This window comes from Phoenix dactylifera, chromosome 10 (genome assembly GCF_009389715.1).
Source record: "Phoenix dactylifera cultivar Barhee BC4 chromosome 10, palm_55x_up_171113_PBpolish2nd_filt_p, whole genome shotgun sequence".
NCBI lineage: Eukaryota > Viridiplantae > Streptophyta > Magnoliopsida > Arecales > Arecaceae > Phoenix > Phoenix dactylifera.
Window position 1 is genome coordinate 10,298,112 of NC_052401.1, and position 72,089 is coordinate 10,370,200.

The window sequence follows — 72,089 nt, forward strand, 5'->3', positions numbered from 1 at the left end:
CATAATATATAACATGCAACTTCCTGTCTTTTCTCTGGCCGAGAACAGCACCCAGAGCGAAATCACTAGCATCACACATTAGCTCAAAAGGCAAACTCCAATCTGGGGCTGCCATAATTGGTGCTGACACCAACTCTTGCTTCAACCTGTTAAAAGCATTCAAACAGTCCTTATCAAAATCAAACACAACATCCTTATTCAACAGATTACAAAGAGGTTTAGAAATTTTAGAGAAATCCTTAATAAAACGCCGGTAAAATCCTGTGTGACCAAGAAAACTTCTAACTCCCTTAACATTTGTAGGTGGTGGCAATTTTTCAATAATTTCTATTTTTGCTCGGTCCACTTCAAGGCCTCTTGCTGAAATTTTGTGGCCTAAAACAATACCTTCCTGCACCATAAAATGACATTTCTCCCAATTCAAGACCAAATTGGTCTCCTCACAGCGCTGCAAAACTCGAGATAAGTTATCTAAACAACTATCAAAAGAAGATCCAAAAACAGAAAAATCATCCATGAAAACCTCCATGATCTTTTCAACAAAATCAGAGAAAATAGCCATCATGCAACGTTGGAATGTAGCAGGTGCATTACACAAACCAAAAGGCATCCTACGGAATGCAAAAGTACCATAAGGACAAGTGAAGGTGGTCTTTTCTTGATCTTCGGGGGATATAGAAATCTGGTTATACCCTGAATAACCATCTAAAAAAAGTAATATGCATACCCAGCAAGTCTCTCAAGCACCTGATCAAGAAAAGGTAAAGGAAAATGATCCTTACGGGTAACACTATTAAGTTTTCCTATAATCTATTGCAGACTCTCCACCAGTTACTGTCCTAGTGGGAATTAATATCATTATTTTCATTATGCACCACAGTCATCCCACCCTTTTTAGGTACTACCCTGCACTGGACTAAATTCCATGAACTATCAGATATAGGATAAATAATCCCTACATCTAACCATTTAAGAACTTCAGGCCTAACTACTTCTTTCATGTTAGGATTTAACCGTCTCTGATTTTTCAACAATAGGTTTATGGTTATCCTCCATTAAAAATTCCTATGCATACACAATGAAGGGCTAATTCCTCTAAGGTCTGATATAGTCCATCCTATGGCTTTTTTTCTCAATCTCAAAAATAACGTATCAATTTGTCAAGTTGCTCATCAGACAAGAAGCACCTCACAATCACAGGCAAAGTATTATTCTCACCTAAAAATGCATACCTGAGATGTGAGGGTAATGGCTTTCAACTCCAGAACTGGTGCTTGCACATTAGAAGGGGGAGGGGGTGGCTTACCTTTGCCGATATCCTCAAAATAAATACCTCTCTTTTTGGCTTAGGACATGTAGCCTCTAATGCACACGCCACTTTAGCACACTCTAGCATTATCATCTTTACTTGTCCCTAGCACTCACTAAAACAGAGTCTCAAGAGGTTTCTTTAAGTATTTTCAGCCCTAAAAACTCTCTGGTCGACTCATCTACAACATCAACTCGAAAAAACATGATCAGTAAAAGAAGGATATTTAGTAGCTTCAAATAAATTAAACTCTACCTCTTCTTCACCAAACCTTCAAAGTCAACCTACCATTCTTAACATCTATGATAGCTCCAGCTGTGGCTAGAAAGGGCGGCCTAAAATGATAGGGATCTCGGTGTCCTTCTTTCCATCTCCAAAACAATAAAATCAACTGGAATGATGAAACTTCTTTACCTTGATCAGCACATTCTCAAGAATCCTAAAGGATATTTGACGATCGATCAGCTAGCTGCAAAGAGATGGTAGTAGGCTTTAACTCCTTCAATCCAAGCTTCCTAGATACAGATAAAGGCATTAGTGAACACTAGCACCTAAATCACACAAAGCTCTAGAAAAATCAACATCACCTATAGTACAAGGAATAGAAAAACTCCCTGAATCTCTTAGCTTTGGTGGAAGCTTATTCTGGATAATGGCACTGCATTCCTCCGTCAAGGCAATGGTCTCGAAATCTTCCAATTTCCTCTTCTTAGACATGATCTCTTTAAAAATTTTGTATATGCAGGAATTTGTGCTAAGGCCGTCCTGCAAAAGGAATATTAATGTTGAAGCTGCCTAAACACTTTCAAAAATTTCTCAAACTGTTTGATCAATTTTATTCTGCTTTAAGCCTTTGAGGAAAAGGAATGGGAGGAACATAAGGTTCGACTGGTGGTAGTGGGGATGGTGTCTTGGCTAGGTCCTCAACTTCTTCACTGACCTTCTTGTTCACCTCTTCATAGTCTACTTTATCACCAACTACAAGTCCTCACCACTTACCTGACCAAGTTGCTTACCACTTCTCAAAGGTGACTGCCTGCAATGCTCCTTTCGGATTGACCTCTGTCTTACTAGGCAAATTACCCTGTCCACCGAGAATCTGATGGAATTGGCTAACTGCCCCAATTGCATCTCCACATTTCTATTGGAACTCGCCAACTGGTCAACCTTTGCTTCCAGTCTCTCAAATCTCTCTGAACTGGCATTGGCTAACTTCTCAATAGCTATCTCCCAAGACTGTTTACTTTCTGGTTGGGATGGTCTTGGTTGGAAACCAGGAGGATGGAGAGGTCTAGAACTGCTACCTTGGTTACCTTGATCTTTCCATGAAAAGTTAGGATGATTCCTCCATCCTGGGTTGTATGTGTTGGAATAAGGGTTGTTCTGCTGCTGCTGCCCCTGTTATAATTAGACACAAATTGACCCTGCATACAATCAGAACTCATTGTGAGCTCCTCCACAGCAATCACAACTCAATACAGGACTTAGAAACGGATTCACATTAATCCAGCTTACCGAACATTTTACCAGAGAATCAACCTTGGCATTCAACATGTTTATGCCATCTACATCATACATACCTGGAACTTTCTTAGGCATACCATCTTTCATTAGACCACTGATAAGTTGTTAGAGGGCCATTTGCCTATCCAACAAGCTCATTATGCCTTCCTTCTGTTGACTTACTCCATTAAAGTACCTCCGTGCAGCTGCAGTCTATAGCAATCCTAACTGGCAATTGTATAATTCCCATTATAGAAAGTCTTACAATCAGCCAATCAGGGACCGACCATGGATCGTGGACACTGCCCTCTGCAAAGATCCTTAAACCTCTCCTAGGCTTCATACAAAGACTCACCATCAAACTGAGGCAAACACGGGTAAATCATTTCTAAGTTTGGCAGTCTTACCCAGGGGAAAATCACTTGCTGACTGCAGAAAAGCTGTGACAGAGGCATATCCACGTGTGGTGAGAAGAGTTTAGGCGCTTTGGGAATCAAGGCATGCCTTGGCGTTTATCCTTTAGAGAAAATGGAAAAAGTCGGAGTCGAATAGCATCATCACTAACTCCATTCATCTTGATTGTATCACAAATCTCCAAGAAATTGGCAAGGTGTGCATGTGGATCCTCAGAAGGTCCTCCACCAAACTGCTCCTGCTGCACCATCTGGATGAGACCAGGCTTAATCTCAAAATTATTAGCATTGACTGTAGGTCTCACAATACTGGGTTGAGCACCATTGACATTCGGCACTGCATAGTCACTCAACAACCTTTTATTCTGGTTATCTTGATTATCTGCCATGGCTACTGCTTGTTTTTGCTTTAGCTCTAATCTTTGTTGTTTCCTTAATGCTCGTAGGGTTCTCTCAATTTCTGGATCAAAAGGCTCAATTAGCTCACAGTTTCGTGGCATACACTAAATATAGAAAACGTAAATTAACAAAAAGAACAAAACAGTCTAAATTAATGCAGAAAATTATTTGTATTGATATTAAAAACAATCCTCCCCGGCAACGGCGCCAAAAACTTGATAGTCCCTAGACTCTACCACAAGTGCATGGGTCATGACAAGTAGAATAGGGCAAAAAGAGTATCGTTTCCACAAGGAGGCGATTCAAGTACCAATTTATAAATTTCCTATATTATTTAGACAACCCCAAATTGATGTGACTGACTGCAATTTCTTGACCTGAAAAATCAAATGTGAAAGGTTCCTAGGGCTTGGATTTCATCAATTGAATTCCTTCAATGAATTTAAATCTGATTGTTAATATTCTGCTAATTACAATGACCGAATCCCTTTTTTTTATGTGATATCCTCTTTCAAGGTATAACACCTATACCTATATTAATCCTATGTCTACTTTCGTGATCATAGAAATTAATATAAATTCATTATGATCTGTGAAATTCTTGATTGTAGGTCACAAGGGTGTGCATTTATTTCTAAACTACACCACCAATGTTTGATAAATTCACCAACTAATATCGAACTTCAACTTTCGTTACTTCATTCAACATCTTAAGCATGCAATTCATGGCCAGTAAATTGCAAGAATGAAAACCGAAATCATCAAATTGCAATTAACAAAAGATATTCAATACAACCATACTCAATTCATATCAAAAATTCAATGACTACGTCCTAGCCCTAGGATAAGAAAACTAGCAAATCATAACTAATAAATCAATCCAATTATTTCTCAAACATAAATTCGCATTCAACATTCTTAATAAAATTCAGCAAATAAAAAAAATATATGAGAAAGGAAAAGAACTCTGTATTTGCAAAAATCCTCCGTTCCGTTCTTTCTCCCAGAATTCCAGCTTTTTCTTCCTCTCGGAATTTCTAGCTTTTCCTCCTCTCGGAATTTCAGATTCTCTGCTTTTCTTTTTTATCTGCTTCTCCTCCTCTTCGTATCTGCTAGCTCTCCTTTCTCGGAATTTCCTTTTTTTTTGAATTTTAAAACAGATTTCCTCCCTATCTGCTAGCTGAAATCCCGAAATTCTAGGCTGATTTTTAGACTCGACTCCCAGCTGGATTTAGAGCACCAAAACGATATACTTTGGAGTTGGACCCTTCACGAAAGTTTTAGATATAGTTCTCAGCTTTCCAACGCATCTGGGTTTGCATTATTCTGACTTATATAACTCCAGATACAAGCTGAAAACCGAAATAGGGTCTGGGCCGCAGTAAAATTCTGGACAGATTCGGACTTCTCCGTTTCGGCTAAGTTTTGGACTTTAAAACGGCAGAACTTGGTTTTGTGATCTTCATAAAAGTTTTAGATCTCCATCTTTCCAGCAAGCTAAACAACATCTAAACGGAGGTCTGTAGCTCCAGTTAGAACCCAAAAACCGAACAGTGTTCTGGGTTGACTAGACCAGCCCAATTTCAACCAATTCAATAATTAAACACCTGCAAAATACCAAGAATTTTCAAGAATTAAATAAATATAAAAGACACCTAAATTCTAGACAAATGAGCTAAGAACATACAAAACACTCTAAAACAAAATAATTAAGACTAAGAAAATGTATGAAATAAATTCCACATCAGCGCCCTGCAATGTCAACCGTGAGCCAAAGAGGCTCCCTCGATCGCAGAGCAATGATGCCCGGCCAGAGCTTGGGGTGCCTGCAGTGTCGACCGCGCGCCGAAAGAGGCTTCCTCGACCGCAAGAACAACGACACCCTATCCCTAAACTGCAGAGCAATGATGTCCTAGCCCGAGCTCGGGGCGCCCTACAGTGTCGACTGCGAGCCGAAGAGGCTCCCTTGACCGTAGGAACAATGACGCCCTGGCCCAAGCTTGGGGACCTTGCAGTATCGATTGCGAACCGAAGGAGCTCACTCGACCGCAGGAACATGGAATGACACCCCGGCCTGAGCTCGAGGTGTTATGCAGTTCGAATTCTAATAGCCGAGCACAAAAATCCAACATAAGACACAAAGCAAGATGAGCTCAAACACTTTGCAAAACTTTAAAACACAAAGTGCCAGAAAAAGTATACTTCATTAATATGAAAAGGCCAAAAGCCGAGTACAAAAGATGCCGGCCTTGGGGTCGGATTGAAAGCAAAAATGGTCGACTACAGAAAGGCCTAAGTGGCCGACCTTACAAGTATGACAAGAAAAGAAAAAGAAAACAAGTAAAAAAGGCAAAGCTCAGGCTGCTTGGGTAGCATCGGTCCCGACCTCGGCAGCGGCTTCAGTTCCAACCTCAAAAGCTCCCCCAGTAGATCTTTCTAGATTGCGGTGCTAAAGGCCGAGGGCATCATGGTAGCCGCCTCAGGGGCGGGGCATTGATGATTGGCCCCTCGCATACCATCAGGTAATGCCTCGAAAGGGAGCGCGCACACAACGCATTGAAGAGCTCCCTCAACCACTTCCGTTGGGAATGACGTGGCAACTTAAACCACCCAAGCTCGACTTGAGAAGCTCAGCCTGAAGCCATTAGCTCCAATAATACGAGAGGTGCATCGGCACATACACCTTCACTAACATGTGGCTGTAGCACAGGACAATCGACAACTCGGTTACTTCCTTCGCTCGAGCCAAAGAATAACTCGAACTTGAAAGTTAGAGGGCAAATAATGAGAGGCAAAATGGATCGTCCTACTCCAGCGTGGAGCCACCCAATTCTGGCCGAGCAGGCCAGACCTCAGTCCCGCAAAGGGCTAGGCCGACCTCGGCCAGAGGCCAGGCCAACCTTAGACCCTGCCGAAGGCCAAGCAAACCTCGGCCTGAGGCCGAGCTGACATTGGCCTTGTCAACCTTGATCCTGTCAAAGATCCCGCAAATTCTCAAAATCCATATTCAAACATATCTGGAAAGATATCTTCCAAATCCTCCACCCGTGGGATTGATCTCCATAATTCGTGTCGCCTCCAGCTAATGGCCAATTGATCATAGCTCGGCCTGAGATTTCAGGTAACGACTAATGGCCAGCTGATCACAGCTCGGCCTGAGATTTCAGGTAACGACTAATGGCTAGCTGATCACAGCTCGGCCCGATATTTTAGGTAATGGCCGAGACCCTCACCCTATAAAAAGGAGGTAGGGAAAGTCCGGTCCAAAAAGCCACATTAAGGAGGCCATGTGAGAGTACTCCTAGATAAACCTTTAGTTCCAAAATATATGGCATTCAACCCTAAACTTATGCCATCGGAGGGGCCCCTTCCCCGGCAGAATTCCTGGCCCATAGGCTTCCTGGAGGCCTTAATACCGCGGTGCGGCAGGAGGCTCTGGGTCCCTCTTTCTCCCCGTTCGCCAGTCCTGTGTGGTTTTCTCAGATTCCCTCCAGGCATGGTCACCCTTCATTGCCAATTCTAACCCCAAAATCCCTACATACATACCATACATAACATACATACATACATATCATAACATACATAATATATATTATTACCAACATATAACATATGTGTACAAACATTTGTGCTGGTACAGAGATGAGGAGAGAGAGAAGGAGAGAGAGAGAGTGAGTGAGTTTGTACACAAACAAACATAAACATATTATACACTATAATCATTCTTACATGTGAATGTCATATAGCTCTCAATGTCCGTAGGGATGTATATAATATATATATATATATATATATATATATATTATATATACATATATATATATAATATATATATTATATATATATATATATATTACATATATATATTATATATATAATATATTAATATATATATATATACATATATATATATTATATATATATATATATACATATATATATATATACATATACATATGTGTAGCAAACATTTGTTGTGTACACACACACAAACACACAGAGAGAGAGATGAGAGAGAGAGAGAGAGAGAGAGTGTTGTACACAAACAAAACACAAACATATATACACTATAATTCATTCTTACATGTGAATTCATATAGCTCTCAATTGTCCGTAGGGATGTATTGATTTTGGAATGAGGTCATGATAATCATACTAAATATTATCATTAAATGGTAGGGAAGATTTTTTTTTTATATATATATAAGGATTTCATACTTAAAATGCAATAGATGACTCATAACAACCTAATTGCATAGATAACAATTTCAAAAACCAAACTATAAGCATATAACGTAAAAAGAGCGCATTAAACAACCCCATCTAAAACATGCATGGACAGTCACCGCTATATTAGCACGTGCATTGCTAAATTCATGAAATAAAATTCTATTTCTATAGCCACTTAAAGTTTTGTTCCAATCCCAATAAAAGGTCAAAACAAAATATAATATTCTTCTTCTCCTTCTTCTTCTTCTTTAATGCATGTGAGAGAAAGAGGGGTTAAATGTTCATCAGCCCATAAGCATAAATCATTTCTTCATCAACACATATAATTTATTTGAACTTAATTCAGGCATTAACAAAAATAGTGGGATGCGAAAAAGGACGAATAGGAGATAATGAAGATTGAAGTGATGGTGGAATCTCTCTACATTTTGTCAAAAAAAAAGTTATAATTTGTGCCAAGTAACCCACAACTAATACCATGACAAAAATAATATGATAACAATAAGAAATATTAATGTCACGGTTTAAATTCCTGCATGAGTAATAATATATCATGGAATAACTAGTAAAATAAAATCATGACATAGTCCATTTTTATAAAATAGTCATGAAATATTAATAATCCTGAATTAATTTTTTAGATGCTATCTTTTTCATAGCAATTACTTTAATTTTTTCTAAGAAAAATGTTGCAGCTTCTCCATGAATCTCAACTTTATATTAATACTCCACAATGCTAGATAGTTTATTGCAGCTTCCACTCCGTAAAGCTAAAAAAAAAGGATTAGAAATTTCATACTCTGCATTTCTTTATTGTACGAAGGAAAAATTGCATAACTTCGTTAGTCTTTTAACTTTACCATATAAGAGTTTTATCTAATGTACTTTTACAAGCTTGTACAGCTACTTTTTAACAATATATGCTTGACATGGCATCTCCTTGTTCCCCTCAGTCCAACAATGCAATGGAATGGAGAAACCAAACCTTAAGGGCAATGATCAACTCAAAGTTAATCAACTCTCAAGCATCTAAGAACTTGTACGAGGAAGCTCTATTAGCAGTTTGTTACATTCTAAATATGATAGCTTTTAAGAATAGCAATAAGACAAATTTTGAATTTAAGATTACCTTAAAAGGTGAGGATGGCTAGTTCACATAGGCATACCTAAACCTAAAAGAAAGCTGATAGCTCCTAAAATCAAGATGCAATCTTTATAGGATATTCCTTGGATCATAACACCAATAGTGATAGATTTAGAGATAAGTGACATCTCCAATAAAACTCTTATTGAGGCTAGAAATCTTACTTACTTTGAAAATATTTTTTCCTTTAGAAACCAAGTCCTTGATCCAATTTCATCTGAATTATTCTCTTCCTAACCTATTGAAATAGAGCTTTCTCATGAGTTGAAAAAAGAGGACATGGTCTAAACCTAATAATAGACTTTCTGAAATTAGAAGAGATGCAAGGATAAGAAAAGTAAAAGATCCCAGTGAACGATTATTCACTTCCTTATTGAGGGTGAGCCTTTCACCTATTTTGAGGTAATATTTTCGCATTATGCCTCTTTTTAGAAGAGCGCCATCAACTTTAAGTTCAACTTAGTCATTCAAAAACAAATCTAGATCGTGACCGGCCTACCTCAAGAAAGCAAGCCATTAGATTGTAAGTAGGTATTGTGAAAAAACTTAAACTTGATAGATCTATAAAAGTACATATATAAGGTTAGACTAGTGGAAATAAAAAAAAAAATTTCCAAAATCAAATAATTTATGTCAAACAAGTTTGATATGAAAATCTCGGAAAAGCTAATATGATCCTAAGGATGAAGCTAATCAAATCCCCTAAAGAGATAGATCTCTCCTTTTATCATTCCATTGAAAAATGATAAAAGAATTCCCTAATTGGAAATGTCCATCTTAAAAAGAAATTAGCTGAACCTGCTGAGCAAACAATATATTCTCAAATTATTGAATATCTCATATATGTGACAAACAGGACATGACCTAATATTACTTACGTTGTAAAGAGATTAAGTAGATATACTCATAATTCAAATTAATTTCATTGTGCTACTCTAAAAAGAGTATTTCAATATCTTAAGGAACCCTTGATCTTTCTCTTTCTACAATAGATATCTTTATGTGGTTTAGGATTGTAGTGATACAAACTAGGTTACAAATTCTCTAAATCTTAAATCAAGCATTTGCTATTCATTTTTTCTCGGCAGTACTACCATTGGTTAGGGGCCTTCAAGCAAACTATCATATCTTAGAGCATCATAAAGGCTAAGTTGATTGCTCTAGATACCATCTGTACAGAGGCAAAAAGGATCAAAAATCTTATATCAAAGTTTCCTTGTATTAAAGCTATTTTCGGTCATATCAATCTATTATGATAATAAAGCTATAATTGAACTGGCAGATTAAAAAAGTGCCAATAAAAGGATGAGCCGACATATCTGGTTTCATCACAAAGATATAAGATAATATAAAAAGAATAACATAGTTTTTTTGAATATGTCAAGTTGCTAAAAACTTAGGAGATTAATTAGCCAAGGGCTTGTCTAAGAGTAGAGTCCTAGAATCATTAACAGGGATAGGGCTTAAGCCTACCATGTAGTCAATGATAATGAGTACTCAAATTCTATGACCGGAGATTCCATGAAAGTGGTTCAATATGGTAAGGAGAAGCTAATTAAGTAATCGTATCCAAGCATGACTTTTGGACATCTTCAACCATCTCTATAGTGTATACTTATGTTAGTGATAAAATATGCTAAAAGGCTAAGTTATCCCTCTTAATGGGTCTAAGATTGGAAGTCCACAATGTATTAGATCATAAATATCCTAAGAGGCTTTACCTATGTGAGAACAAACATAAATATCCTAGGAGGATTCACCTCTGTGAAGACAATTGTAAATATTGTGACTAAGGGTTCGTACCAACCAGGCAAATCCTCATGAAACATCAAGATGCTAACTACAAGATCTTTAATATACGTTGATCATTTAAAGATCCAATTAATCTATATAATCTGCATATGACAAATCAAAGTTTGAGATAAAGTCCTACTTTAAGGTCTAACACACTATGATTTCTTCAAACAGGCAGTCAACACTAAATAGGGTTCAAGTCCATAGGATACCTTATCCATTGTATATTTTAAGTTATTCAGTTTTTCTTCTTTATGATTTTATTAGCTTTGAAAATTGAAACCTTTTGTATGGTATTGTTGAAAAGGTTTACTGATTTTTCTTTTTGAAAAGGTTCAAATTTTTAAACTCGTATTCAATATACCCATTTTGGATACTGAAATACACATATACTTGCATTTTTTGAGGTCCAGTAATTCCAATCCTAGTTGGGTTTTAGGGGTGTTGGGTGATAATCACATTCATGTATACATGTGTGGCTAGTATGTTTTGCAACATGCCCCAATCAGATTTAATTCATATTTGACTACATATCTATAATGTAAGCGATAGTATTTCAAAACTTTTGACAGATAGTTTAATTTACTGATTTTAAAATTGAGTTTAAACTTGAATTTGAATTTGGTTAGCTCTCAAGTTACTCGCGCACCATAAAGTGTACGTTGCTGGTCTTTCGCACACATGTTATCGGGCTGACTTGTGAAGTGCCAACACAAACAGGCCATTAAGGCCTGTGTAGGGAGAGTCGTTTGAGACCTTTAAGGGCCCCTGTAGAGTTTACTTCGATCGAGCCTATATGGAGGCTCCAAAGTCAGTCTTGAGACAAGACAAAAAGCCTTGCGTGAGTTAGTGAACCTCTGAGTTAGCCTGTTTTGAGCCTATTTCCCATACTCTATTCTCTAATTCTCCTTTCCTAATTTTTTTTCTTTTGCCCTTTTTCTCCGCTTTCTCTTGCTGAGGAGTTGTTTGGGTCATACCTCCATGCAATTATGGTCGTGATAGGAGGATTTAGGCTGAGTGCAGTTTGTTGTACCTTGGGACAATCTTATCATATGCCTGCATGAAAGGAAAAAATTTGTTCCTAGGATAGTGCCTTCACATACCTTATTCCAGCAGGCATACGTTCCAAATTTCTTTCTTGTTTAGTTTACATTTACAATAATACAACTATCAGCAATTTCTAGGAAATAGCCTCCAAACAATATGACCTTGTAGCCTGCTATGCTACACCAAGCCAAGCAAGCTTGAGCTCCAAAGGCAAGTGTTCAGATGCAAGCTCAATCCATTGCTCGTCCCTGTACTCTCCAAGAGCAGCCCCCGCACCAAGCGGCGGGCGGCCATGGTTCTGTGCCATCCATCCCGATCCAGCCATCCAGCCAACGCAACCACTACAATAATGGCGGATGAGGCACAACGCTTATTATTCATGCAGCTCACTCCAGCTCAAGTCATGGTGGGGTTCCTCCACTACAGCACTGCATCAAAGCCTCTGCTCTGTCCATAGCTCTGCTTGCTCCAACATGCATAGTGCTTCCACCAGTGCAGCAGTGGTGAGTGAGCTAGCATCTAGTGACTCAAAAGCTGCACTAATGGCACTTGATACTTTGCTCAAGGATGATGGCAGTCTCAACTCTGTAGCAGCCATCATTGCGGAGAGCCGGGGCACGGCAGCAATTCTTGAGGTGCTGGAAAAGGGGTCCCTCTCCACCACCAAAGTGGCTCTGGACCTCTTTTATAAGATCTTGAAGCATTTGGCAACCCCAAGAGAGCAATCTCTGCGTCCTCCTCAAAGTCGAACAACTTAATATAGTGCTTGGCCAGATGGTTCCATTTCAGCAACAGTCTTTCATGTTTCTGAAGCTCTCTCACCCAACAATTTGACATTAGATTTTTGACATTAAGAGAAGACAAACTCTGCATTTTACCTTAAGGATACTTAATTTGGTACACATCATGTTGTGAGGAACTCGATAACAATCCGTATAGCTATAAGCTGCTAGCACAAATTCTTAGCTTAAATATTTCTTTATTATTAATTGATTCAATGTTACTAGACAAAATTCTAATTTTCGAGATGTAGGGATATAGGGAGACATCAGCCTAGAAGAAATGTGAATACATCTCTCAATGATATCATGCCTTCCACCAATCTTGTTCTGGGATCAATGACAACAAGCCGCCGTACCCCTGGTAAGGGAGAAGACATGTTACCTCATCTGAGACTTCTATGATCTCATGAATGTTGTGTGTGTGTGTGCATACTTGTGCATTTCCTGTGTGCCAATATAGATTCTCCGACAGGTACCTGGATCAGATAGTAGCTCCAAAATCTCACCGAAAGAAGTTGAACGCAAACAAGTGTGGCATCGTCTGCGGCCATTTGCCTGGTATACTTGTTCCAAGGCCTGAAACCAGATGCAGTGGAGTGACATCATCAACTCAGGGAAAAGGGAAAACAGCCTGATTTTATTACTACAAATCTGATTTGAATATAGAAAAATTATCCAGATTCCTCATTTTTGTTTTTGTAGAGTTATGTGGAAGATTTGGATATATATCACCATGGTGTACACCAATATTACAGAACCCAGTGTGATTTTAAGACCGGTTCACTACGAATTCAAAACTGAATATGATTGCAATATGTGCTTGAAGTGTTCCATAAAGGAATACTCATGTAAATAAAGAGATCTAATTCATTTCCATGAAGAGACAGGTCGCTGTTACGTGACTAATTTATTATAAAGCTAAACAATTCATCTGAATTACGGTACCATCTTAGCACTAGAGAGAAGCTAGTCTCGGTATTATTTGAAAAAGGCGAGATATCAACCTGAGTATAATTTAGCCTAGTTACCCAAATGATAGAAGAGGTAGATATGGATAAATGATAATGAATGCATAAACAAGCAAAAAGTGTAGACTTACTTGTTCCATGGTCATTTGATCAAGCTGAATGCGAGCATACATATCATCTTTTGCTAAAGCCATAATGTCACTGCATGACAAAAAACCACATTCACTTCTTTATAGATCACATAGAATTGGAGAAATGGAGATGCATAATAATCATGGAATATTTTGCCATCCTTAAAATTGCTTTTAAAAGGTTGATGAACTCAAGCACAGAAGATTAATGAAACACATTTCAAGCTCAAGCATAGAAAATTGAGCCTCCCAAACAGTGGCAATGAGTCCAAAAGTACATAATTAATAGGCCACCAAAGACATATTAAATTCAAAAAAGTGCATAATTTCCTATGTACTTAGTTATTTATCCACGGCAAAGAAAGTAAAGGATCCGATCTGGTATGATTCCAAAACGAAACACATGGGAAATATTTTGGAGCAGCACAGCATCAAATCAGAAGATAAGGTTAGGTAACATGTAGATAATGGTTTTTCTTGTGTTTTTGTTGCATTACCATGCATTTCCCATTTTCCGAATAACAACGAGTTGTGCTTTTCTCCTTGCACAGTATTTTCTTGTATCACTGTAATACTATGTACCAACTTGGTAGCTATGTTCTTGAATCTGCATGACAGATACACTGAACCATGTGCAAATGCAAGTAGCCACCTAATTATTTGCACAGCCACCCACCAAAAAGAGTATTCATGGCATTTGAAGAGCTACAGTTCACAACAAAGAGAAAAGCAAGTGCTAGCATATAGTGAGCTGTTAGCAAGGTAATTTACCCAGATAGTTTATTGCACGAACCACCTCTAAACTGCCATTGCTCAATTGAAAGCTTCTATCCAATTATATAATATTATCAACTACCAAAAGTTTAAAAGCTACAACCCATAAAAAAGGATTAAGAATAGGTACATGTGGATACAGAAGATACCTGCGAGAGTATACATCGATTAATGATCCATGGTCATCAACAATCGGAATAGAACTTACTCCAGCTGAACCCAAAAAAAGGTAGAGAATTAGTACAGTACAGAGGGAATATGACTTTAAGGGCATGCCTACTGAATGGCAAATGTTAGTTGGCAATAGAGGCAAAGGAACATGAATGGAAAGAGAATCTTATACGCAGTCCATTCCCCAATTAAATCAACATATAACTTGCTACAATTTAATTGATAAAAGAAAGCAGGTAATAGAGACTTCTAAAGGGGTCATACTTTTCAGAAATCTACAAAAGCTTGAGAAAGAATCTGCAGGTCGGAAGCTTGGCTAAAGCCTGAAAAAAGTTCCAAACAAATTTGCCAACAAAGTCTGGTTTTGAGCTTTTGGACCTTGTACAGCGTGATTCTTTACCTTCATTTTGTTGAAGGAAATTAAAATTGTCCGGCAAATGAAATCCCAGAGTTATTATCTGATGGTTCTTTGATAATTATCCAAAGATTTGCAAAACTGCTTAAGGGGCATAAAATTTGTATCTAAAAGGCCTACTAATGAAGTAATCTTAAGAGATTGAAGAGCTAGACTATTCTGAACAAAATCCATTATCACTGTAGTAAATGCACGTGCACATGGTGAAAGCATTTGAGCTCCATCAATTTTAACCGACGTGATGTTTAATCAAGAAAACATTTCGACATTTGCCATAGCATAGATTACTTATTAACAATATGGCATTAGCTCTGAGATCTATGCTCATTATATGCAAGTATGGCTCAGTTTTGGACACCAATACAGGGTCTCAGATACTCCAATAATTCAGGAAGCAGTGGCATACATGCATAGATATATATGACCAACAGACGAATAATTTGATCCATCAAACCTTTAGTGAGAGATAAGTTAATATCGCAGAGTTAATCCAGAAGATAAATTGACCTAAAATCACAATCATCCACCAAACTGTATCTCTTAATTCCCTTAAGCCATCTGTATCTAGTAACAACATTCCTAGAATCTTTTATGTATGTGATTAAATAAGTCAGATCAAGGTAGCATAAATAAATAAATAAAGGAACACATCATATTTTGATGGATTCTTTCCTTTAAAAGTCAAGATTCTGCAAACATCAATAGCATGACGTATTATAACATGTACAAGAATATGTTGACACAACTAGCATTTGATTAAATATCAAAGGATATATCCATAACTAAGCAAACATTAAGATGACATGCAGGTTAAAGAATGTACAGATAATGGTACAAAGGCAATAATACTGTCAGTCAAATATCAAGCATTAGAAGGTTTGAAATCTGCTGAAGAAAAGGCATATTGATATTGAAGGAAAAGTTGGTGTCTTCCTGTCAATTTTTGAAGATAGCTCTCTAAAGTTAAGCAGGGAGGGTCCTTATAAATTAACTAGATTTAACATGGAGAAAAAAAGAGAAATGATCTGATCGCCAAAAGCAATTCTTCCAGTATAACATCCTATCTAAATGGGAAATGTCCCTTGAAGTTTTGCAATATGCTATCAAAATATCAATTGAAGAACTGGTTCTTAATATAAATATGCACGAGTGGGCTTGAGACACGAAACAGACTCCATATCTAAATGGAAATGCCCCTTGAAGTTTTGCAATACACTATCCAGCATATCAGTTGAAGAACTGGTTTATATTATAAATATGCATGATTGAACATGAAACAGACTCCATGAACCCTAAAGGTTCACCAATCATCTAGGAGTCCCCTTCAGGATGAAATCTCTATAAGCAGGCATTGTATTAGTTGGTAAGCTATGATATCAATTGAAGAACTGGTGCGTATTCTAAATATACACGATGGACTTGACACATCATATAAATTCGATGACAAACCATAAGGTTCACCAATCAACTGCATGTACACTTGGGAAGAAATTTCTATTAGTAGGCACTGAATTGGTTAGTAAGCTACAAAAAAAAAGTCAATACTTATAATGCATGCATATGTGTATTTATGTTTCATAGCAAGACACTGAAAGCTTATTAGACCCAATTTTAAAAAATAAATACATATATATCTCAAATAGAGTCCTGTAAGAAGCTTGGAGGTGGTTTTTCTGCAATGTTAATCACTAATCAGCCATGTCCACAGTCCATCCAATTTATAGGAAGTTGTTCAAAACAGTGATACTGAAATCAAGATTCTATATTTAGGTCCATGAACACTTGTTCTTCTTAACATGTTAGCATCTCAGAACAGTTAAAAAGGTAAGTGTTAAACTAAAGGTTTAATTTTAATGAGTACAAAACATTTGAGTTCAAGTTCACGAATCATGTGTTCTTCAAGTATTTAAGGTTGTGTACAGGAAGTAAAAATTGATCCTTAAGTGATTAAGTTTGGAGAAGATTTCACAAGATCTTGTGGAGTTCTATAGTTGAGGAGTCAACCCCAAGATGAGTAGAGCCGAACCCTAGAAGACCACAAGGCCAAACAAGTGAGCATTAAAATTTAAGGTCTCGGGAGTCTAGCCCGGCATGCTGGAAAGGACTAGCGCATCTCCAAGAGTCAACCCTAGCAACACACAAATTGACCCCAAATCTGCCATAGGGTGAAAGAGAACATAGTGAAAAATGGGCATTCCACGAGTCGAACCAAGCAACACAAAAGTCGATCCCTGCCGATCAAGAGCCGACCCCAAGAACTACCAAGTCGACCCTAGAATAGCCATAGGAGAAAGATAGAAAGCAATGGAAAACATCCATTTCAGGAGTCGACCCAAAATCCTCACGAGTCGACCTGAGTCTTCCACAAGTCAACCCCAGAAGACTACGAGTCAACTCCTCTACATGAAATAGTTCCAACAGTTAGTTTTTCTGTAAGTGCAGAATGGAAATTTCTTCTCTAACAGCTCGTTTCACCCCTCCAATAGTTGAAACAGCTCTCCAACAACTCGTTGAGATATAAATGCATTCCAAACAACTTGGAGAAGAATAATTAAGAAAGAGAAACGAGATACTGAGGGACATCAAGTGATATTCAAGAGAGCATTTAAAGCTTACATTCCCTCACTCTTGGAAAACATTAATTAAGCATTCAAGTGAAGCTTCTAAGCATTGAAGACGAGCCTCCACAGGATTCAACTTGAGCTTCAATGATTGTTCATTTTGCTCATTAAGAAGCTGTGTAACTTTCTTGTTTCCTAGAAAAGATTGATTCCTTCTCCTCTAGTCCCAAGCCAAAGCGAAAAAGGATCAAGATCACCAAGTAGTCCTCACCTGAACTCCTTGCACAAGCTTGTGCAACGTTGAAGAAGGGATCTACGCTTCTATTTTCACCTACGCCGAAAAACTTATTGTAATCTGTTTTTATTGAGGGCAAGTTTCAACATGCCTAAAACTTGAGGAAAGCCCTATCCAAGCCTGAAATTGGATAAAGAAGGCTGTGATTGGGTTGGTTTTGGTTGATTTCCCATGAAAATCAACTGGGTTTGATTGTGAGCCTAGCAAAAACAATCGAGATGTAATCTTGAGGTAGATTATAGTGAAATTCCCAAGAATGATATCTTTGGGAGTGGACATAAGTGCTGAATTTGACACCGAACCACTATAAAACTTGGTGTTTATTGCACTTTTGATCTTTTTATATGCTGCATTCATTCTTTTAATTTCTTAGTTGCATATACTTGTCATAGAACACTTCACTTACACTTTAAAAGGTTGTTTTTCCACTGCATATAATTGTAAAATTTTTGAGAACCCAATTCACCACCCCCCCTATTGAGTTGCATCGTTAGGCAACAAAAAAAAAATAAAATTCTCAAATTTTGGTTATAAAACTTGAGCATTCTAAGCAGCAATACCTTTCCGTAATATTTTGTTTTGTGATAATAAATTCAATGTAGCACAGTGATAGCTCAGGAAGTATCCGGTTGTTGCTTACCATGTGACAAGTTGATTTGAACTATTACCGCTTAGATATGATGGAATTAGTTAAAAAATGCAATATCTTCACTCGATACTTCAGGCATTTTTAGAGCTACTAATATGGTGGAATATGCAATTTAGTCATGTAATTAACAACATAAAATGATTTTTCATAAGTTGTGTAAGATGATATATTTCTTCGTAATGTATGATTTGATTTGCGTGGGTCTTTTCAGATAAATTCATATCTTACAACTTACAATATGTCATCAGCACTAGTAGAAAGTAATACAATCTAAGCTAACATATGGTTGTACATTCTCATTTTTGCCATTTATGCCAATATTTGTCATAGAATTCTAAAGTTAGATCTAATTTAAGTTTCTTGGCTGATGCTATGTGATACATCGAACCACAAAGGACATCAATTCTTGATGGCCAAAAAACAATCTAATGTATTAGCGAATTCTATAGTAGAAAGTAATACAATCTAAGCTAACATATGGTTGTACATTCTCATTTTTGCCATTTATGCCAATATTTGTCATAGAATTCTATAGTTAGATCTAATTTAAGTTTCTTGGCTGATGCTATGTGATACATCGAACCACAAAGGACATCAATTCTTGATGGCCAAAAAACAATCTAATGTATTAGCGAATTATTACAAACTAGCATGGTGGACAAGCACAATATGTGGCATACTTATATGCAAGGTTTTCAATACAGTCGGCATTGAATTTTAGAAAAGCACTAGAAAGGGGTAGTTTGACAGGAAGTTTTTAGAATTTTATCTTACAGGCTTCAAGTTCATAGAGCAAATCCAAGCAAAAAAATTGCAATCTTGGAATACTATCCTACATAGTTACATCAATGTTTAGATTTTTTCTATTCCATAATTTCAACATCAGAAGCTGTGTTTTTGAATAGAAGGGGTGAGGGGGATAAATCAGCATTGTTATATTCAAAATAATAAGTCAAACAAGCTTCTATGTACAATTAAACACATACAGAAGCCCAAATGAAACAAGTACCTTCTAGTAGCAAATCAAGAGCAGAACTTAAAGGTGCATTTCGTTGCAATATTGCTAGTTGACGTACACTACCCCTTCCAGTATTTGGCATCCATGTGCCTATTGGGATCCTGAAAATCTGATACTGTAGTAGTGGCAAAGATCCGATATACTCTCCAAAACGTGTGCAGATAACTGAACAATTGATGATGTCAAAATGCGCTAAAAAACATCACATATGTGGGTTTTAAAGAGGGAGATAAGAGGGGCTAAATTGCTGTACATTTTAATATTCCAGGAAGGCTTGCAAGATTTAGTAATGGCATGGATGACCCATCTTGCAACAAAGATCTAAGTATAGGAACTGCAGATATCTCACTGTGAACAATCTTGAGAGCCACATCGTTCAGAAGATCATCATCCAAGACCTCCAAAAGAAATAGAGATGTAAGAAAAGCAACAATAAATAACAGAACTCAAAATGGATAATGGACAAGAAGACAAATCCACTTTATGTCATAAACCGTGGTCTAACAGACAGCAGAAGCCTTTCTTTGAGTTTAAATTTGGCCAAAGATATTGTCTAAAGGAAACATCAGTGGGAAGATCTAGTAAGCGTCACACCACACCCCAAGTACTCAAGAGTTCTGCTTGAGTCCCCACAATGTAGCCCATGAGAGTTTTATCACCAGCAACCACATAACAGAGAGATTTCCCCATGGCACACCACCCTCCTATCATCAGCGATATTATACCGATGATGGTGTTAGCATGAGAGCTTCTCAAATGAGTACCTCTAGTGCTATTTTGAACTTTAGCGTCCCACTGCACTTACTACATCTAAGGCCTTGAGGTTGTCATTATTCATAGAAGTATTTATGATCTCAAAAAGAAAAAGGAAAAAAAAAAAAAAACTCCTAGATCCTAGTGGTGCCTCTGCCTTGATGAAGCTTCATCCTAAGATAGCAAGTTCTTCATAATCTCATCCAGTATCCTCTGGTTGCTCGTCATTTTATCTATGTTTAATCCATATCCTGACAATAGCCAAATTATCTGCATATAAGCTGTTTTGTCAGCATGCAGCATGTTTATCACTCCTGTGTAGCCTTCAATACTTTTCCGAGGTTGTCACTTGCTTCCTTCTTATGCTATTTTATTTATTGGTCAAGCTTTTCAACTGCCTAATTTTTATCGGGCTAGAAGACCACTAATGAAATCCCACTATCAGTTTTCACATCTTTTTCAGTGACTTATATCTTCTTAGAAAAGAGACATATTATACACAATCTTCAAGAAATGAATTTGAGTGATAAAAACCTCCTAATCTACAACTCTCTTCGAAAAAATAATAGCTATCTAGATTGTTGACATTCCAGTCTTTCCAATAGTAAATGAAACAAATCAAGTAGCATTTGTCAAATTTTGAAATTTAAGTTAAACACTAAATTAGACAAACAACCTTAGCTGGTACTCCTTCAAAAGCACAAACTTTGAACAGAACTATCTTACCTATGGAACTGTCACACAATACAAGGATGATACCTCTTGTTAAGCAAACCTAAAACATTGATCCATTATAAGGGGCGCATTATAGATCCTGTTTAACAATGTGGGCACCATGACTGCATATATCATACCTTCATACTGCATGTTTGTGTATCTTGTATGGGAGCATTGGTCCACAATCAACATAAGTACTGAGTTGTTGAACCAATAGAGTCATAACAAGCACTCCCATCAGTTTCTCCACAAGGTGTTAAATTTTTTGTTCAATAGTGTCTCTTATCTGTACAATATTAAAAAGCAATAGTTGAGCCCATGTGTCCGTCACTTTTTTTATTAACATCACCAGTGGCTTTTTATGTAAACTTTATTTAAAGAAAATATTATAATGCATATATTAACGTAAGTTTTGGAAAACTAATGTCCAGTTGTTTACTTAACTCTCCCCTGCTTATCTTTAAACAATCCTGTCTGTCTCCAAACTCTACTCCACCAAATTTATTTGGAATTTTGATGGTCTCATTTTTTTTTTTTTGTTTCTAAAATGCATTTGCATATGCTCTTATGCTAGTAACATAAAAGGAAGAAATGGATGCAGACATTTTCATGAAATAATAATAAAAAGCAGCCAGTACCACTCAAAAATTACAACAATACTAAAAAGTTCTAGTAAAGCAGAACCCTACAGATATCAGAGGCCTTCTACGTAATATCAGAGGTCCAGTAGACATTCCATATATCTGGAGTTTCCCTTCTTTCCAAGCAGAAACTGTATGCATTTCAAGCTCTTCATTAGCTAGAACCCGAACACTGCTGTGCAACTGCATATGGAAAGTAAGAAGTGAACTGAATGCAAGCTCAGGGAAGAGAGGGAGAGAGAGTGAGATTGCAAATCTGAATGCATTATGAAATAACCAATGCCAATATTAGATGATAACTTATTGTGCAAGACACCTACAGAATCAGAAGCATTGTTTTAGGACTTTTAAACAATCCAGAACCTATAAGCATAGACATATCGAGGGTCAAACCTCAGTTCAGTTTCAACTGAATCAAATGAGCTCCAATATCAGCAATTGCAACATTTTCATTGGTTTTATCTCTAGTTTAAGCTGTCTTGGTTAAACATATAAATAAAACATAAAATGACAAACAGAAATAGGAAAAATATTATCAAAAAAACTTAATAAGCTAAGAATAATAAGTTAGGTATCATTTTTAAGTAGATTATGCTGTTTAGGACATTTAGATATATTGTTTTAGTAGCTCGTACTGAAGATTCATATAACCAAGGTCTGCGGTACCGATACCGGTAGGTAAGTAGATTATGCTGTTTAGGACATTTGGATATATTGTTTTAGTAGCTCATACTGAAGAATCATATAACCAAGGTCTGCGGTACCGATACCGGTAGGCGTACCGGTCGCCTACCGGAACGGTACAGTATGGTTTGGTTCGTACCGGACTAGCGATAAGCTTTTTTTTTTTATGTTTTGGTACAGTACGGTTTGGCCACGCTTGGATAAATGCTACAGAGTGGCATAGGCATTAATGAGCCCGTGTTAGCGCGCTGCCCCATGCGGGCTAGGGACGGCTTGGATCTCGCGGACTGGGCGCACGGGACGCGTGTCCCGGTTGACTGGGTCGTGCATCCCGGCTTGGAGAGTCCCAGTCCGGGAGGGATTGGGACTTAGGCGCGCGGCCGCCAGCTGACGCGCGAGGGCGCACGCGAGCGAGCGAGCGGGCGGGCGCATGGGCATGCAGGGCGGGGAATCGCACGCGGGATAAATGCCACAAAGTGGCATTAAATAAGACCGCGCGGCGGGTCGCAGAGCGGGGAACGGTTCCCCAGCATGGGAACTGCACCAGCGCGCGGTTCCCCAACGCACGGAACCGCGCATGGAGCAGGGCGGGGTGATGGGGGTTCACGGTCCAAAGCCCCTCACCATGCCCCTTTTCTCGCGCTCCTTGTGTGCGCCTTCAAAAAACACTGATGATGAACCGATTGTAGGCAACGCCGATGGAATAACTCAATATAAAGATCAATAGTGAAAGCAAACTAAATTCTATTCCACTAAATTGAAGAACAAATAACAAGAACAATGAAAGCAAAATAAATCTAGCAAGGGATTGAAAAGATCCCTTCCTAGCCCAATCTAGTGGAGATTGATGTATCTACCACTAGCTTAAATCCTATAACACAAGATCTAAGGACCGAAATCTATTGAAAGCCTAACCCCTCAATAGCCCAAGTTTAAGGCCTAACCCCAAGACCGAAATCGGCACAATGCCGCCCAAGCCTTTCAGCCGAAGAACTCTCAACAATGAGAAACAAGACTCAACTTATGGATCATAGAATGTCCTACAATGGCCTCTTACAACTCTATTTATAGGCTAAGACCCTAGACAAAACTAAGTAACCCACTTAAGATAAACATGGCAAATTGTCTTCCTATGGATCCAAGGCTTCTCCATCGATTTGGCACGAGATCAATGACTGAAAATCACCCAAGAAAGGTCCTCCCACAAATGGATATTGACTTGGCCTTTGGCCATTGGATGGTGGGTGATAGAAGGCTAGGTCGGCTTGGATCTCGCGGACTGGGCGCACGGGACGCAGGTCCTGGTAGACCGGGTCACGCATCCCGGCTGGGAGAGTCCCAGTCCGGGAGGGACTGGGACTTGGGCGTGCGGGCGAGCGCAGGCGTGCGGGCACTATAGCGGGCAAGGTTTGGTCAGCCGAACCTCGCAGTACTGTAGCAGGCAGGTGCTCGCGGGCTGGCTGGTGCGCGGCCGACCGAACCTCGTTGTACAGTAGTAGGCGGGCGCGCGCGGGCTGGCTAGTGCGCGGTCACTCTGGCTGGCGAGGTTCTTGCAGCCAAACCTCGCCGCACTGTAGCAGGCGGCCGCAGGTGGGCTGGCGCGCGGTTACTGTAGCTACCGAGGTTCTTGCAGCCGAACCTCGCCGCACTATAGCTGGCAAGGTTCCTGCGGCCAAACTACGCCTGGCCTATGCCCAGCCCCTGGGCATGCCTGGCCAGTTGCTAGCGCGGCTGAACCATGCCAGGCTAGTAGTAGGCATGCGCCGGGGCTTGGCCGTGCTGTTCATGGTGCGCGCTTGGTGTGCATCCGCCATGGCCGTGCCGTGCACGCCATCCTACACGCACGGCTCTCCGTGTGGCTTGCTCCTCTCGGCCGAGTGCCCGTTGGGTTGATGGAGCAAGGTCTAGCGCGCGGTCTGATCCCACGCAATGCCGAAGTTGTGGATGAACCTCGTGGTTGGCAAAGGGTCGGTCGGCCACAATACACATAATTTGGCCACTTTGGCCTTCAGTTGGCACATGGTCCTCTTTCGGCTTGGCGCTTCCTCGGCGTTGCTTGCGTGGGTCCTCAACACGGAAAAACGCACGCCCGCGCGAAAGCGCGCGGCCCCGCGCCTGTGCAGGGTGCTCTACCCGAGGTACGCATGGCTGAAAGGGCCAGGCGCGCTTTCCCACCGAAAAAAAAATGTACTAGTGCGAACCGGCCGGTTCGCACCGGTACCAGCCAGTACGCGATCGGTATGTATGCGTACCAATCGAGATCGGTCCGAAAATAGCTGGAACCAGTTTCCACGCTGTCCGAAAATCGATTCCAAGCCGGACCGGTCCGTACCGGCCGATACGGTCCGGTTCGGCAGACCATGCATATAACCTTCAAACATTAATTATATTTACTAAAGATCATGTTTGGATCAGAGTACAACGCATTGTTTCATTAAATGTAACATGAAATAATAGAGATGTCTTAGAGATTCAAGCTCTAGTTAGCCAAACCTATTTCAAAAGATTTGCATGTCCTCAAAATATCTTTAGAGTCAGACAATGCTATGATTCCAAAATTTTCCAAAATTTAAATCTATGTCTAACATAGAGAAAATGCTTCCCGACATCTAAAAAAAATGAAGAAACGACAAAAGGTTACCTACATAGATGGTCGAACCATCCCAAACCATCCAGTTCGACGTGTACCAACTCGAACTGGTTGGTTATTGGGACGGGACAACCTATCAGGTCGGTGCAGTCCTCAAACCGGCTTGAACTGACCTGAACCATGCAGAACCACCCGGTTCTACTCGATTTGGGGCAGTTCGGATAGTTCAGGGCCCATACTTTAGAGGGGGAGGCGGAGAAGGCCTCCCGTGCCTTCTCACCTCTTCAATATTTTTAATAAGACAAGAGAAAATCTTCCATTTTTGCTAGATTTGAGGCCAAATTGATGGTTTCTTTGGTATAATCCCATTCCCTCTTCCAATTCCCCTCTTTGTTTCCTTTTTCATGCCAAAAATAGACAAAAATGGAAAAAATGTGGGGAGATCAGGCCAAAATTTTGTATTTCGACATTATTTCATAATATGCTCTAGACCTGAGGATCATCTATGTAATGAAGATGAAATCATAATTTTATGTTGATCGGATAGTTTTGTAAATTAAAAATACTTTATGGATTAAAAGATATAATAAATAAAATAATGTTCATAAATTTTTTGAGAAATTGGTAGCATGTTTGAGGGTATGTATGCTAGTTGCCAGCTCAAGTTAATAGCAATTTACTTAAATTTGAGCATAATTATGGCTGCCTAAAATTAAACCTAAATTCAAATACATTCAAAAAAAGTAGTGATTAGTGCATACCAAGATTTGTCGTACCGTCCCGTACCGTCCAATATGGGGTGTACCGTACTATATCGGAAAAAAAGGTACGAAACATACCTTCATGTCGATACAAGCTCCGTATCGCCCGTACCGAGGTGCATACCGCCCCGTACCGAAGCATACCGATATGAAAATTGAGAAAAAATGTTAGAGTTATTTCGGCACAAAGATATACCGTACCATACTGTACCATACTGAACCGATAAAGTACCGATACGGTATCCAGTACCAAAATTGCGGACCTTGGTGCATACCCATGGATTAAAAAAAATATGCATAGTACAGTTGTAAGATTTTACATTAATATGGACTAAAATTAATTTTCTAGATATGTTATAATTAAAAAATAATTTATTATTTTAAAATTAATTTATTATTAAAAATAGCATTATGTATAGATAATATAGGGGTAATTTCCAAAGTAATGCAACCATTTTTGTATTACAATGTAAGTTATCTCATTTTAAGTAATTAATTAAATAATTATTAGTTTAACTAAAAATATATGTCGTGTGTTCACCAAGCTTGCAGATGTGGATTTAGGAAGGAATGAGAATAAGGAGCATGGTATAGTTTGGGACCATGGTTTAATGGTTTTGAGTGGATACCACTAGAGGAGCAAGTGTTGCGATGTAGAGTTGAGGGGAAGAGTGATGAGGTTGAAGCAGCATCTAACTAGTCGTTACCCTGACATGGCTACTTGTAAAAAATATCCATGGAAAATCCGTCAGATGTTCAAAAAGCACTATGTCGATTTCAACAAGCAAGAAAAAAATGCTAAGAAACAAGCAAAGATCAAGCACCAAGTAGCTGAGCCACCTTCATATTATTCGAGAGATCTGAAAGATTATAAAGCAACATATCTAGATGATATGGAGGCTCATATTTAGACTACCATACAGGGTAGCCTAAATGCTAGTGGTAGAAAGAGGAGGTTGCCAAACATAGGGCTCAATTTGGGCCCTCACAGTACAAGGCAGGTTCCAATTCTGGGTCCATCAAAATAGATCCAGGCTACAAGAGGAGCCAGACAGTTAAAGAGGTTGTTAGAGAAGATAGCAACCAGATAGCTTCTATGTTTGGGATCTTCGCCAACAAGAAAGAAAAGATGCAAAGAGTTATACTGGTAGGGGATATCATTCATGACCTTGATCAATATACCTTTCCCAGCAAAGTTCAAAGCAACAAAGATTTGATTCTAAGCTTATTAAAGATAAGAAAAAGGACAACCAGAGAGCTATTGGTTCCTAATTCCATGTCAACCACATCCCTGCAAATGCCGCAAAGAACGAGTATTGGTCTACTAACAGCTTTATCCAGAGAGCCAGTCAAGGTGTAGATCCTCCTAGATAGAAGAACATATAGGTAAGCTACTTGATAATAACAAGGACATAGAAAGTTGGATAACCTTCTACCAAAGCAAGGGCACCTATAATGTAACTCTAACATGTGATGGTCGGACAAGGCCCAGCAGGCAAGCATCATTAATCTCTTGACATGTGATAAGAAGATATTCTTTCATAAGTCAATTAATGCTTTGAACAAGGTGCACTCCCAGTACATTCTCAACTTGATGGAACAAGTAATGGATCAGATAATGGACCACTATACAAGGTCTCCAAAGATATTTTGATGATCAGAAAGCCACACATCTTCTGGACCCCATATGCTGCCCATTGCAAATAGACCTAGTATTAATGAACATTGGCAAGATTTGTAGGGTGAAGTAGGTGGTAGGACAACCCAGGCCATTACAAAATTCATATATAACCATACATGGGTTTTCCTTTTCATGAGGAAGCACAGGGTGGTGAGATATTGAGGCCAGTAGTCACCTACTTTCCTAAGCATTACATTGCATTCAATAGCCATATTGAAAAGAAGGCACGCCCGCGTTAAATGTTTGTAAGTGCCGAGTAGCAGGAGAGTAAACATGCCCATAGTGGCACAGACGGCAATCACGTGAAGGACTTAGTCACAAGCCAACAGTTTTAGAAGCAGACTGAGAGAATAATTAAGGCAATTACACTACTATATCAAGTGCTTAGGGCTATGGATAGCTAGAGGTACTCTTAGATAGGCTTCTTATATTATATGATGATAACCACTAAGGCTAAGATTAGGCAGGCAAATCCAAATGCAATACTCAATACTTGTTTATGCATATCAAATAAAATCTAAATACAATCATTTGTTTATTAATTAAATCAATTACAAAATATCTTGGCAGCCTAATACCTCAACCCAAAATTCCAATATAGTGTTACAAGAATAGGCATGGATAAGGACCTACTGACTGCTCCACACCATGTCGTTTATAAGATGGATCCTAATCCGTTTATTGATGCCCAATGTTTTAAGAAAGTAAGTTAATTTTAATAGGACACATGATCATTAATTTTTCAATTCAAGCAAACCATTGACATCATATGTCATGTATGTTTCACAAATTAAAGCTTGTCAGAAAAGCACCTACAACTTTAATCAAAGGGTAGCTGTGGCAAGCAAGGATAATATGAATCCAGGTATTTTTTTGGATATTAACCATCAAAGTTCGCCATCTCAGTAAAGAACCCCATACCAATACCATTCTACTATAGTGTCGGTATGTGATACGGTACGAGAGGCGAGGCGTAACAAGTGTTGATACGGTACAAGACTATACATCGGTTCAGTACCAATATGATATGATATTGTTTAGTACGGTACGGTACCGACCAGAACGGCAAACCTTGCAGACTATACCTGATCTAATATTTTCTAAAAAACAATGTGTAATATGCAATTTACTTAATTGCATTTGTAGTTGAATGATGGTTCCACTTTGGACTATCATCGAAAAGCCTCAATAGGTTAGCAATCTAGATCCTCCTACAGACGGTCTTCTCCAATGGTTGTGAGGGGCAACTAGTCAACCTTCGCTCTAATTCACAGCAAACAACGGAACTGCCTAACACAAAAGCGATCAAATGATTTGGTAATACGTCTACTATAATCTAAAAGACCGATTGAAGTGCAGACAAGAAGTGAAGCTGAAGTATGATGATCCACTTCACAATAATTTTGTATATGATGCAGAGGATCCAATGATTGGTTGGCTTGAGGGCCAATAGCAGCAGCCAGAGCTTGATGAGCCAAAATCATCTCCTCAGTTGGCTAGTTTCATAGCAAAGGAGGCTAAGGTGGGTGTGAGCAAAATGACACATGCCACAATCATAACTAGTTGAGTAACCACAAGGGTCACGTGGGAGCCGATCATCATCGCTAGGCCCTATGTTCAAGATATTCTTCTCGAGATTTGATAGAGATACTAAGATATCACCATGATATCGTGTCTAGTCAGGGATCAGGGTGGTGGGCCCAATCGAGCCACCTAACAAAGCGGCAGCTAGGGACATCCAAGGAAAGAAAGTTGTTTCTCAGATCAATAGGAAAGGGAAAGGAAAGAGAATTACTAACTATTGGAGAGAGTGGATGAGGAGCTTATTCACCTACTTGTTGAGACCAACAAGCTCTCGAAGGACCAATTACCCGGATCACATCACGACACAAGCAATAATGATAATGACAGTTCGAGCGATGATGCATCTAGTAGCAAGGAGGTGGTAGTGAACATTTCATGGATGCATACAACTCACGGTCTTATGGTCTTGGTTGATCACTGATGAGTTATAGTTCACTCATGCCACACAGGATAACGACCATGGTAAATGACCTAAAGCCCACAAGAATATGATTATACACAGGAGACGATCATCTAGAGGTGGGTTGACACATGACGCTGTTGTTGCAAATGATCTAGCATGCAAAGTAGGATCCTTGGATGTATTTGGATCTGAATTGTATGTCGGATTCTATTATGCCCCAAGGTATGACTCATATGGATCTCCTACTCTGAGACATCATATTGGAGCGGCTACTACCCCCCATAATCTCAGCCAAATTACGGATCTGATTTTGCTACCTTGATCTTCCCTCAAATAGGATGGCCAGCTCAATATTAGATGTGGGATCTGTATCGGGGTTGCTATCCAAGAGACTCATATTATGGGATGTAGGGTTAGGCACATTATTTGACTTAAGAGTCAGATCTCAGGCCTAGACATTTTTTTTTTAAAATTCCAATATCTACAAACAACATAGTCACTCCATGAGGAGCTAGATGCCGCACACATTTTATACTTCAAATTAATTTGATTATGTATTTTTAATTATAAGTATCCATGCATTCTCTGTCAATTATATTATAATTTCCTTCATTAATCAATCATACAGTCTATAGAGAACAATATGACATAAAAAAGTATCAAAATAGCATTGAAATCGTAACTCAAATAACCATAATCATTAAAATAATTCCTCAAAACAAAAAATGAAAAATTAAACATAAAAATAAAAAAGGTGTATAGGTACCGAACCAATATGCCACAATGAACCATGTGTCGGTCGATATGAACAAGTACCGCACTATACTAATCACTGACCGGTACAGCACCCACTATAGGTTCAATGGACCTTGGTTAGCACAAAAATAGAATATACCATAGATTTGGCCCTATACATATCAGTTCCAGCACAAATTCTGAAAGCACCATTACTTTCAAATATGTCCTGACTAGGCTGAATCTTTTCAATTTTGGTTTCATATTTCAGACAAAATATCAAATGATGATATATCTAAAAAGAACTCTTAGATGCTTTCATACATCATAATATCTAATTTAGGCATAATGCAAGTCTTTTAGTTGGCAATCAAGCAAAATAGATAAACATGGGAGTGGCAATAGCTTCAAATCTCTAGGCATGCAATTTGGTAGCATCTTAATTTAAGTGGAGAAACTTCGTAGAATTATGCATAGTTGCATCATGAGAGCCACATACAATAGTGGCAAGACCGTGGTTGCTTTCTTTTATTAGAGCAAAAAATTCATGGAATCACATAGCACATGAAGCATCCCATGAATATACCCAAGTCAACTAGTAGTTCATTGACCCAACATCAACATCTTAGCATTACTTCAAAGCACATGGGGTGCATCTAAATGCACTTCAAATTTCGATTACCAAAAAGTGGGACATGCTACATAGCTAACATGCTTTTGCTCTTTCATTTTTATTAATTAAACTAATTCTTATATAACTTAAGTTGCCAGCATGTCTCGAACCAATTTATAACAGCCATTGTTTCTTCCACCATTAAAATTGCAATAATCAAATTGTCTATCCCTAGCCAGGTCCTCGACCATTAAGCATATCATGATCGGACCATCTCTATTAGAAATGTCCATCTTTAGATACTCCAGTGAACACTTTAACTTTGTATATGTCAACTTGTTGCCAAAGATTTCAATCAAAAACCTGTTATGAATATTGCTGCCTTATAGTAATAGTGCAAAACATAGCCGGTAATTTAATCCACAATTGGTTGAATTTGATTTTGAAATCCAACCCAAAGAGAAAGGAGGATATAAAGCCTTGATTAAGTCCAAGCTCAATGATCAAGTGAACTTACAGACATAGGAATCTTAAATCAACTCATGGATACACACAGACAGAGACAGAGAGGGAAGAGAGAGAGAGAGAGAGACGGGGGCCGGGTTCGCGGGGGGGCGGGGGGGGGGGGGGGGGGGGGGGGGGGGAGGTTGAGGAATTGACAAACAATCTCATTCCTCTATCCCATATCAAACCATATCTAAAATTCCATGTTCTTTCCAAGTTAGAACAGGAATCATCAGTAATGCAGTCAAGGTCAACTCAGGGAACTTGGAGAGAGAGAGAGAGAGAGGCCACAAAACCCAAGAGGGCCTCCTAAAGAGTGCTTGCTCCTTAATGCTTTGGAAAAGGAACTTGGCTTTTTCCTCTCCATCCTCCTCCAATAACTAATCATCTCTTTCCTACTTTTCTAGTCTTCTCTAAACAACCCACATCCTCCTCAAATTTTTATTTTTTAATAAAACCATGTGACATATTCCTCTCTGAGATTTTGTTGCAGATACCTCTCTCTCTCTTACACAGTCAAAGAACCCGCCCAACTGAAACCTCCAGAAAAACACCACTATCTCAGTTTCTATGCCAAAAGTGAAAACAGCAAATGAAACAAAGCGGGGAAGATGAAAATGTAATACCAAAAGCCAACTGAAAAGTTTTTGCTACACAGAGAGGGATATTAAGGAGATATAAGTGAGCTTTTCCTTCTGAGAGTAGGAGGTGCTATTCTACAATAAAATGTTTGATTGCAGAAATTCACTGCCCCTATCCTTGCTGCACAGCAAACCTGAAGGCTTATATGTCAGCCACAACCATATTATCTCATCTCTACTTCAACTGCCTTATCTTTTTCACCCTGCACTTTTAATTTGCAAACTGTAAAAAGGACCAGAGCACACTAACACACTGAAAATTAGCAGATAGCTTACCAAATGCAAATGACCAGAACAACAAGTATTTTACATTTAACTAAAAGATTACAGGCTTGCTATTCATTTACAAGTGATCATTATGTGAAATGGAGAAAAATCATTGTTAAATAAAATAAAAGAGATTATTGTATTTAAATTGATCATTGTTTTAATAATCATGTCAATCAAGAGAAATGATCAAGGAGATAATAATACCTCTCTTAGAATCAGTATGAAGTCAGAAGCAGTTAACATCCCTGTTACATTTGCTCTGCAGTCATCCCAAAGAGGGACAACAGCCAGGCCCTGTAAAGATGTGTGAATTTCATTACACTAAAACTTCTCACTAGCAAATAAAAGAAAGATAGACTGTTAATTATGTGAACCTGATGCAAGAAAACCAAAACAAATAAAAAGCAACAAATGCCAGTGGATTATGCAGTTTCCAAGAGAGAATTATTTCGTTAATTGCCATATTTACACCATAGAAACTCAAGAACAATCTAAAAATTAAGTTTAAGAAAACACTTTATTTGAAAACAAGAAGGACAACAAAAAGCTGATCATAAGTAGGAAATTATAAAAATTCCTCGTATCAGCTAGCGTGAATTCCCCTCAGAAGTAGAATATGATTACTGGATGCCTTAGCTAAGAGAGAACAGCTTGCAACAGGTAGGCAACCAATGGCAAGAATACAATGCAAAAGGATCTGGATGTTGCTGCCTTTACATACAGGAAAAACTTTAAAGGAACAATGACCATGGGCGTGGAGCAGGTCACATTTAACAGGTTTGCCCTAAATAAATAATATTATGTCACTTGAGTTGCCCACTTGGTCTATATACTCCCTCCCTCCTTTTCCTTTGTTATCTGTTTTTTTCTGATCAGCAACACCAATTCAAGGCACCTTATCCTCTCCAAACCATCGCTGTATGGTTCAGAGAAAAAGAATAACCCACAAATCCTGCATGGCCATCATCTAGGTTGCATCACGCAAGTAACTGAACCATAAGTTCAAGTGCAGAAGCAAGGAAGCAAATCTCCCCCATGCATGTGGCCGCACAAGAGACATAGAGCGAGAGAGAGAGAGAGAGAGAGAGAGAGAAAGGTTTGAATAAACCATCTATATCATTATTATTTCGTAGTCATTTATTGTTTGAGTGGTTGACACATAGGCAACACGTCCAAATATTTGATGTTTAAACATGCTCACACTGAACAATGAACATTATGTTGGGATTATCAATTTGATTGGCACGCCACGGATTTGGACTAAGGTATAACATCAGTCAAGAAATATTATAATTGAACTCAAGATATTTATGGTAGTCAGATTAAAACCATTAAAGTGGGCGCATAAAACCTCACAACCAAACCTTGTCAAAATATGCAGAATGGACCAAAATGGGAAGATTGTCAGCACTTCTTACAAACACAGACAGACATCATCCAATAAGAAACCATATTAATATAGCAAAGGCTTATAATTTGAATTGGCACACTTACTTCTTCATACATGATATGGAATGCCTGTTTCACAGGCAATTTAACATCCATGATGGGGATCTGCAAACTTACAATATCATATAGTTAATTAAATCGAGGCATAAACAATTATTGGAAAGGCTAAATATTCATACCTTGCTTGAGGAGGGAATGATGTCATATATGGTTTGTGCTGATAAGAGTCTGGACACCGAATCACGGGAAACCTGTATTGCGGCATCTGAGGTCTGAAGTAAGGGGTCTAGGGGCATGTGGGTTGGCAGTGAGGCCTGGTTGACACAGAAGAAATTACATAACAATTGCAGGCACTAATAGACTAAAAGGAACATGAATATTTCAATATACTGAAATTATTTGACAACTAGCAAAAAAATAGGGAAGAGTTTGCTAATAAGATAGGCAAAACATGGGAACATACTGTGTACAAAGAATTGCCATCAACCACTTCCCTGTTTCTGGGAACATAAAGTTCATGGGGCGGTGCTGCATGCGAAACGCTGGGTTCTTCTACAAATATGACATTGTTCACCGTCCCATATTCATCACTAAGACATGGTTTCTGTTCATCAAACCTCCATATACCATCAACCAGAAAACGGTACTGACATCCACCAAAAGACCATATCAAAAATTGATGACCATGGAAACATAAGTAAATAGATAATTATGCACACATGGTCTATAAAAGTAAAGCCAAACAACAATAATTTTCATATACCACCAACAGTGGTTAACTCAGCTGGTTGGCACCCAACTCTACATAGGAGAGGTTCCAAGTGCAATCTCAAGTGGAGGCAAATAACCATTGTATTGCTCAAAAATGAAATAAAACAGCATAATTTTCATATACCAATAACCAATTGTTGTCTCAATCAGTTAGGAAGGAAATCACCAAACTGATTCCAACCAATCACAAAGTCTTGTAAAATATCAAAATTGCCCATGTTTTCCTCTGATTCTACAGCTGCTACCTACTCACCCATCTATAGTCAAATATATTCCATGAATGTTTTAAGCATCAACTACTTAAACTGATTAACCTTTGATTGAAAGAGAATTTTGTGCAAGTACCTATTGGAGCAAAAATGCAAGCATCAATGGGACCGGGTTGCTTGTCAGTGAGCGGAACCCTCTATATACCAAATATGAATATACAATGTTCAAAAGTGGAAGAACAAGACTATTTACTCTATCAAGCCCATAATTTCTATTATTGAAATATTATTTATAAGACAAAATATAGTTTTCAAAAGAATATTATGCTCTGAAATGTGTCTTCAGTGAGAGGAGTCATGACATTGTGTTATTCTAATAAAATATATATGTCTATCCTACTTACAAAACTCTCTGACATTGGTAGATTAACGCAGTATAAGAATGTAAAAGTCTAAAGAAATAGAAGTAGTCTATTTTCATAAGCAGAATGTATCTTCTCTTTGGACCATTTGACTCAACAGAATGTGCAGCATTGTTATCTATGTCATGGACAGTTCTTCCTGTCTCAGAGAGGGAGCATTAGAGTCCTTAGATCATTATGGAAGTTAAAACAGATGTGCCAACTTAATTATCCTTCCACAGTCCCCACATCTTTCCTGTGCCTATATTCTAACCAATGCACATGAAAGGTTTGATGGGTCTACAAGGTTTTGCCCTTTAACGAACTTGTGGCTAGTGGCAAAGTCCTTACAGATGACTAAAGGAAGCGAGGTAGGCTCACCTTCTTAGAGCTCATCGTATTTGTTCCCACAATGTGATGGTATCAACTTCTGCCCTCTTATACACAAACTTTTGCATGACATTCAGCACGTCATGGATCTCTTTTGGTTACTATTAGTGTTATATGAGTGGTTCATTTCTCTAAAGCTTTCTAACAAAGCGTCTTTTTTTTTTTTTGATCTTTTGATAAACAGATATACACAATGGAGAAGAAACTGTAGAAGGTGGGTGACCAATGATGGTGTTCTATGAGATGCACAGGATGGTGCATTCATGGTTCATAGGAATTTAGGAACTCTCTGCATGTCAGTTTTGATGATTCATATTGGAAGTAAGAATCATGCAAGCATGAAATTGACTGTGAATTGCCAACAGTTGTTAGCTCTACTAGTTGGCACCCCTCTTCTATGGGATTGCACGTGGGAGAGGTCCAGGGTTCAAATCTTGGTGGTGGCTCAAATACCTCTACTGCACAAAATGAAATTGACAGTGAATTCAAGACATCTGCTATCATTTTTGTAGCATATCAAACAGAATGCAATACAGAAGTAAGGTTCCCTCCCTGCTGTCTTTCACCCATTTCCACATAATTCCCCTTAAAGCAGAAGTTGTCCTCTCCATCTGATCATGCCTAATACCAGATGATGAGATGCATGATCAAATAAATTCTGATAAGTTGTCATATCTTCATCCCTGACTTCCAATATGGCAAACTTTCCAAGCCCTCGGCCTGCACAAGCAGTCTTCCCTTTCTTCTTTTAGTGGATCATCCACACCAACCACACTCTAGCTACTTAATTCCGCGATGCAAGTCTCTGCCCCCTTAGAACTCACATGAATATCAGAAGTAGTAGTGATATCTCTTAGTTATCATTGACCAGATTCCCGAAAGAAAAAAAACTGAATCTTTCCAAAAACTCCGTACCACTCCACAACAAAATAAAAAGAAAGAAAAAAGATGGATGCATAAATACAATTAAAAATTTGCTGCAAAGCTATAAGATTTCGTATCAGTACCTGGTAAGCTCCTGGTGGAAGATCAAAAAACGCCTGAAACTCTGTAAGCGATCCATCCACGAGCATCATTGGCCGAGGATCAATCCATCTATAAAAATCATCATCAAAATTTCAGTTTCTTAATATTCCAATGCCGCCCAAGAGCAATAATAAAATAAAAAAGAAAAACGAAGGGAAGGGAAAAGGAAAAGGGGACGAAACAAAAGAGGAACCTTAAGAAAGAACCGCAAATGAAGACATGGTGCCCTCCGTAGGGCCAAGCAAGCCTCGTCAGAACCATCCCCCACTCCACCGGAGACACGGCCTCGCCAGCCACCAGATTCGACCCCCTCCAAGCTTCAGCCAAGGACCCCCGCGACCATCCGATCCCGTCTCCAAAATAGACAAAAGGAAGCCGGAAAAGAGAAAAACCCTAAACTAATTGAAAAATTTATAAAAATTACATCCCTTAAACCCTAAAGTTGTAGTGAGCAGGGAGCGTAAACGACAGAATTAGAAGAGATTCTCGAAGAAAAAGCTCAAGCAATGGTCTTTGGGTAGTATAGAAGTCTCCGCCCGGGTGGAGGGAACGATCCCGGGTGAATCGCGCGGTAAAAGAAAACAATAAAATGAAAAAGAAACGGAAGTGTTTATATCTATACATACATATATGTATTGTTGAAGCAGCTTTTACCGCGGCACACGGGTGAAAGTGCCGCGGGTGAACCATGGGGGGGGGGGGGGGGGGGGGGGCCACTGCTTGGATATTCTTGAACCTCTAGTAGTCGGAGTGGTATCAGATAGAACGTACTCACACGTGGAACTCGAGCCAGAGCCTAGAGGAGTAGCTGAGCCGGACCCACGGATGGAGAGGGTATGAGTAAAACCGGTCGGGATGCCCAACACACGGCCATTTCTGCCCGCATTGAATATTCTCCTGGCGGGGCGGAGGCCCAGTGGGGGCTGCTACGCGGGGGTGGGCTTGTCCCTTCCTCCCCCTTCCCCTTTTTTTTAGCAAAAAAAAAAAGTGAGGGGGTTGTTTTGGCTTTAGTTTTTTAGAAGGGTTTAGAGTTAATTACTATAGTCAGCGATTATTTAGTAGATTAAATGGCTAGGGATGAGTGGTGGGGTTATCAGTAAGAGGACATTTCTCTTGGATGAGTCCAGCAAGAAAACGATTCCTCCCTCAACATGGTGATGGCATTGCTGAAAGGAAGGGATTGCTACAAATTCTGTGATTCCTCAATTTTGGCCTACTGAATGGCATGCAGCAAGCATAATATTATGGAAACAAATGCTGAATGGCACCTGCCAGAGTGACTCTGATATTTTTAAATTTTTAATTTTTATTTTTTAATAAAGTTGGTAATGAAAGCGTTTATAAAGTTTTACTCAATATCATTTTTTTAATATACTTAAAAAAAAAGTTGAACGAAGATTCTTTTTTTATTTTTATCCTTGAAATCTCTTTTATCATTTTTAATACGATAATTTTTTGATGTCATGCCACGGCTCAAGCTACAATGTTCGGTTACACTAGAAATCATTTGTTTTATCTTTTTACCAGTTTCGATATAAGAAACAATTGTGAAAAGATTTTTCTTAAATTTTGATTTTTGTTCCTGGTGTTATCAGATAAAAGAGAAAAAATTAAGCATAAGATGTCATAGTCAACAAAATGAGCAGAAATATAGTAGGGTTTGGCTTTTGAAGGGAGTTTATTGATTGTTTGTTGATTACCATAAAAGAAGGTGGGGTTTTGAGTAACCAATCGGTGTTTAACTAGTAGATCAAATGTCTTGAGATGACTATAGTGATTTCGGATCAGAAATTTCTTTTTGATAAGTTTCGTAAGAAATATTTTGCCACCTCAACTTGGATCGCGACATTGTTGAAAGTAAGGTATTACAAAAGATTGAGAAAGCTACTAAGAATAAAGAAATTCTTCAATTTGAGACGGATTTCATGTCTTAATGAGTGAAAACTCTCTTGTTATCTTAACACATTAGTCTTTTGAAGCCATGCAATATGCTATATTGCTATGGCGACATAATGCCATTGTCAAAGTAACTTTAGCATTAAATTTTTATAATTGAAGCATTTATTCAAGTTAACAAAGTTAGTTATGAATCTTTTGAGAGCGTAAGAGTAAAACCGGTCGGGGTGCCCAACACACGGCCATTTCTGCCCGCATCGAATATTCTCCTGGCGGGGCGGAGGCCCAGTGGGGGCTGCTACGCGGGGGTGGGCTTGTCCCTTCCTCCCCCCTTCCCCTTTTTTTAGCAAAAGAAAAAAAAAAGTGAGGGGGCTGTTTTGGATTTAGTTTTTTAGAAGGGTTTAGAGTTAATTACTATAGTCAGCGATTATTTAGTAGATTAAATGGCTGGGGATGAGTGGTGGGGTTATCAGTAAGAGGACATTTCTCTTGGATGAGTCTAGCAAGAAAACGATTCCTCTCTCAACATGGTGATGGCATTGCTGAAAGGAAGGGATTGCTACAAATTTTGTAATTTCTCAATTTTGGCCTACTGAATGGCATGCAGCAAGCATAATATTATGGAAACAAATGCTGAATGGCACCTACCAGAGTGACTCTGATATTTTTAAATTTTAAATTTTTATTTTTTAATAAAGTTGGTAATGAAAGCGTTTATAAAGTTTTACTCAATATCATTTTTTTAATATACTTAAAAAAAAAGTTGAATGAAGATTCTTTTTTATTTTTATCCTCGAAATCTCTTTTATCATTTTTAATATGACAATTTTTTAATGTCATGCCACGGCTCAAGCTACAATGTTCGATTACACTAGAAATCATTTGTTTTATCTTTTTACTAGTTTCGATATAAGAAACAATTGTGAAAAGATTTTTCTTAAATTTTTGCTGACCCAAAGATTGATTTTGATGATTACAAAACTTTGAAGTATAATTACTAATGTTTGTGTTGCAAGAAGAAAGATAATTTGTTTTGCAAGGAACATAGCAAGTTGGAAAAATACAAAAAGGCCTCAAAAGCTCTAGAAAAGTTGGAAGAAAGCCGCACTTTATTGGCCCAAGGTTCAAGTTCAAAGGATTCAAATTGGAGGAGCAAATTTGAAGGAGAATTTAAAAGAACAGTCTTCGAGTCGACTCCCAGGAAGTTCGAGTCGACTCCGGCACAAGCATAGAATATTGGCACATCTTCGAGCCGTCTCCACCAAGTGCGAGTCGACTCTCTCAGAAAGACAGAAAGAGGTATTTCCGATCGCAAAGCGCGAGTCGACTCGAGTCAAGCATGAGTCGTCTCCTATCCGCGGACGAAGCGCGAGTCGCCTCTTCACTAGTACGAGACGTCTCTCTCAGACAAAGACAGAAAACTTATTTTCGAGGGATGAAGATGCGAGACGACTTCCGAACCGCACGAGTCGACTCCAACTTCAGCCGAGTCGACTCGAGCACTCTAGGAGGCATAACGACTAGTTTTTTCTCGACTCCAACGGCTCTATTTTTACTCTAACGGTTAGATCTTTGTTCCCATGCCATCCAAAGCTACAAAATTAAGGGGAGAGCAAGAGGAGAAGAAGAGAAAAGGGAGAGAACACATAGGAAAAAGATTTCAAAAAGATTTTAAGAGAAACCTCCCAAAAGCATAAAAGGGTCATTCAAAGCAAAAGAGAGAGAAGAAGAGCATCTGAGTGAATCCTAAAGCTTCCTCTCCAACTGTGTGCTGCCTTAGTGATCCTCTAGCTCGTGGAAAATCAGAAGAGGGTCAAGTAAAGGAGAAGCCGAGTTCTTTCATCTACAAACCTTGTTTGAGGGCTTCTTCTCTTTACTCTATTTGTCTATATTGTTATATCTACTTATTTGAGAAGCTTGTACTTGTTTTAAACTCCTATTCTAATATCTTGTAAATGGTGAGCCAGTAAAAACCAACGTTTTTAGGTTGTAGTTGGTAATTCGGGAAAAACAACTGGGTTGGATTGTGAGCCCGTGAAAACAGTCGAATTGGTTCTAGTTGGTGAGCCTGTGAAAATCAACCGAGTTCGTTGTGATCTCGTGAAAACAATAAGTTAGGTTGTGAGCTTGTAAAACAACTGTGCTGTAATTCTTAGGATTATAGTGAAATTTCCAAGAGGTCTTGGGGAGTGGATGTAGATGCTGGGGAATACTGAACCATTATATATCTTTGTATTTGTGATGCCTGATCTCTTGTGCTTCATGCCTTACATTCATACTTGACAGTGTAATATCTCTAGCTTAATTTTTCACTGCTTTATTTGTAATTGCTTAGAGCTTAAGTAAGATAACATCTTATCATTCTGCTACATTCAATTCAAAGTTAATTAGGGAACATAATTTTTAGAAAATCCAATTCACCCCCCCTCTTGGGTTGTCATCTCGGGCAACAATTTTGATTTTTGTTTCTCGTATTATCAGATAAAAGAGAAAAAATTAAGCATAAGATGTCATAGTCAACAAAATGAGCAGAAATATAGTAGGGTTTAGCTTTTGAAGGGAGTTTATTGATTGTTTGTTGATTACCATAAATGAAGGTGGGGTTTTGAGTAACCAATCGGTGTTTAACTAGTAGATCAAATGGCTTGAGATGACTATAGTGATTTCGGATCAGATATTTCTTTTTGATAAGTTTCGTAAGAAATATTTTGCCACCTCGACTTGGATCGCGACATTGTTGAAAGTAAGGTATTACAAAAGATTGAGAAAGCTACTAAGAAGAAAGAAATTCTTCAATTTGAGATGGATTTCATGTCTTAATGAGTGAAAACTCTCTTGTTATCTTGACACATTAGTCTTTTGAAGCCATGCAATATGCTATATTGCTATGGTGACATAATGCCATTGTCAAAGTAACTTTAGCATTAAATTTTTATAATTGAAGCATTTATTTAAGTTACCAAAGTTAGTTATCAATCTTTTGAGAGGGTAAGAGTAAAACCGGTCGGGGTGCCCAACACACGGCCATTTCTGCCCGTATCGAATATTCTCTTGGTGGGGCGGGGGCCCAGTGGGGGCTGCTACGCGGGGGTGGGCATGTCCCTTCCTCCCCCCTTCCCCTTTTTTTTAGCCAAAAAAAAAAAAAGAAAAATGAGAGGGCTGTTTTGGATTTAGTTTTTTAGAAGGCCTTAGAGTTAATTACTATAGTCAGCGATTATTTAGTAGATTAAATGGCTGGGGATGAGTGGTGGGGTGATCAGTAAGGGGACATTTCTCTTGGATGAGTCCAGCAAGAAAACGATTCCTCTCTCAACATGGTGATGTCATTGCTGAAAGGAAGGGATTGCTACGAATTTTGTGATTCCTCAACGTTGGCCTACTGAATGGCATGCAGCAAGCATATTGTTATGGAAACAAATGCTGAATGGCACCTGCCAGAGTGACTTTGATATTTTAAATTTTAAATTTTTATTTTTTAATAAAGTTGGTAATGAAAGCGTTTATAAAGTTTTACTCAATATCATTTTTTTAATATACTTAAAAAAAAGTTGAACGAAGATTCTTTTTTATTTTTATCCTCGAAATCTCTTTTATCATTTTTAATACGACAATTTTTTGATGTCATGCCATGGCTCAAGCTACAATGTTTGGTTACACTAGAAATCATTTGTTTTATCTTTTTACTAGTTTCGATATAAGAAACAATTGTGAAAAGATTTTTCTTAAATTTTTGCTGATCCAAAGGTTGATTTTGATGATCACAAAACTTTGAAGTATAATTACTAATGTTTGTGTTGCAAAAAGAAAGATAATTTGTTTTGCAAGGAACATAGCAAGTTGGAAAAATACAAGAAGGCCTCAAAAGCTCTCAAGAAAAGTTGAAAGAAAGCCACACTTTATTGGCTCAAGGTTCAAATTCAAAGGATTCAAGTTGGAGGAGAAAATTCAAAGGAGAATTCAAAAGAACAGTCTTCGAGTCGACTCCCAGAAAGTTCAAGTCGACTCCGGCACAAGCATAGAATATTGGCGCTCCTTCGAGTCGTCTCCACCAAGCGCGAGTCGACTCTCTCTGAAAGACAGAAAGAGGTATTTCCGGTCGCAAAGCGCGAGTCGACTCGAGTCAAGCACAAATCGTCTACTATCCAGCGGATGAAGCGCGAGTCGCCTCTTCAGTAGTACGAGACGTCTCTCTCAGATAAAGACAGAAAACTTATTTTCGGGGGATGAAGACGCAAGACGACTTCTGAACCGCACGAGTCGACTCCTACTTCAGCCGAGTCGACTCGAGCACGCTGGGAGGCATAACGGCTAGTTTTTTCTCGACTCCAACGGCTCTATTTTTATCTCTAACGGTTAGATCTTTGTTCCCACGCCATCTAAAGCTATAAAATCAAGGAGAGAGCAAAGGGAGAAGAAGAGAAGAGGGAGAGAACACATAGGGAAGAGATTTCAAAAAGATTTTAAGAGAAACCTTCCAAAAGCACAAAAGGGCCATTTAGAGCAAAAGAGAGAGAAGAAGAGTATCTGAGTGAATCCCAAAGCTTTCTCTCCAACTGTGTGCTGCCTCAGTGATCCTCTAGCTCGTGCGACATCAGAAAAGGGTCAAGTAAAGGAGAAGCCGAGTTCTTTCATATGCAAACCTTGTTTAAGGGCTTCTTCTCTTTACTCTATTTGGTTATATTGTTATATCTGCTTATTTGAGAAGTTTGTACTTATTTTAAACTCCTATTCTAATATCTTGTAACTTGATTCAATCAAGGGATTGAATCAAAAGGTTAAGGGTTGTTGGTGAGCTAGTGAAAACCAATGTTTTTATGTTGTAGTTGGTAATTCGGAAAAACCAACTGGGTTGGATTGTGAGCCCATGAAAACAGTCGGATTGGTTCTAGTTGGTGAGCCTGTGAAAACCAACCGAGTTCGTTGTGATCTCATGAAAACAACAAGTTAGGTTGTGAGCTTGTAAAACAACCGTGCTGTAATTCTTAGGATTATAGTGAAATTTTCAAGAGGTCTTGGGAAGTGGATGTAGGTGCTGGGGTGCATCGAACCATTATATATCTTTGTGTTTGTGATGTCTTATCTCTTGCGCTTCATGCCTTACATTCATACTTGATTGTGTAATATCTCTAGCTTAATTTTCCACTGCTTTATTTGTAATTGCCTAGAGCTTAAGTAAGATAACATCTTATCATTCCGCTGCATTCAATTCAAAGTTAATTAGGGAACATAATTTTTAGAAAATCCAATGCATCCCCCCTCTTGGGTTGTCACCTTGGGCAACAATTTTGATTTTTGTTTCTCGTATTATCAGATAAAAGAGAAAAAATTAAGCATAAGATGTCATAGTCAACAAAATGAGCAAAAATATAGTAGGGTTTAGCTTTTGAAGGGAGTTTATTGATTGTTTGTTGATTACCATAAAAGAAGGTGGGGTTTTGAGTAACCACCTCGACTATAGTGATTTTGGATCAGAAATTTCTTTTTGATAAGTTTCGTAAGAAATATTTTGCCACCTCGACTTGGATCGCGACATTGTTGAAAGTAAAGTATTACAAAAGATTGAGAAAGCTACTAAGAAGAAAGAAATTCTTCAACTTGAGATGGATTTCATGTCTTAATGAGGGAAAACTCTCTTGTTATCTTAACACATTAGTCTTTTGAAGCCATGCAATATGCTATATTGCTATGCCGACATAATGCCATTGTCAAAGTAACTTTAGCATTAGATTTTTATAATTGAAGCATTTATTTAAGTTACTAAAGTTAGTTATGAATCTTTTGAGAGGGTACGAGTAAAATCGGTCGGGGTGCCTAACACACGGCCATTTCTGCCCGCATCAAATATTCTCCTAGTGGGGCGGGGGCCCAGTGGGGGCTACTATGTGGGGGTGGGCATGTCCCTTCCCCCCTTCCCTTTTATTTTAGCAAAAAAAAAAAGAAAAAATGAGGGGGTTGTTTTGGATTTAGTTTTTTATAAGGGCTTAGAGTTAATTACTATAGTCAGCGATTATTTAGTAGATTAAATGGCTGGGGATGAGTGGTGGGATGATCAGTAAGGGGACATTTCTCTTGGGTGAGTCCAGCAAGAAAACGATTCCTCTCTCAACATGGTGATGGCATTGCTGAAAGGAAGGGATTGCTATGAATTTTGTGATTCCTCAACCTTGGCCTACTGAATGGCATGCAGCAAGCATATTGTTATGGAAACAAATGCTGAATGGCACCTGCCAGCATGACTCTGATATTTTTAATTTTTTAATTTTTATTTTTTAATGAAGTTGGTAAAGAAAGCGTTTACAAAGTTTTACAAAATATCATTTTTTTAATATACTTAAAAAAAAGTTGAAAGAAGATTCTTTTTTATTTTTATCCTCAAAATCTCTTTTATCATTTTTAATATGACAATTTTTTGATGTCATGCCACGGCTCAAGCTACAATGTTCGGTTACACTAGAAATCATTTGTTTTATCTTTTTACTAGTTTCGATATAAGAAACAATTGTGAAAAGATTTTTCTTAAATTATGATTTTTGTTTCTCGTGTTATCAGATAAATGAGAAAAAATTAAGCATAAGATGTCATAGTCAACAAAATGAGCAGAAATATAGTAGGGTTTAGCTTTTGAAGGGAGTTTATTGATTGTTTGTTGATTACCATAAAAGAAGGTGGGGTTTTGAGTAAACAATCGGTGTTTAACTAGTAGATCAAATGGCTTGAGATGACTATAGTGATTTCGGATCAGAAATTTCTTTCTGATAAGTTTCGTAAGAAATATTTTGCCACCTCGACTTGGATCGCGACATTGTTGAAAGTAAGGTATTACAAAAGATTGAAAAAGCTACTAAGAAGAAAGAAATTCTTCAATTTGAGATGGATTTCATGTCTTAATGAGTGAAAACTCTCTTGTTATCTTAATACATTAGTCTTTTGAAGCCATGCAATATGCTATATTGCTATGGCGACATAACGCCATTGTCAAAGTAACTTTAGCATTAAATTTTTATAATTGAAGCATCTATTTAAGTTACGAAAGTTTGTTATGAATCTTTCGAGAGGGTATGAGTAAAACCGGTCGAGGTGCCCAACACACGGCCATTTCTTTCCACATCGAATATTCTCCTAGCGGGGCAGGGGCTCAGTGGGGGCTGCTACGCGGGGGTGGGCTTGTCCCTTCCTCCCCCCTTCCCCTTTTTTTTAATAAAAATGAGGGGGTTGTTTTGGATTTAGGTTTTTAGAAGGGCTTAGAGTTAATTACTATAGTCAGTGATTATTTAGTAGATTAAATGGCTGGGGATGAGTGGTGGGGTGATCAGTAAGGGGACATTTCTCTTGGATGAGTCCAGCAAGAAAACGATTCCTCTCTCAACATGGTGATGGCATTGCTGAAAGGAAGGGATTGCTACGAATTTTGTGATTCCTCAACCTTGGCCTACTGAATGGCATGCAGCAAGCATATTGTTACGGAAACAAATGCTAAATAGCACCTGCCGGAGTGACTCAGATATTTTTAAATTTTAAATTTTTATTTTTTAATGAAGTTGGTAATGAAAGCGTTTATAAAGTTTTACTCAATATCATTTTTTTAATATACTTAAAAAAAGTTGAACGAAGATTCTTTTTTATTTTTATCCTCAAAATCTCTTTTAGCATTTTTCATCCGACAATTTTTTGATGTCATGCCACGGCTCAAGCTACAATGTTCGGTTTCACTAGAAATCATTGTTTCATCTTTTTACTAGTTTCGATATAAGAAACAATTGTGAAAAGATTTTTCTTAAATTTTGATTTTTGTTTCTCGTATTATCAGATAAAAGAGAAAAAATTAAGCATAAGATGTCATAGTCAACAAAATGAGCAGAAATATAGTAGGGTTTAGCTTTTGAAGGGAGTTTATTGATTGTTTGTTGATTACCATAAAAGAAGGTAGGGTTTTGAGTAACCAATCGGTGTTTAACTAGTAGATCAAATGGTTTGAGATGACTATAGTGATTTTGGATCAAAAATTTCTTTTTGATAAGTTTCGTAAGAAATATTTTGCCACCTCGACTTGGATCGCGACATTGTTGAAAGTAAGGTATTACAAAAGATTGAGAAAGCTACTAAGAAGAAAGAAATTCTTCAATTTGAGATGGATTTCATGTCTTAATGAGTGAAAACTCTCTTGTTATCTTAACACATTAGTCTTTTGAAGCCATGCAATATGCTATATTGCTATGGCGACATAATGCCATTGCTAAAGTAACTTTAGCATTAAATTTTTATAATTGAAACATTTATTTAAGTTACCAAAGTTAGTTATGAATCTTTTGAGCAGGTATGAGTAAAACCGGTCGAGATGCCCAACACACGCCCATTTCTGCCCGCATCGAATATTCTCCGGGCGAGGCGGGGGCCCAGTGGGGGCTGCTATGCGGGGGTGGGCTTGTCCCTTTCTCCCCCCTTCCCCTCTTTTTTAGCAAAAAAAAAAAATGAAGGGGCTGTTTTGGATTTAGTTTTTTAGAAGGGCTTAGAGTTAATTACTATAGTCAACGATTATTTAGTAGATTAAATGGCTGGGGATGAGTGGTGGGGTGATCAGTAAGGGGACATTTCTCTTGAATGAGTTTAGCAAGAAAACGATTCCTCTCTCAACATGGTGATGGCATTGCTGAAACGAAGGGATTGCTACAAATTTTGTGATTCCTCAACCTTGGCCTATTGAATGGCATGCAGCAAGCATATTGTTATGAAAACAAATGCTGAATGGCACCTGAAATAGTGACTCTGATATTTTTAAATTTTTAATTTTTATTTTTTAATGAAGTTGGTAATGAAAGCGTTTATAAAGTTTTACTCAATATCATTTTTTAATATACTTAAAAAAAAGTTGAACGAAGATTCTTTTTTATTTTTATCCTCGAAATCTCTTTTATCATTTTTAATACGGCAATTTTTTGATGTTATGCCACGGCTCAAGCTACAATGTTCGGTTACACTAGAAATCATTTGTTTTATCTTTTTAGTAGTTTCAATATAAGAAACAATTGTGAAAAGATTTTTCTTAAATTTTGATTTTTGTTTCTGGTATTATCAGATAAAAGAGAAAAAATTAAGCATAAGATGTCATAGTCAACAAAATGAGCAGAAATATAGTAGGGTTTAGCTTTTGAAGGGAGATTATTGATTGTTTGCTGATTACCTTAAAAGAAGGTGGGGTTTTGAGTAACCAATCGGTGTTTAACTAGTAGATCAAATGGCTTGAGATGACTATAGTGATTTTGGATCAGAAATTTCTTTTTGATAAGTTTTGTAAGAAATATTTTGCCACCTCGACTTGGATTGCGACATTGTTGAAAGTAAGTTATTACAAAAGATTGTGAATGCTACCAAGAAGAAAGAACTTCTTCAATTTGAGATGGATTTCATGTTATCTTGACACATTAGTCTTTTGAAGCCATGCAATATGCTATATTGCTATGGCGACATAATGCCATTGTCAAAGTAACTTTAGCATTAAATTTTTATAATTGAAGCATTTCTTGAAGTTACCAAAGTTAATTATAAATCTTTTGAGAGGGTAAGAGTAAAACCGGTCGGGATGTCCAACACACGGCCATTTCTGCCCGCATCGAATATTCCCCTGGTGGGGCGGGGGCCCAGTGGGGGCTGCTACGCGGGGGTGGGCTTGTCCCTTCCTCTCCCCTTCCCCTTTTTTTTAGCAAAAAAAAAATGAGGGGGTTGTTTTGGATTTAGTTTTTTAGAAGGGCTTAGAGTTAATTACTATAGTCAGTGATTATTTAGTAGATTAAATGGCTGGGGATGAGTGGTGGGGTGATTAGTAAGGGGACATTTCTCTTGGATGAGTCCAGCAAGAAAACGATTCCTCTCTCAACATGGTGATGGCATTGCTGAAAGGAAGGGATTGCTACGAATTTTGTGATTCCTCAACCTTGGCCTGCTGAATGGCATGCAGAAAGCCTATTGTTATGGAAACAAATGCTGAATGGCACCTGCCAGAGTGACTCTGATATTTTTAATTTTTTAATTTTTATCTTTTAATGAAGTTGGTAAGGAAAGCATTTATAAAGCTTCACTCAATATCATTTTTTTAATATACTTAAAAAAAAGTTGAACGAAGATTCTTTTTTATTTTTATCCTCGAAATCTCTTTTATCATTTTTAATACGACAATTTTTTGATGTCATGCCACAGCTCAAGCTACAATGTTCGGTTGCACTAGAAATCATCTGTTTTATCTTTTTAATAGTTTCGATATAAGAAATAATCGTGAAAAGATTTTTCTTAAATTTTGATTTTTGTTCGTATTATCAGATAAAAGAGAAAAAATTAAGCATAAGATGTCATAGTCAACGAAATGAGCAGAAATATAGTAGGGTTTAGCTTTTGAAGGGAGTTTATTGGTTGTTTGTTGATTACCTTAAAAGAAGGTGGGGTTTTGAGTAACCAATCAGTGTTTAACTAGTAGATCAAATGGCTTGAGATGACTATAGTGATTTTGGATCAGAAATTTCTTTTGATAAGTTTCGTAAGAAATATTTTGCCACCTCGACTTGGATCGCGACATTGTTGAATGTAAGTTATTACAAAAGATTGAGAATGCTACTAAGAAGAAAGAAATTCTTCAATTTGAGATGGATTTCATGTCTTAATGAGTGAAAACTCTCTTGTTATCTTAACACATTAGTCTTTTGAAGCCATGTAATATGCTATATTGCTATGGCGACATAATGCCATTGTCAAAGTAACTTTAGCATTAAATTTTTATAATTGAAGTATTTATTTAGGTTACCAAAGTTAGTTATGAATCTTTTAAGAGGGTAAGAGTAAAACAGGTCGGGGTGCCCAACATACGGCCATTTTTGCCCGCATCGAATATTCTCCTAAGGGGGCGGGGGCCCAGTGGGGGCTGCTACGCGGGGGTGGGCTTGTCCCTTCCCCCCTTCCCCTTTATTTTAGCAAAAAAAAAAGAAACAATGAGGAGGTTGTTTTGGATTTAGTTTTTTAGAAGGCCTTAGAGTTAATTACTATAGTCAGCGATTATTTAGTAGATTAAATGGCTGGGGATGAGTGGTGGGGTGATCAGTAAGGGGACATTTCTCTTGGATGAGTCTAGCAGTAAAACGATTCCTCTCTCAACATGGTGATGGCATTGCTGAAAGGAAGGGATTGCTACGAATTTTGTGATTCCTCAACCTTGGCCTACTAAATGGCATGCAACAAGCATATTGTTATGGAAACAAATGCTGAATGGCACCTGCCAGAATGACTCTGATATTATTAAATTTTTAATTTTTATTTTTTAATGAAGTTGGGAATGAAAGCATTTATAAAGTTTTACTCAATGTCATTTTTTAATATACTTAAAAAATAATTGAATGAAGATTCTTTTTTATTTTTATCCTCGAAATCTATTTTATCATTTTTAATACGACAATTTTTTGATGTCATGCCACGGCTCAAGCTACAATGTTCGGTTACACTAGAAATCATTTGTTTTGTCTTTTTACTAGTTTCAATATAAGAAACAACTGTGAAAAGATTTTTCTTAAATTTTGAATTTTGTTTCTCGTATTATCATATAAAAGAGAAAAAATTAAGCATAAGCAGTCATAGTCAACCAAATGAGCAGAAATATAGTAGGGTTTAGCTTTTGAAGGGAGTTTATTGATTGTTTGTTGATTACCATAAAAGAAGGTAGGGTTTTGAGCAACCAATTGGTGTTTGACTAGTACATCAAATGGCTTGAGATGACTATAGTGATTTTGGATCAAAAATTTCTTTTTGATAAGTTTCGTAAGAAATATTTTGCCACCTTGACTTGGATCACGACATTGTTGAAAGTAAGGTATTACAAAAGATTGAGAAAGCTATTAAGAAGAAAGAAATTCTTCAATTTGAGAAGGATTTCATGTCTTAATGAGTGAAAACTCTCTTGTTATCTTAACACTTTAGTCTTTTGAAGCCATGCAATATGCTATATTGCTATGGCGACATAATGCCATTGTCAAAGTAACTTTAGCATTAAATTTTTATATTTGAAGCATTTATTTAAGTTACCAAAGTTAGTTATGAATCTTTATTCATGATTTGTTATATACTAAAGCATTTAATTGAGATGGATGTTTATGTCTCCAAAAATAGTTCTCTTCTACCATTTTAACATGACAAATTTGCAACATCATAGGACAGACTTTGTTACTATAGTTGGTGATGCTTAAAAAAATACTTGTCAATATAGCCTTAGTTTTTATATGTATGTTTGCACTAGAATAAATAATAAAAACACTCATGAACATTTTACTTTTTAATTTAGGTTTTCATTGTAAAACAAATAATTGGACAAATAGTCTGAAAATAAGTTCTTTTGTTGGAGAAAATAAGGTGAATTTTGAGGGTTTGGGATTTGAACGGGTTTTGGAGTAACCACTTATCAATGTTTCATTAATAGATTAATTACTAGAGTTCCGAAGGTTAATTATGAACTTACTAGAGTTCATAAGGTTAATTATGAAAGCACTTACTAGAGTTCCGAAGATTAATGAAAGCACTTACTAGAGTTCCGAAGGTTAATTATGAACTTTTGTTTATTATTTTTTTCTATACTCAAAGAATATGATCAAGATGGACTTTTATATCTCCAAAAAGTAGGTTCTTTCACTACAAGAAAAAGGAGCTTTGGCGACGCTTTTTGAGGCTTTTACCGACGCTTATAAGCGTCGGTAATTTTCTTCCCGACGCTTTTCAAAGCGTCACCAAAGCGTCGGCTATGTCGGAGTGGAAAAAAAATTGCTGACGCATTTGAAAAGCGTCGCTAAAGTTATTTTTAGCGACGCTTTTAAGCGTCGCTAAAGTTATTTTTAGCGACGCTTTTAAGCGTCGCTGAAATTCCTCAACCAGTTCAATTAGCGACGCTTTAAAGCGTCGTCATAAATTTTTTTTACAGAAAAAAAAATAACGATGCTTTTGGTTCCATTCGAATCTGGGGTGTTCCCAGTTGGGCTTCAAGATTTCCACCAATCACCATATTGACGATGCTTTTGATCATGTCTTGGCAGTGACAGTTCACAATCCCTCGAGGGCTTGGCTTTAATTCCGATCGAGCGATCCGGCGAGCGATCGTGGTGGGAGGAACGTCGGCGGGGCCATGGAGTCGGGATCGATGAAGCCCTCGCCGCTGGATCTGTTGTCGGCGATCCTCACCGGGAAGTTTGGCGTTGAAGGGATGTCGCAGGAGACGGGGGCAGCGTTGATCGCCGAGAACCGGCAGCTGCTGATGATACTGACAACCTCGATCGCGGTGCTCGTGGGGTGCGCCATCGTGTTCGTGTGGCGGCGGTCGACCGGGAAGAAGGCGAGCCGGCCGGTGGAGCCGCCGAGGCCGCTGGTGGTGAAGACGGACTTGGAGCCGGAGGTGGATGACGGGAAGAAAAAGGTCACCATATTCTTCGGCACGCAGACTGGCACCGCAGAAGGGTTCGCCAGGGTTCACAATCCCTGGTGCGATTGGTACCTTGGCGGGGGAGAAGGAGGAGGGATCGGAGGCTTGGGTGGCCTGAGAAGGCATGAAGCCGATGCCGGAGAAGAGGGAGGAGCTCCATCGAACTCCATCGACGCCGGAGAAGAGGGATCGGGGGCCTGGGCGGCCGCTCTCTCTCTCTCTCTCTCGCTTCTTGGAAGGATGGGTTTGAGGGATCGGGAGAGGGGAGGGGATTTGTAGAGAGGAGGGGGGAGTGGGCGAGCGGCGGAGAGAGAAGGGGAGGGGGGCGGCTGGATGGGTTAGGGATCGGGAGGAGGGGAGGGGGGGATAATGGCCTCCGACGACGCTTTCTAAAGCGTCGTTGGGAGGAAAAAAATAAAAAAAAAAGGATTTTTGCTTCCGCCGACGCTTAAAAGCGTCGGCCCAAGCCACGGATTGCGACGACGCTTATAAGCGTCGGCGGAAGCCAGACTTCCTGGGAGAAAAAAATAAAAAACAAGGATTTTTGCTTCCGCCGATGCTTAAAAGCGTCGGCCCAAGCCACGGGGTGCGACGACGCTTATAAGCGTCGGCGGAAGCCAGACTTCCAAAAACCTTACCGACGCTTCTACTTAGCGTCGGCAGAAAAAAGTCGGGAAAGATAGTTATTTTTATAGTGTTTTTTTTTTCTTATTTTAATGTGACAATCTTGCAACATCATGCAACAAGTCGTATTTTTATGGTTGATGATGCTAAAAAAATACTTTTCTAGCCTAGGCATTTATATTTATGTTTTTACTAGAATGGATAATAAAACATTCATAAACAAATTATTTTTTTAATTCAGATTTTTATTTCTTACACTATAAAACAATTAGTTGGACATATATTTTGAGTATAATTAAGATCTTATGCTTGTGCAAATAAACTGAATTTTTAGGTTCTAGGATTTGAAGAGTGTTATGGAGTAAGCAGTAGTCAATTTTTTGTTAGTAGATTGTACAACTTGGGGTGATTAACAATGGTTTTGGAAAGAAGACATTTCTCAATTGTCTCAAATAGACAATGACTCCCATTTTGACTTAGATTGTTGTATTGTAAGAAATTACTCCCAAAAAGATAACATAAAATGAGAGAAATTCTTCCTTGCATTGTAAGAAATTACTCCCAAGAAAGTGACGTGAAATGAAAGAAATTCTTCAATTTGAGATGAATTTTGCATCTCATGGGTCGAAGATTCTCTTGCTATCTTAACATAAAAGCCTTCCAAAGCCATATAGAACAAGCCATTATGATGATAAATTTTATACAGCGTCTATTTGTAGCAGCCTCCGCATTAACTTTAAAATTTCATTCGAAAATAATGCTAAAGCACCTTGAATCATTATGCATCAAAGGAAATTTATCAAGAAAAATATGTCTAAAAGAGTAAAAGATATATTTTTTTTATTTTTTAACATGTCAATCTCATGATGCCTTATAGCATGCTACATTACTAGGCAAGCGAGATGTGAGAGCACTTATTGTAACCTTGATACTGTATTTATACCTTAAAGCTAATAATAGAACACTGTATGAATAAATTATTTATTCATGTACTATCCAAGAATAACGCGAAGACAATTTCTATGCATGATATTTTTTTCTCCATTTTTATATGAAATCTTTTTTGCAATAAAACTAGCCCTATTGCTACTGTATGTTGTAATCGTGTAACCATGATAATATCTTAGTATTTATTTTTCATGTTTTCACTAACATGATTAACAAAAACACCTATAATGTGACAAAGACATGAAACAAGACGTGCTGCCATAGCACTGCTAAAAAATTACCATATTAGACTTAATATTTACTTGAATTAAACAAAGAAAGTAGTTCTAGAACATGAATTCTTATTTATTTAAAGTTTGTTTTCTTTTCTAGAAAGAATATCTATTCTGTATAATGTAAAATAAAAATCTCTTGTGACATAAATATGGCCTTTTTGTTATCATTCAGCAAGATTAGTTTTTATGGTGGTGTTAATATGCTCATATTATACTAATGTAAATGAGAAATGCTCCATTGATTATTTTTCACACAATCGGCTCCTATAAAATACAATTATTAGAATCAAGGCAAAGTAAGAAAATAACAAAAAAAGATAATTTGACATCCTATAAAATTTTATACAAGGATGCCCAGAGCCTCTCCCATGGAATTTAAATCATAGAGTATGTCTATAGAATGAGCTATGAAGGTGCATATTTGTGGGACCCAATTTTATCAATCACATGTTTACATGAACTACTGAAGCCAAAGAGAGCCTTGTAGAAGTTTCAAGAAGGATGCTATAAAATTTTGCATTTTTCTTCTAGCCTGAAGACTTCCTATGTAATATTACATGTGCAATGTATACAGAGGGAGAGATAATGTTATCATTCAGTCCATTTTTGTTGTTATTTATGTAAACTGAAAAATAAAATTCTCATTTTTGGAAAATGCTGCTCTTTTGTTTGTTTTCTTTTTTACCTTATTATGTTATAAAGGTATAAAGATGGAGTTTGACATGTGATGCAAATCTAGAGAAGAGAAAACATGGAAACAGATGGAGCAAGTACACTTGCGAGCTTGAGTCTACTCCCAGTATGGATGTCCTATGTCAATCTAATCTACAAGCAAGAAAGCAAAGAACATTCTCTTCCTACCAAATTGGGCAATGGACTGAAGAGACCCATATATATATATCCCATTGAAAACTCATTAGCACAATACATAGACCAACCATAAGAATGCATATGTCAAAACTAGATGAACCTTAATTGATGTCAAGTTTGATCGAAGATTAAAGTCAACCCAATTATCTCAAATGTTCAACCTGACCCATGAAAAATCTTGAAAAGTATGAATATTGCTCATATACGTGGTAAAATAATGGTTTTCCCATGTCCTAATAGACTTATTAGGATCTAAATTAGGCATGATCTTGCTCAAGATATACGTATACCCCTATTTCACCTACTATTTTGCTTCTACTCTATTTCGTAAATGTGCATACTTCTTATGTACTCATCATAAAGTATTTTTATTATATATTTAAATGAGACAATATACAATTAGATAGGTTGCTTCCATTTCCTACAAAAAGAGAAGGGATGCTTCTTTATAAGTGCTCTCATATGATCCAATTGGAAAAAAAAAGAAATAATTTCTTCAACCTGCTTAACTCAGATCTTTCAAAAAATAAAAAAATAGAAAACTATGAAAATAGAACTTCAATTCTTTTCCCTTTGATTAGTTCAATTATAATTGATCGAACAGATTCTTTACTTGTATTTTTGGTAAGGTTATAATCCCTATAGGTTGAATTCCTCATCTATTTAAATGAAAATTTAGGTAGAAAGTAGGGTAAAAGCCTTTTCACTTTCTTCCCATCAATATATATGTAGAAAAATGTGGTGCAAAGACTATTTATATTAGTGAAGTTCATCCTTAATTTGGGTCGGCTTCTTTTGTTATAATCTTGAATTAATGCATTTAATCTTGAAGATGTATAACTAAATTAGCAAATAAATCTTTATTATATTTTGACCTGAAAAATAAAAAGCGAAGGTAATGTAGGCTCTGAAATATGGTTTCTCGAATGTGGAATTAATTTTTTCCCTTGACAGTTTGGCTTTGATGCCAAATGGGAGATTAAAGAAATGATTTTTGCACATATGGATTTTTTAGAAGAATCAGAACCTGTAGCCTTGGTCTCACATTTGCATTCAGGGTCACTTTGTTATATAGGGAGGATCTCTTTGAGGATTCGTGGCGTTATTTAAAGTTTTAGCATGCAGTAATAGTTGATCTGAGTGGTCTCCACACAAGTGTACACCACTTACCTTGCTATTGGCATCTCTCTTATATGCTTTTGGATCTAAGGAAGTTTTTGTTATATGCTAAATATTATAATAGACCTTCTTGAACATGAGTAGCAAATCCTAGAACATTTCTTTCACTTGACTTAAGAACATGGTAGATTTTGATAGGTTGGAATATTCACATACAATTCTCTTTTCATTTAAGATCAATTATGTTGGTTGAATTTGATGTGATCCAAAGTTGCACATCTAAAAAATTCATGGCATGTGACAAAGAAAGGAGAAGGGTTTCATATAAAAGGATTTTCACAAGTCTACTGATTAGTTTTATTTTTAAATTATATTTTCTATTTAAAATTGTCTCAAGTATAAGCACAGCAAAATGTTTCACCTACAAAGCACCTTTGCTTATGGCTGAAAATAATCAGTCCACATGCTTATTATAGTTGCAACTTTCTCTCATATCCCTATAAAACTTTTTTATTTTTGAACAATCTATTCTCCCCTTTATTTTCAAGTATTATACAGGTTCCTTAAAACAATCCCAAATAACAATTAAAATCAGATATATTTCTTCATTTCATTTATTTTTGCAGGATTCCAACTTTTTTTTTTTTCATTTAACTTATGCGGTGCATGTGAAAGAAGCATAAATTATTGTGACTTTTTTTTGGAGGATACATGCAGACTCCAAACTTTCATATAAAGTAGAGCATGAAAAACTTAGTATTATTAAAATATGATTGAAAAAGGCCTCTTTGAAGCCAACTTCACGCAGAGAGCCTGACCATGTGAGGTCTTTAAAATCGTCACCATTTTTTATTGAATATTTGATGACTTTAATTTTGCCAACCGACCACGCCTTTTCTGATGCAAACTTGTAATGGTGACAAATTAGCAGGGTCGGCCCAATCCTCAGACGACTTAGGCGATCGCCTAAGGCTCTAGCCCAAAAAAGGCCTACTGCAGAAAAAAATCTCAAAAAAAAATAAAAATAAAAGATCTCTTTATGAGTTTGTTTTATGTCGGCTTATTGTAGAAAAAGCCTCAAATGAGAATGTGTATTATTTACTCGCACACCCAAATGGGAGACGCTTCAATAGATTACGTGCATTTATTGAGTTTCAAAACTACACGAACATCAAAGTATCACATGGCCAGCCACGGCCTTACAAACCAAGGACTCATTTGACCAAGGAAACCCATCAAATCCACGTCCACATCAGCTTAAATAGGACTAGTACATGTTAAAAGTCTAGCTACGAGGTTCGAATGCGAGACAACCAACGGCAGATGGAGAGGGAATAACTTCGCCTTGTCTAGGGGAGAAGTTCGATGATGTCGAATGGCCTAATTTATCTTGACCATCAAATTCAGAACAAATAGTTCATGCATGCTTCCTATCCAGTTAATCAAATCAATCTCAATATATTTCCAAATGTTGCCCAAAATGACAACCCAAGGAGAGGGCGATTTGAATTTTTCAAATCTTTTTATGAACTTAAATAGTTTCTAATTAAAACTAATCTAAAATTTAAGTATGCACAGTAAAATGAGTGATAAATAAATGCAAAAAATAAAAACAAGCACAAACTAATCAAGCACCAAGATTTTATAGTAGTTCAGAGCCGAACTCAGCTCCTACGTTCACTTCTTAAAGCTGCCCCATTGAACATTTCACTATAATCTATAAAGCAGGTTACGATTATTTTCTAGGCTCACAATTAAACTTAGTTGATTTTTTTATGGCGATCCATCAAAACCAAATTGCTTTGCTGGTATAGCTAAACCAACCCCAAGTTTCAACACTTAGGAACGCCTTGCTGATTTCCAAGCTCAGTAAAACCTAGTCGATTTTTCAGAACAATCAACCAAAATCTATTTGTTTTACGGGTACAACCAAATCTTACTTAATAACTAATTTTTTACGGTGTCATCCACACCAAAAACTCCACATAAGATTCTCTAATCTCATGTACAAAAGAAAGAAAATATATACAGAGTAACCTCTTCGAAGGTTGGATTAATGCCGTTGAAGCTCATGTTAGAATGCTCTAAAAGTTAGGATTTTGGTGAACAGAATTCAGCTTGATCTTTTTTTTTTCTTGCTCACTCTTGATTTTGTAATGGAATTCAATGGCAGTTGAAGCTCTCTCTCTCTACAGATCTTTGAAAGCTCATTTTGATGTGGGAGGAGGCTTTTGGATGGTTACTCCTTAAATTGATGTTTTAGTTGAAGCTCTAGAAGTGGTGTTCACTTGTATTTTTTTTACTTTATTTTACTTTGCCTCATCCACCCACTCTTTTTGATCCCTCCTCTTCTTTTTGTCTTCCTTAGGTGTTCCAATGCATTCATGTCTTCAAAAATCAGTTGGAAGATATTTCTAACCATTAGAAAAGCTAAAATAGCGGTTGGAAGTGAATATGTCCATTCTGGTTTCGTAGAAAAGCTAGCCATTATTGTTGTCAAACGCAGATAGGTCGACTCGAATTCTTCAAAGATCGTGATCTTCACAGGTAAACTCGTAAAAGGGCTATTTTTTATTGCTTTTTGTTTTTCTTTTGGCCATTTAGGGGTCGACTCATTTATGTTGGGGTCGACTCGTGATCTTCATGGGTCGATTCATCCACTACAAAAACTTCCAAAACTCTTCAAAAAATATCTCTATCTTCTCTATCATTAGTATCATACTCAAATGTTTTTGAAGATACTTAGGACCAAAACTGTGTGTGTATGAGAGAGAGAGGGACTTGGTTTAGTGTCGATAGGCTTTGTTTAGCTAATAAAAATTTTCTTTCTATCACATTAGTAGCTTATCCAAACCACAGATATTCTTAAACCAACAACTAATCCAGGTACCATTGCCCCCAATTTGCTTTAACAACCATGAATTGCGTCGCATTGATTTGTGCTGATGCAAAGTATCAAGAACAAAAAAAGATTTTGGATGCTTTGTTCTTAGGATAGCTGGTGCAGTATAGCTAGCGAGAAGCTAGATTCTCGTCTATGGAGTCTCGATGCCAAAGTTGGGGGCCAAGTAATGGACCATCTATGAAAGTACACCCTTTTTCATAGGCTTGCAAAGGAAATTTGCTTCTAGCTATGTAACTTTACTTTATGCTCAAGTAGATGGGTGGACCAAATTGTTGGGAGAAAACCTAGAATCTCCTTTGTGGCATGGCAAATAGGTGGAGTGCCAAAAAAGGTGACCATAACTTTGTTTGTATTCCCTTTTATGGGAATATAGATTTCATGGACAGGCAATGGACACGTTATTGAAAGGTACATGAAACGCTAATGATATGGAGGAAAGAAATTGACAAAAGGTATATGAAATCCTAATGATATGAAGGAAAGAGGTTGAAAGAATTGAAAATGTAAAATTCATGGGAATGCAAAGACATTGCTTGGTGCGTTCGCAAAATTGTTCTCCCAAGTGCAGGAGAATCGCACAAGTAGTATAATTCGGAAGTCCGAGGTCGATTCCTCAGGGAACGATCTATATATTATTAGCGTAATTTCAGATGTAATTAAAGAAATTTTAGATTATTCAACGAGGTATAGAGAAATTAATTAATAGATTTGATTCAATTAATTGTAGATGGCTAGGGATCTACCTTGACAATGCTATTTTCAACAATTAAATTCTGCGATTCTTGATTAAGGATTAATTAAATAGAATAGTTCTAATCATGGAATATATAATTTGAAAACATGAATTCAACATCCAATTATTTATCGTGCCGGTTACATCTACGACAAATCAAAAATCGAAACAATCCATGCATCAATAAATATAAATCATACAAGATCTATCTAATAAATAAGTATGCAAGAATCAAGAACATATAATGGATGTAAATCAAAGAGAATAATCGTTCAGAATTTACTTGAAGAAAGCAAACTATCAAGGATTCGTCCATCACCCTAGACCGAGAGATTTAGCCTTCCATTACAAACGTCAGCCTCTCCCTTGTTTTTTTTCTTTTTCTTTTTCTTTTCGGAAACAGGGCATCCCCTGTTTCTTCTCTATTTTTTTTCTAGAATGGCCGAGAGCCTCTATTTTTTCGAATGAGACCACACCCCATAGCCGAGAGCTATATGCCCCTTTATACTCAACTCTCCCCCCTCTCTGTTTATTCTTGGAAAGCCAATCTAAATTCAGAATTATCCTCCTAACAAATCAAACAAAATTCTCAATCAAATTTGCTGTGATTCTGATGGGATTTTGTTGGAAGGAGGAACGCTGGAATGAAGCACATCACAGCTAGCTGCAAGATATGGAAAGCTCGGATGTGAGGTTGGAGATGGACGGCTGGATGCTGGATCTCGGACTCGGACGGACGCGTGGGAGGTGCTGGAAAGATGGGCTGCCAATCCGCTGCTGTGAACGTGGGATGCTGATGAAGGAAGACTGAATGCGGGAGATGCTTCGCGGGATAGGCGGATGGATCGGAAGGAATGGATGCTGACCTCGGATGGGAGGAAGGCTGATTGCAAACTCCGAAAGCATCGTGGACGGCTGGGGAAGTCTGAGACGCGGATCTGGAAGCAAGGGATGCGGGTTCCTCAAATCTGGGAGGTGGCTGGGACACGGAAGGAAGCTGAGACGCTTGTGGAAGGAGGAATGTGCTGTTAAGGCGGAAGATTGCACGCGGACAGCTGAAATTCGGAAAGTGAATCACGGATGCGGGCGCTTGGGATCAATCTGGAATGTTGGAATTGCGGACTCAGAAGCTTTGAAACGGGGAAAGAGGCAGACGCGGGATGCTGGGAGATTGCACGCCGGCTCGGACGGACACATGGAATGCAAGGGAAAACGTGTAAGAAAGCTGGGATGCTGGAACACGGACCCCTCCCTTGTTTTTGCATAGCTTACGGCTGATCTTCCATGCGTCTGAGATTAGCCTCCTTCTGGTGTGCAACTGGAGCTGACCCGTGTGGTTGGGTTTTCTCTGATCTGGTCGAGCTAAGCCTGCTATATCCTTTAATTTACGATCACTTGTACCCAACAAAAATATAATGTTAATTTAACATTTTTATCATTATTTGTTAACAATAATACTAATTTAAGTGATGTGTAGATTGCACTTTTGTGCTCTCATCACACCCCCCAACTAGCTTATTGCTAGTCTCTTACAATTAACGAGCAAATAATAAAATGAGAGTGCAAAAGGTGTGGTTTAACCTATGACTTTTTATTGAAGTTAAAGACATAAAACTGATATATGTGCCCACTTTCGTAGGGAATCACGATTGCACTTAGCACGTGCAACAAGCCGTTAAACACCTAGGTTACCCTAGTGGACGAGTGTTGTCTCATGAGGGTTTGCAGAGATGTTACCCACAAACATCATGAGTGATATGACATGACATGAGATCCTAATAAATCTTAAGCCAATACATATGTAATTAATATATTTTCAAGCATGGCAACTTTCAAAGCAAGGAAAACATGAACATGTAGTGTGCATAAAATTGCATGACTTTCTCAGAGTATTAATACCTCCACCACAACAGGGCACCGCCCGAGTTTTAGGTGCACTACTCAAGTTCACAAGTGTTTTCTACAGTTTGTTAGAACCTGATCCATCAAATTTTCAGAATATCACATGTTGTTTAAATTTGTCAAGAATGGTTCGCATGTAAAGAAAGAGCTATCAATTCCAACTAAATAACTCGGGTACACAGAAGTCCAATACAATGGAGTCAAACAGCCATTACCACATGTCACGGGGTTCAGTCCGACCAACCCATTCATGCTTATTTTTATTTCATTTTTTTTTTATCAAGACATATGACGACTACAGCTATCCAAACCCATTAGGCTCTAGTAAGGTCCATGTAGTGAGCTTTCAGCCAATGACCTCCGATCCAGTTGGCTCAAGACATTAGGTGAAACACCTCTCAGACTTAATTACTCGAACCAGACTATGCCACGAGGCTAGACTTGTCATCATAAGGATTTTTTTTCTTTTTTTTAATAATAATTATGCAAGAAAAGAGAAGGTAGACTGAACCATATAGGTATTTTTATTATATATGTGACTGCATCATGACTATAGGTCAACCAAGGTCAGATCTTAAGGCACCTAAGTAATCTAGTTGGGATATTCAACCTCTATCTTTATGTGAAAATCAAATCATGAATCTTATGGTACGAATAAGGATACTCGTACTTCTTTTACGGATAAGGCTAACAAAAATGCAGTTAACAAATATGAACTCCCGAGGCATTCCTATTGTCATTAAGTACATGTGCGGGGATCTAATAATAGGTCTCTGATCAGTCATAGTATGCATGTGTTCCTTGCCTTAATAGTTGAACATACTCAATATGAAAATACATGTGCATTTGCTCAGAAAAGAGAGCAATATCATAAATCAAATGCAAAAACAAAATCTTTTTTTTAAAAAATATATTCCTCCCCCCAACTTAAACATTGCATTGTCCTCAATGTAATAGATACAAGAAAACTATATATGAGAGACAGTAGAAAAAATAATATTGGAGAGAAGAGGAATACCTTGAGCTGTTGATATCCAACAAAGAAGACCTACAAAATAAGAAGAAAACTAGAAATAAAAAATAATAATAATTCTAACTAATATACACATACCTTTGCCGTCATGCTCAATCATAAGAAGGCTCCCCTAAGGAAAATAAGTCCTCTTCATCTGCAAAATTCTCAAGTAAAGGTTTTTACTTGTGTCTATTTAACTTAAAGACAGTGGATTCTCAATCTCAACCGCTCGTGGATTCTCAATCTCAACCGCTCCATGTGGAAAAACAGTTTTTATAATGAAAGGACTTATCCATCTCGATCGTAACTTGCCAGAAAATAGATGTAAACGAGAATCGTATAAAAGAACTTTTTGCAAAGATTAAAATTTTTTTAAAAAAATTGATTTATCATGTAAGATCTTCATCCGTTCTTTGCAAATTTTAACATTATCATAGGCTTCTCTACGAATTTCATTAAGCTCGTTCAATTGCAACTTCCTATCTAAACCGGCATCTTGCAATTCAAAATTCAATTTTCTAATTGTCCAATACGATTTATGCTCTATTTCTACAGGCAGATGACATACTTTTCCGTAGACTAGCCGGTAGGAAGACATGCCAAGAATGGTTTTGTATGTAGTACGATAAGCCCATAATGCATCTGATAGTTTCAATGACCAATCTTTTCGTGATGGATTTACCATTTTCTCTAAAATACGCTTGATCTCCCTATTGGCTAACTCTACCTGGCCACTAGTTTGCGGATGATATGGGGTAGCAATTCTGTGGGTGACACCATATTTTTTTCAATAAGGTCTCGAAAGACTTATTACAAAAGTATTTTCCACCATCACTAATTATGACCTTAGGCATCCCAAATCGTGAAAAAATATTTTCTTTTAAAAACTTCAGGATAGGTTTGTGATTATTGGTCCTACAAGCGACAGCTTCTACCCATTTGGACACATACTCAACACCAACTAAAATGTACTCATATCCAAAAGACGGTAGGAATGGGCCCATAAAATCGATGCCCCAACAATCGAAAATTTCGATAACAGTAATGGGTTGAAGAGGCATAATTTGCCTACGAGTTAGACTTCCAATATGTTGACATGGATCACATGTCCTGCAGAATTCGTGGGCATCTTTGAACATAGTAGGCCAATAGAAACCACACTGCAAGACCTTTGCAACAGTTTTCTTAGAGGCAAAGTGTCCACCGCAAGCATCAGTGTGGCAGAAAGAAAGTACGCTTTGTATATCATGATCTGGTATGCATCGTCTAAAAATTTGGTCATTGCAATATTTAAACAAATAGGATTTGTCATAGTAATAATTCTTCACTTCGCGCAAAAAAAATTTTCTATCTGTCGACCCCTAAAGCTCCGGAATCCGGTTCGTAACAAGAAAATTTACAATATCAGCGTACCTTGGCACAGTAGAGAGTGCAAACAACTGCTCTTCAGGGAATGAGTCCTTGATGGAAAACTGTTTCACCGAATCATGAAAAACTAGCCATGATAAATGGTCAGCAACCACATTCTCTACTCCTTTTTTATCTTTGATAGTGATGTCAAATTTTTGGAGTACAAGTATCCATCGTATTAAGCGTGGTTTGGCCTCTTTCTTATCCAGCAAATATTTTGGCGCTGCATGGTCCGTGAAGATAACAATAGGAGCACCAAGGATATAAGAACGAAATTGTCTAATGCAAATACTACTGCAAGCAATTCCTTTTCGATAGTGGTGTAATTCATTTGAGCATCGTTTAAGGTTTTTCTTGCATAGTAAATGACATATGACTTATTATCCTTGCATTGTCCTAGGACAGCTCCTATCGCATAGTCGCTAGCGTCGCACATGATCTCAAAAGGTAGTGACCAATCAGATGGTTGCACGATGGGTGCAGTGCTAAGCATAGACTTCAACTTTTCAAATGCATCTTGATAGGTTTCAGTCCAATTGAACGGTGTATCAAGGGATAGGAGGTTACATAATGGTCGAGCTATGATACTAAAGTCCTTGATAAACCTCCTATAAAATCCGGCGTGACCCAAAAATGATCTAACATCTCTAACCATCTTGGGTGCAGGTAGCTTAGCAATTAAATCGATCTTAGCTCTATCTACTTCTATGCCCTTCGATGAAACAATATGTCCTAGGATAATTCTCTTTGGCACTATGAAGTGGCATTTCTTCCAATTCAGTATCAAATTCTTTTCCATACATTGAGCTAAGACTGCTTGTAAATGTGACAGGCAATCATCAAATGAGTCGCCAAAAATGGAGAAATCGTCCATGAACACTTCCAAAAACTTCTCATTCATGTCTTCAAAAATGTTGAGCATGCATCTTTGGAATGTTGCAGGTGCATTACACAACCTGAATGGCATCCGTCGGAAAGCAAATATGCCAAAAGGACAAGTGAAGGTAGTCTTCTCTTGATCTTCCGGTGAAATCTCAATTTGGTAATATCCTGAATAGCCATCGAGAAAACAATAGAAATCATGCCCTGCAACTCTCTCCAACACTTGGTCTAGGAAGGTTAGAGAAAAGTGATCCTTTCTTGTGACCAAATTTAGCTTTCAGTAGTCGACACACATGCGCCAACTCGTCGGAACACGAGTTGGAACTAGTTCACCTTGTTCATTTTCTACTACCGTCAAACCCGACTTCTTAGGAACGACTTGAGTAGGGCTTACCCACTTGCTGTCGGAAATTGTGTAAATAATACCCACGTCAAGCAACTTGAGGACTTCTACCTTAACCACATCTCTTACCATAGGATTCAACCTTCGTTGCATTTGCCTTGTGGTTTTTGCATTGTCCTTCCAATACATCCGGTGCGTACAAATTAAGGGGATAATCCCCTTCAAGTCGGCAATAGACCATCCTAAGGCTTCTTTATGATTCTTTAGAACAGCAAGTAATTTTCTTTCTTGGGTATGATCAAGTCTAGACGAGATGATTATAGGAAAAGTGTCCTCGGATCCAAACAAGGCATACTTAAGTTCCTTTGGTAAGGGTTTCAATTCGAGCTTGGGTGCTTGCTCATGGGATGGTGCTATTTTCGCCTCTCGAGGCGACAACTTCTCAAATTCCCTTACTTTCGGTCTCTACCCATTGACCATCTTGATATCCAGACTATCCACAATAGGTATGACTGACAAATCATCATCATTGGTGCCATTAGGACACCAATCAATTAAGCCATCATCGGATGAGTCGTTAAATGCTTCAGCTAACAAATATTCTTATGTGATGGTTTCAACCCAATCAACCTCCTTACTCTCTTCAGGATCATTGGGTTGTTTGCACACATTAAAAATGTTCAGTCCTAAGGTCATATTACCAAAAGAAAGCTTCATGACGCCATTCCTACAATTAATCAATGCATTAGAAGTTGCAAGGAATGGACATCCTAAAATGACCGAAATCTGAGACTGTGAGTTCGAAGCTGGATGTGTGTCCAATACGATAAAATCGACAGAAAAGTTGAACTTGTCTACTTGGACTAATACATCCTCGATAATCCTCCTCGGAATTTTAACTGACCTGTCAGCTAATTGCAAAGTTGCGGAGGTTGGCTTCAACTCACCTAAACCAAGTTGCTCATATACAGAATATGGCAACAAATTCACACTCTCCCCTAAATCTAACAATGCTCGCTCTATCCTAAAGTCGCCTGTGATGCATGAGATGGTTGGGCAACCTGGATCCTTATATTTAGGAAGAATGTTGTGCTGCAAAATAGCACTCACATTTTCAGTTAAAAATACCTTCCTCTTAATATTTAATCGGCGCTTGACAGTACACAAGTCCTTCAAAAATTTGGCATATGAGGGTACTTGTTTGATTGCATCAAGAAGAGGTATGTTAGTCTTTACCTGCTTATAATGCTCAAGAATTTCAGAATTAGGCTCGAGCTTTTGCAACGGCTTTAACCATTGTGGAAAAGGTGGAGGAAAAGGACATTCAACTTTCTCGGTAGAAGTTGGGACCTCAACTTATTCTTTGTCCCTTTCATTGGCTTTGGGAACATCAGAATTAGAAGTGACCTATGGTCTCAATGGGATGGTCTGATCAATGACTTTCCCATTACGCAAAGTCATGATGCTCTTTGCATGTTCTGTATGCAAACTAGAAGGAGCCGTATTATTACTACCGTGCACTTGTGTGTTAGGTTGGGGTTGAGCTGGAAGCTTACACTTCTCCTGAGTACTTAGGACGGTAGTTAACATTGACAATTGATTCCTTATGTCCTCAAAATTTTGGATATCTTGGGCATTGATATCAGCTTGACTATGCAGAAAAGATTGTATAGATTGCAAGGTACCCTCAATACTCGGCTTTTGAGGAGGTGGTGGTGCATAAGCCGGATGTGTAGGTGGAGGAGTCAGATGGTATGACTACTGAGGGTGATCATTCCACCATCAAAAATTTGGATGATTCTTCCAACTAGGATTGTAGGTATCCGAGAATGGATTATTAGAAGGCTTCTGATAGGAATTCATAACATTTGCCTGATCATGCAAGACTTCCTTGAATGCGGGTATGGTAGGACAATCTGTGGTAGAATGACCAGACATGTCGCAAATCCCACAACACTCGTTTCTGAGCTCTATGGTCTTGACGGGCTCAACTTTTCTTAGTTCAATTTCCTCTACCTTCCTAGTGAGAGCTGCCATTTTAGCATGAAGATCATCCTCAGTTCTGAGGTTATAAAAGCCCCCATATCCAGAGCTAGTAGGCTTGGGCAAAGGCTTATTATCTCTATCCCCGTTATCCCAAAGTTGGGCAGTCTCGGCAAGTGAATCAAAATATTCCCATACCTCGTCAGGTTGCTTCTCCAAAAATCTGCCATTGCACATGGTCTCTACGAACTGTTTTAACTGTGGAGGCAAACCTTCATAGAAAAAGCGAATAGTTCTCCAAGTTTCAAACCCATAATGAGGACATGAGAGAAGAAGTTCTTAAAATCTCTCCCAACATTCATAAAAGATTTCATTATCTTTTTGTTGAAAATTACTGATATGCCTTTTTAGAAAATTGGTCCTTTGTGTGGGAAAGAACTTTTTCAAAAATTCTCTCTGCATATCTTGCCAAGTTCTTATTGATCTAGGGCACAAGGAGTTTAGCCATGTTTTGGCCTTATCCTTTAGAGAAAAAGGGAACAACGTCAGCTTGAGGACATCCTTGGTGATGTTCGGCACTCTAAATGTAATGCTTAATTCTTCAAAATCCTTTAAATGAAGATACGGACTCTCAAACTCTAACCCGTGAAACTTGGGCAGCAATTGGATTACCCCTGGTTTGATGTCAAAATATCCTACATTATCAGGAAAAATTATGCATGAAGGCCGACTAGTCCTAGTCGGTTGTAGGTATTGTCTCAGAGTCATAACATGGGGTTCACATTCTCGATCGTGGTGACTCCCCGCATCTTCATTTAAATCAGCCATCTTACAAGGTATGAGATACTGCGAAGGAATTTTAGGGATGTGTTCTAAGGGATGATCTAAAGTTCTACGACTTAACCGACCGATGTCGCTCCTATTCCACTTTAGCATGCAAAATTTTTCTCTCTTCTTCTTTTTTCTTTTTTTTTTGTAAGTACAAGTACCACCTAAAGATATCTAAAATGACATCCTAATACAGTAAAACAAAAATCTATTCACAATCAAGCATGCATCTAAACATTACACCTCAATTCCTAATGTTTTTCTTAAATTTCTAGACAGCTCCTAACTGGTTTAAAGAGGACACCTAAGCCTCCAATCTGGTCTAGTAACCTAGTCGACTAGGTAAGTGGAGGGGTCACGATGCATTTAGCAAAAGTCTCACTTAAAACCTACTTTCCTCGATCAGAGATTGTCTTCCTTAAAGGGACAAAGCTTGCCTAGACATCGATAAGGCCATAGAGCGAAATTGGTGCAACTTTCGGTGGTCTTCGTCCTATTGAGCTCGAATGTCCTTAGGGGCCAACGTCTAGTTGATTTTAGTTAAGCTTAGGATATTTATGCACTGGAGTAATTTTTGGGCTAAGGACGAGTGATGAAATTCCGACCTTATCTTTTTTAATAGGTTCAGCCCTTAGAATATTTTATGCTAATGCCTTATGCTATATACAACAATCAAATTTTTTTTTTAATGTTTTATGACATAACATTAAATTACATTAAATAGTTGATCAAGCAAATTATTTATTTCTTTTTTAAAAAAATTTATTAGTTAAAATTAGAAATTTGAATTCTGAAATTTGAAATTTAAAATTTGAAATTTTGAGTTCTCCCCTTTTTTTTATTATTAATAGAAAACAGAAACTTACCTAAACTAAATCTCTAATTGGATCTGAAAATATGCTAATAAATCAGCCGCTCCCCGACAACGGCGCCAAAAACTTGGTGCGTTCACAAAACTGCTCTCCCAAGTGCAGGAGAATCGCACAAGTAATATAACTCGGAAGTCCGAGGTCGATTCCTCAGGAAACGATCTATATGTTATTAGCGTAATTTCAGATGTAATTAAAGAAATTTTAGATTATTCAACGAGGTATAGAGAAATTAATTAATAGATTTGATTCAATTAATTGTAGATGGCTAGGGATCTGGATTCCTCCTTGACAATGTTATTTTCAACAATTAAATTCTGCGATTCTTGATTAAGAATTAATTAGATAGAATAGTTCTAATCATAGAATATATAATTTAAAAATATGAATTCAACATCCAAGTATTCATCGTGCCGGTTACGTTTACAACAAATCAAAAATCGAAACAATCCATGCTTCAATAAATATAAACCATACAAGATCTATCTAATAAATAAGTATGCAAGAATCAAGAACATATAATAGATGTAAATCAAAGAGAATAATCATTCAGAATTTACTTGAAGAAAGCAAATTGTCAAGGGTTCGTCCATCATCCTAGATCGAGAGATTTAGCCTTCCATTACAAACGTCAGCCTCTCCCTTTTTTTTTCTTTTTCTTTTCGGAAACAGGGCATCCCTGCTGAGATACGTCTTGTTCGATGCGACGTTCGTAGCGGAATTCGAACGGAACGTCGTTCATCATATGAACGCGCCTCAGATCGTAGAATTCAAAAAAAAATTTGGATCCAAATCCAGAAGATCTTTGAACTCATTAGGAAGGGAAGATTAGGATCTGAGGAGGGTTGATTAAGATTTATAAAAATGAAACAAAAATCAGAAGTTATTAATTTGAAAATCTCATCTTCAAAAATTCTGCAGGTGTAGAACACCGCAGCCTGATGATCTTTCTAGGTTCCTGGTTAAGCCGCACATATGTCCGGCCTCTACAGGTATCCACACGAGGATCTAATCATCTGAGATAGGATCTTACCGGAGTGCTAGCTCTTTGCAAAGACCTCTTATGACTATCATAATATTGGAAGATAAAAAAATCTGCAGCATATCTATTTGAAGAAGAATGCTTTCTTCTTCAACCCTGCTTGCAATGGAGGAAGATGAGGGATGAAGCTTTAAGCGTGGATCTTCCTTGCCTTGCTCCCGTAGATGAAGAGGAAGACGAGGTCCCTTTACTGCCGTGGAGAAGGAAGGAAGAAGAGAGGGAGAGAGGAGGCATGGGGATCTAGGATTATCAATTCAATGCACATGCCTCCCCTTTTATAGATTGAGTTTATGGCTTCTTTTAATCTTATTAGGAGTATGGGACTAAAACCCACCCTTGGATTAATGCCAAGTGTTCAATCCTTGTGCTCATAGATGCATGACATGTGTCCACTCAATCAATTGATTAATTTCCAAATCACATTAGGATTCCTAATCTTATTAGGAGAATTAATTGATTTGAGAGCATGCATCCTACGACGCCATGTGGACTTTAAAGTCCGCATAGTGTAAACATGACTTAAGTCATATTCATCCTACGATGACATGTGGTCTTTAAAATCCGCACAAACCTTGGTTTAATCAAATTGACCCAATCATGAACCCAAATCAATTTGGGTCGAACCCAATTTGATTTGGCTCATTAAATCAGCCCAATTGCAATCCAATTGCAATCAATTCTACTTAATTCTTCTTCCATTAACTCACTAACACTTAGTGGATTAATTCAATCACCAATCATATTGATGATTGATTTCTATTGTGATTCCAAATCATAATTATAATAGTCTGACTAATTAAATCCTCTATGTGTGTAACCTCGTAGATTCTATTCTGACTGGTAGTGAGACATATTGAGATCTCCATCTCAATATCATTGAAACTTCTTTCAGTGGACTGAAATGATTTCAGTTCTACTCTCAGGGTTCACTGATCACCAAGTGAATGCCTTCGAATCTCACGATCCACTAGTGACACCTAGCAGTATGTGGTGGCAATCCAGCAGAATGAAATATATGAACCTCTAGGTGCAGTTAGCGTATGATACAGTCTCTCTATCATGGATCCCGACGTGACGGAGGTTATGGATATCTCGTCAAACTCCATCGTCCGTCATATATCAAATTTATACAACTTCCAGTTCGAGATATGGAAAACTCTTTTTTCAAAATACCTTGCCAGAAATTTATCGAACTCAGTCTCATAAATTACATAGGATCACTCCTAATCTATCAAGGTTGATAGATCTCATCTAGATGCAACCCTATTCCAAAATGAACCTACTGTAGCCAATCCGCACTACAAGGATCCGAATGGCTAGGGCCCAAGTTCGCATGCTCGTTAAACTACAGCAACCTCATAGTGAATAGCTGAGGCATCGCAGGTCAAAGGATCAGTCATACAACTGCAGTATAAGTAGTCACTAACGAGTGGATAGACATCCATGTGACTACTATCTTTGGTCACGCTCAGTACCTTGTTCTCTAACAAGTACTTGCATAATCACTCCAGTGTCTCTACACCGTGGACTCGAGACTCGTCCATCTGACTAAGTGATCTGTGCACTAATCTCAGCGGATCGATCACCTTCCCTCATGATGGATCCATCGATTAGGAGCATTTAGAAATTAATCCCTAATGACACATGCCTCAAATTCTCAACTCCTTAAGAATATGTGTCATCATCTATTAATAAGTGAAAAACAAATTGCCCAATCTTATTTATTAATAAGTGTCAAATTACAAATTTGTGCTCCAGATTACAAATATTGATGACCCAAAGATTGATTCATAGATTGATTTTGATGATCACAAAACCTTGAAGTATAGATACTAATGTTTATGTTGCAAGGAGAAAGATATTTATTTTGCAAGAAACATAGCAAGTTGGAAGAACACAAGAAGGCCTCCAAAGCTCTCAAGTTGGAAGAAAGCTACAATTTATTGGCCCAAGTTTAAAGTTCAAAGGATTCAAGTTGGAGGAGTAAAATCAAAGGAAAAATTCAAAAGAACAGTCTTCGAGTCGACTCCTGAGGAATTCGAGTCGACTCCAATGTTTACCGAGTCGACTCCGGAGAAGTATGAGTCGACTCCTAGGAGTCACAGGCAGAAAAGTCAGAGAGCAGTTTTCAGGTCTGAGATTCGAGTCGACTCCAGTGGAACGCGAGTCGACTCCGATGGTTGGCAGGTCGACTCCAAAGAAAGCAAGAGTCGACTCTCAGCGGTACATAAAGAAAAAGTCAGAGGGCAGTTTCTGGACTCTGAGATTCGAGTCGACTCCCGCATTGCACGAGTCGACTCCGAGACACCGCGACCCCAAAGAAGACAGAAGACTAATTTGCTGACTCTGAGATTCGAGTCGACTCCCAGATAGCTCGAGTCGACTCCAAGGCAGCACTTCACCAAAGACACAGAAGACTAACTTTCGGAAACTGAGAGCCGAGTCGACTCCAAGGAAGTTCGAGTCGACTCCAAGACTGGACGAGCCAAAAGACAGAGGATCGGGAGTTCGGGCTCTGAGATTCGAGTCGACTCCCAGGACAGTCGAGTCGACTCGAGTGGATCAAATTCAAAATTGGTTC

At 38.0% G+C, this 72,089-nt stretch overlaps 1 protein-coding gene and 1 non-coding gene across 2 annotated transcripts; one reads left to right on the forward strand and one right to left on the reverse strand.

Moving 5' to 3' along the window:
• Positions 1 to 12,680: 12,680 nt before the first annotated feature.
• Positions 12,681 to 37,010, reverse strand: LOC103696431 (sucrose nonfermenting 4-like protein). The gene is made up of 13 exons (XM_008778056.4): positions 36,620 to 37,010; positions 36,408 to 36,495; positions 34,093 to 34,275; positions 33,809 to 33,943; positions 33,675 to 33,734; positions 32,385 to 32,474; positions 21,763 to 21,897; positions 19,857 to 20,001; positions 19,595 to 19,768; positions 14,644 to 14,707; positions 13,721 to 13,790; positions 13,098 to 13,197; positions 12,681 to 12,979 (listed from the first exon to the last, which is right to left on the reverse strand). The coding sequence occupies exons 1-13, from the start codon at positions 36,685 to 36,687 to the stop codon at positions 12,888 to 12,890; spliced, it is 1,404 nt and encodes a 467-aa protein (XP_008776278.1). The 5' UTR covers positions 36,688 to 37,010; the 3' UTR covers positions 12,681 to 12,887.
• A 30,066-nt stretch (positions 37,011 to 67,076) lies between these two features.
• LOC113461212 lies at positions 67,077 to 67,183 on the forward strand. Its single transcript, XR_003383334.2, has one exon. It is a non-coding gene; the product is annotated as a small nucleolar RNA R71 (small nucleolar RNA).
• The last annotated feature ends 4,906 nt before the right edge of the window (positions 67,184 to 72,089 follow it).

What these genes read in the sequence shown, in the direction of transcription:
- LOC103696431 (XM_008778056.4), bottom strand. Translation starts at nt 36,687, where the DNA reads ATGGTTCTGACGAGGCTTGCTTGGCCCTACGGAGGGCACCATGTCTTC. An exon ending in TTCCACCAGGAGCTTACCAG is followed by an intron (nt 34,276 to 36,407) that starts GTACTGATACGA and finishes GGTGGATGTCAG; the next exon opens with TACCGTTTTCTGGTTGATGG. An exon ending in CCTTCCTGGAATATTAAAAT is followed by an intron (nt 19,769 to 19,856) that starts GTACAGCAATTT and finishes TCAATTGTTCAG; the next exon opens with TTATCTGCACACGTTTTGGA.